A 72,089-nucleotide genomic window follows, 5' to 3' on the forward strand; every position below is an offset into this window, starting at 1 on the left:
GGGATGAATAGAAAATCGGGACTTGTGCGCCTCCTCCATCAGAATCTGATGCACGCCACCGTGATACGGCACCCACACCCTACGGTGTAATGTCAAAAGTCCTCTGCCATCATAATCAAAGGAGGAAACCTGACCCACCACACGCTCGCTCTTCCGATGCTCCTCCTTGATAGCCTCCTGTTGAGCTTCCCGAATCTGCTCCAACAGGGGAGTCACCACAGTCATCCTCAAACAGACGTCCCTGATCGGCACCGTCTTGCGGCTAGGCGCATCGGCCACCACATTGGCCTTCCCCGGGTGGTAAAGGATCTCGCAATCATAATCCTTCACCACGTCCAACCACCGCCGCTGCCTCATATTCAGATTCGGCTGGTCCATGAGGTACCTCAAACTCTTGTGGTCCGTGTAGATGGTACACCGAACCCCGTAGAGGTAATGCCGCCAAATCTTGAGGGCAAAGACCACCGCCCCCAACTCCAAATCGTGCGTCGGGTAATTTGCCTCGTGAGGCTTGAGCTGCCGCGAAGCGTAGGCAATGACATGCCCCCTCTGCATCAGAACTGTGCCCAACCCTGAAATGGACGCATCGCAGTAAACCACAAAATCCTCTACGCCCTCAGGCAGGGCTAGGATCGGTGCCTCACACAATTTCTGTCTCAGCATCTCAAACGCAGCCTGCTGCTCGGGTCCCCACCGAAAGACCACGGCTTTCTTCGTCAGTCGTGTCAGGGGTACGACTATCTTGGAGAAATCTTGGATAAATCTCCGATAGTAGCCCGCCAATCCCAGGAAGCTCCGAATCTCGGATGGAGACTTCGGGACCTCCCATCTCATCACGGCCTCGACCTTGGCCGGATCAACCAGAATCTCGTTCTGGTTGACGAGGTGTCCAAGAAATTGCACCTCGCGCAACCAAAACTCACACTTGGAGAACTTGGCATACAAGCTCTCCCTCCTCAGGGTCTCCAATACCTCCCTCAGATGCTCCTCGTGTTCCTCCCGAGTCTTGGAATAGACCAAGATATCATCGATAAAGACTATCACAGACCGATCCAGCATCGGTCTACACACGCGGTTCATGAGGTCCATGAACGCGGCAAGAGCATTGGTGAGCCCAAACGGCATCACCACGAACTCGTAATGACCATAGCACATCCGAAACGTAGTCTTCTGCATATCCTCCTCCCTGACCCTCATCTGATGATACCCCGAACGCAAGTCAATCTTGGAGAACCAAGATGCTCCCTGAAGCTGGTCAAATAGGTCGTCAATCCTCGGAAGCGGGTATCGGTTCTTCACCGTTACCTTGTTCAGCTCCCGATAATCTATACACATCCGATGCGACCCGTCCTTCTTTCTTACAAACAGAATCGGGGCTCCCCAGGGTGAACTGCTCGGCCGAATAAATCCCTTGTCCAGCAGCTCCTGCAGCTGCGTAGACAACTCCTGCATCTCGGGAGGAGCCAACCGATATGGTGCTTTGGCTATCGGAGCCGCACCGGGAATGAGGTCAATCCTGAACTCCACCTGTCGCTTCGGAGGTATCCCAGGTAGTTCCTCCGGGAAAACATCAGCAAAATCTCGAACCACCGGGACCTCGCTCACGGTCGCCTTACCCGCCTCCTGGGTATCCATCACATACGCGACATAACCCGCGCATCCCTGCTGAAGGTAGCGCCTAGCCCTCGCTGCTGAACATACAGTGGGTCCACACTGCGGCCGCTCTCCATGAATCACTAACTCTCCCCCGCTTGGGGTCCTGACTCGCACTAGCTGCTGCGCGCAATCTATCACTGCCCCATTAGGGCTCAACCAATCCATACCAATAATCACCTTGTTCCCACGCAATGGAATGGGAACCAAGTCTACCAGGTAACGCTCCTCAAACAGTCGCAGAACACAATCTCGAAACACCATCGATGCTCGCACCGATCGATCGTCAGCAATCTCTACCTCTAACGGGCAATCTAACTCGCCTGAAGTCTCATGAAATCTCTTGCTAAGTGCAAGAGAAACGAACGATCGGGATGCAACCGAGTCGAACAATACCTGAACCGGGATGCCGTTCACATGGAACGATCCTAATACACATGTATACATACGGAGCACATATCAATATCATAACAACGTAAAATAAAAGATAGAAGGAAGGAATCATACCCGTCACCACATCGGGCGCGGCGCGTGCCTCCTCGGCAGTCAACTGAAATGCCCGACTCCTCACAACTGGAGCCTCTGCCTTGCCCTGACGGCCATCCGTGATCCGCAGGGTCGCTGGAGCTGGCGCCTTCACTGGCGCTGAAACTGTCAACATGGGGCAATTGGCCTTCTTGTGGCCCCTCTGGTTGCAGTGGAAACACAGCAACTCCGATGTCTGAATAACTGTCGCAGGAGCAGTGCAATCCCTGCTGATATGCCCAAACTTTCCGCACTTGTAGCAGCCTGACGATCCCATCCTGCACGCCCCCTCGTGCGGCCTGCCGCACCTCCTGCAGCGGCTCGGTCCCGACTGGCCTTTCGGCCTCCCATCTGATCCCTTGGGCTTCTTCCCCGAAGCCCCTGCTGCCTGACCGTCCTCAAGTTTCCGTTTCCGGATGTGCTCCAAATCTATCTCTCTCTCCCTAGCCCTGGCAATCATGGAGTCCAGGGTAGGGCAAGCCGAAAAGCTAACATGCTCCCGAATGTCAGGTCGTAGCATATCATGGTAACGAGTCCTCCTCATATCCTCGTCACCTGCATACTGGGGCACCAATAAAGCCCTCTCCCGAAACTTGGCGGTGATCTCCGCCACGGTCTCTGTCGTCTGCCTCATGTCTAGAAACTCCCTGGCCAGCTGTTGAAGCTCGACCGCTGGTGCAAACTCTGCCCTGAACCTAGCCACAAAGTCCGACCAGGTCATTGCCTCGATAGCCGAGGCTCCCAACGAGTCACCCACTGACTCCCACCAATCCCGGGCTCGGTCCCGTAAACACCCTGCTGCGTACCTCACCTTCGACCCCTCGGGGCAGAAGCTGGTCAACTGGGCGGACTCAATATCCGCAATCCACCGCCTGGCGACAATGGGGTCCTTCACCCCATGGAAATCCGGCGCACCACTGCCCCTAAAGTCCTTGAAGGACAGTGTGCGAGATCCCGACTGGCTAGAGGCCAAGTCGCTCCTGAATGCCCGTAGGCGATCCTCCATCAACTCCACGATCCCTTCCTTGATCGACCCAAAGATGATGGGGGTCGACTCAAGGATGCCCCTAGTGATCTCCGACGTGATGAACTCACGTAACCTCTCATCAATCGGCTCGATGCCTAATCCCGAACCTGACCCCTCTCCTGACCCGCCATCTGTCGGTCTCGGTCGAAGTACCACCATTCTGCAAAACATCATAATAATCATTAGTGGTACTGCTACTTTCTGAGGAATCTCAACTACTTACAGGTTCCTTGGTCTCGTCTTGGCCTTCCTCGGCTCGGGTACGGATCCTCTGCTTTCAGTAGTACGGGCCCATACTACCTTCCACATCTACCCGTACCTTCTCCGAGGAATTCCTCGACTCCACCAGCTCCCCTTTACTACTGCTACTCTCTGTTATTCTCATCCTAGGCTTGCCCTAGGGAAAACTCAAGTTCAACACGACTGGTCCTCAGCTGCTGTAGGTCTCCTCATAATGCCAGTTAGCCACCACCTAAACACCATCACATGTGATGAGGATTAGATAATCCTTCGAGTAAAAGATCCGTCCCTACAACGGTTGGACTCAAACAAGAGCTGCGCAATAGGGCCAGTTTCAATACTTTGGGATTATTCAACCCTGATTACATGTGGTGTGACGTGTTTACCTAGTGGCTAATTCCCATTACTCAGAATCCCACCAAGCACGAAGCAAGCAGCATTCGGATAAGGGAAAAACATACTCAAGCCAAAACTATTCTTGTAACAAGAAACGACACTTAACATAGGATTCTAAGCTCATACTATCAGGCATAACCTAAACAGGCTATCCTACTGCTGTCTACTCAATTCTAGCATGCAATATTCATAAAGCTGTAACACATAAGCAGGCACATAAGGCATCACTCCTAGATCCTTAACCTATTCTAGCATGCAGTTCTACGTAAGCTGATAAACATAACATAAACTTGTATGGGTACTATGGGGAATACTTACTTGAGCTCGGCCGGTCGCGCACGTCACACACTTTTCTCTTTCTTATGACTCTTTTCCGGGTTTTAAAGAACCATTTCTTTTGGAAAATCTTTCAATCCCTCGATTTGAGTCCAAACACTCCCGAAGGCGTGTCCGAATCCCTCAAACCAGGGCTCTGATACCAACTTGTAACGACCCAATTTTTACGTCCGAAAATTTCATTTTAAAATATTACTTTAGAAAACATTAATAAATAAAAACATTGTTTGATCACACCATAACACATCGCAACCATGTTCCAAAAGGTCAAACCATACATCCCATCAAAATATCAGAGTACAATCCCAGTAAATCTCGTAAATGCGGAAACCGAAGAGTGTGTGTATGACGTGTCGCTACCGCGCCGGCTCCTTCCCCTTCGGTGCAGAGCTACCTGAAAACCAAACTGTAAACGTAAGCACAAAGCTTAGTGAGTTCCCCCAACGTACCACATACCACACAAACACATAACATACGTACTGCCAGGCTATTCTGGGGTGCCTGACTACCCGGTAAGGCCATTCTGGGGTGCCGACCTACCCATGCGGCCATTCTGGGGTGCCGTCTTACCCGTGTCAAGCCATTCTGGGGTGCTGACTACCCATCGGTCCTAACAACCGATCCTCGGGGACTGGTCCCCTCCCGCTACCTCTATCGCATAACACAACAGAACCAACATACAAGCATACCATCACATACAGTCAGATAATTCTGGGGTGTCTGACTACCCGGCGGTCCTAACAACCGAACTCTACTACTATTGCATATAACGTATCATGATAGCATATAACATAACAGGTAATAGCAAACCTACATGATTTCACAAAGACAATCATCTTTCATACGTCTCCTACTGGTGGGTCGGCATTGTGGCCTTAGACCCACCGCTACTGGAAGGTAACTCACCTCAAAGTAGCTGCTGAACTGATCGGGAACTAACTGACTGCTGCTGCTCCGGGAGTCCTCCGGCTGCAATTCCCACAACATACTCAATCAAACACTGCTAACTATCCTTTAGGTAAAATGACCATTTTACCCCCGGTCTAGCTTTAAGCCAATGCTAGAGTCAACTCTCAGTTGACCCGACTCGCCGAGTGGATCTCCACTCGCCGAGTCCCTAGCAAACTATTGTCCTGGGTCCCTGGTTCTACTCGTCGAGTTGGGCTATGACTCGACGAGTTCATCTTCTAACTGTCATTCAACTCCTTCATCCTACTCGCCGAGTTGTATGAACAACTCGTCGAGTTCATCTTCATCCGAAGAACACTTTATGCTAAGACTCGCCGAGTTGTATGAACAACTCGCCGAGTCTGTTCTTGATCTATGAAGATTGCCTTGGACTCGCCGAGTCAGGGCATTGACTCGCCGAGTCCTAACATGGGTGAGTTCAGCTCCCAACTCACCGAGTCACCCCCTGTGACTCACGGCTCAACTCGATACATCATGAAGGGACCAAATCGGTGACTCGCGACCAGACTCGCCGAGTCGCCAATACGACTCGCCGAGTCGCCGCCATGCATCCACCAAATACACCGATTTACTCGATTTCAGTCCATGCCATTCATAGATCTGGACTTCTAGGATACAAATCACACGTAAAGTTTCCAACTTTACGTGTGGATATTCACTAATGTGGATTTTAGGGTGCAAAATGCCTCAAAAGGGTAGATCTAGGATGAACAAGCCACATGGGGCCATAAAGCTAACAGATCTGAGCTCCTGGAGCTCAATCTTGCCTAGATCTAAAGGTTAATCCACTTATTACGAAACATTAAGCACAAACAAGCTTGAAGAATTGCTCAAGAGTGTCTCAAATGGGATCTTAAGCATAGAAACAGGGGAAAAACGAGATATACCTCAAGGAAAATGTTGAAATGACACAAAGATGGCTGATCTCCTTCTCCTCTTCTTGATCTACTCCTCTTTCTCCTCAAAACCTTCAAGAACACACCAAGAACACTTCAATCTCTCAAGGAAATAAGGGAAAACGATGTTGGGGAAGTCCTGGGGGTGAATGGGGACGAGTTGGGGCGGAATGAGGGTTTAAATAGGGTGCAAACCCTTGAAACTTAGGGTTTCATCCAGCAGCGGTGACTCGCCGAGTCCAGGATATGGACTCGCCGAGTCGCCCACTTAAACGTGTCCTGAGTCTCGTCCCTACTCGGCGAGTCGGACCTTATGACTCGCCGAGTCCAAGGCTAAAATAGGGCAATGCTCAAATAAAATTCACATACCGGAAACCAGGTGCTACAATAAGTCACAAAGATAAAATGCATAATAACACATATCCCGGTATAAGCAAAAAAGACCCTCCGATCAATAACACGAATAAGACCCTCCGGTCACACATAAATTACCACATAGGTAAGTATAGTGAGAAGACTCACCTCAATTGATACACGAGAAATCCTATATTGTTGCTGCCACTGCGTACTGGCTCCTGAACTAGGCCAAAACAGCCCAACACCATAATCAAAAACTATGCAAGGTTACACTCCAATACTATGCCCTAAAGATGTCCCCACCCAAACAGGCTCATAATGACCCAACCCAATGGGCCCACACAGGCCCAACCAAGAGATCCATAAAGGGCCCACTAATGGCCTATTTTCCAAATTGTGCCCAACCCCAATATGGGCCTTATCCTAAGCCCAAGGTTTTTCTTAGCCCACAATAATCTCAGATGGCCCAGAGGCCCAAACAAAAGGTCCAAACAAAACGGCCCAAGGATACGAAGCGCAAAATGCAATCAAGCCCACAGTAAGGTTACATGGGGCGTACCTCCACTGGTACGCTCAGCGTACACACGAATTCTGATAAGGGAACCTAGACCAGTACGCGGGGCGTACTGGGACTTACGTGGGGCGTACAACTCAGGTCCAAAAACTCTATTTTTGACTTAACCACTTCAGACAAAGCATCTAAACCTTAGGAAAGCTTCATTACAAGATCCTAACTGGTAAAGTTGGTGACTTTATTAGTTTGCATGCCTTAATTGGACCAAACTCCAAAAATAACCATTAAGACTCTCTTAAATCATCTTAACACATGCATAAAGAGGTCTAGACGACCAAGTTCTCGTTTTTATGAATCGAGGCAACCCAATACACTTAAAAGGATAGGAGATTTTCTCTAGAGTTCACCAAAATCATAAATTCCCAATCTTGGGACATAAAACCCTAAAATAGACCCAAAACAAGAACTAGCACAACAATGAGCATGTTTTGAACTTGATGCATTTGGAATATGCACCAATAAGAGTAGAACTCATATCCAAAAGCTAGGTGCACGAGCTATCCTCTTTCAAGACTCCTTCTTCACCAAGAGCTTCACCAAAAACCCTCAAATGACCCACCAGACTCACACAAGCTAAGGGAAACAAGATTAGGGTTTGAGAGAGCATGGAGACTGGAAATAGTGGCTGAAAATGAGGCCACCACGTTCCTTAAATAGGGTCACCTCAAAATATTAGGGTTTACACTTAGTACCCCCAGAGTACCCTCTGGTATACCCAACGTACTAGGTGGCCCTCGCGTTTATGCTATGCACATGAGTACGTTGTGCGTACACAAGTGTACGCCACACGTACTCAATTGCCACCCATTTCTCAATAAGGACTAATCTTGTCAAAGCTTCAAACTATCATAACTTCTTCGTTATAAGTCTGTTTCCAACGAACTTTATATCCATAGAAAGGTGGCGAGAAGCCCTATGCTTCGAGCAACTCGTCACAGCCTCAAACTCCATGAACATAACCCAAAATTCATAAAAGATCGAGCCAACGCCTTCACCGATATTCTTGGGCTCTAAAGCACAACCCGAACCCTTTCATCACACAACCTACCTTATCCATATCCAAAAAGAGCCTAAACCTTTCTCCTTCAAAGCCTCAAAACCTTATCATACTCAAATTACGACCCACGAGCCTTGAATCGCAAAACTATCTGAAACAGGATGTTACAATTCTCCCCCACTTAAATTTGATGTCGCCCACGCAATCTCTCCCTATCGATATTCAGATAAAATCAAACAACCCGAGGAGCGCATCCTAAGAATCATAACATAAACCGATCTTCCCAAGACGACCGAAATCAATTAGAACCCTCTAACCCAAAGAATAACGAACCCCTCACCGTTACAAAACCACTTCTACCTCTCCAAAACCTAGAATCTATATTGGTCTGCCACCCTGACAGGCCACCCATGTAGAATATCACCATGTCAATCGCTCATCGAATAACAGACCTAACAAAACACTTCCAACCCTGACTATCTTGATGTGACTAATGGAAACGACTTGTTGACCATATTCAACTGCTAAACACTCATGCCTAACACACTAGTCGATCCTGATCGAAACCCAAAGAAGCGGAGGGGTCACCTCGCAACGAAGACCAACGACCGACACTACTATCATAACCCATCTGAAGAATGAACCTCAATAATCTACCCTTATTTACTAAAAGAATGACCTGCTGATCCGCATGGAAACCGAACTCTACACTAGGTCTGACCTCCCGTCGGACCAAACCATTCTACTACCAAACCCCGAACGATTCGGCCCCGCCTCGAACTGAATGAACATACCCGACCAGAACTATCCACTGGATATCCGCAACATAAGCCCCAAGTTAACACCAATTCTGAAGATAAGGTCGACTCCCGACCCAAAAGTGGAACCGGCACAGGCCAATCTTAGCACATTTAGCAATACAACTCCACAGCCGTTCAACCTAACATGTCTATCTCACCCAATCACATTGTTCACGCAATCACCAACTTTGCTTCACCCCAAGCGAATATTACAACCAATTTGTAGTCACATATCACCTCTAACCTCTATCGTCTACCACCTACTAATTCTATGCGTGTTGTGGTCCCTCCCAAGCCAAACGAATAGACCCACTTAGGTCTAAAACATCAGGTGGAAACCATAACCACTCAAATGAATCCACCTCAATATCCAAAATCCCATCCAGCCTATCCTTTACATAGATAGAGCCAAACTCAACTCAAGAGTCTGGTCTAACAACAAAAATTGGAACCACTCATACCTAATCTGATACTCAACTCACGACCCAATACCCACGAATCTACGTGTGCATTACACCCCAATCCTTCCGATTTGCAACAACCCCTTCCCTAAATCGAGATGTGATGGTTTTTCGACCATCTCTGAGACCCCAGTCTCACACCTGATCTGGCCACCAGATTCCCAAAGACTCCAATGGCAAGGCTATTCAATCCTAAGAACCCCTCTGCATCACACACTGACTAGTGAATGCTACGATCCCCGCAGTCTTACAACACTCTCTCACTGAATAGTAAATGTTATGGATCCCCGCAGTCTTATAACACTCTCTTACTGACTAGTGAATGCTACGGCTCCCCGCGGTCTTACGACACACCCTCGATTGTCATGGACTCACTCCATGGTCCTTACCAAGAGTCCTAGGTGATTACTCCCACCTAGATCCATCCACTCTCTTGTAACGTCACATCTGCCCGTTACCAAGCAATCCCACACTCTCATTATCACATCATCACCATACTAAGCGCACTAGACTCATGCTCTGTGATCCAACATAAAAAGGTGCACCCATCCACCCAAATTAAGCTCTACTACTCCTAGAGAAGATTGTCGCAAACAAAGCACTTTCCCTCAATACAATTCACATCCCTGGATAATCCCGGTTTGACGACAATTAACTCATGGGTCTACAACTGGAATGGATAATAGTCGCTCGATGCTCCGTTTACCGTCTAAAAAACCCGAATCTTATAATAATCCAACACTTTAGGGTATAAATACCTAAATTTTGTTTTAGCTTTCATTTTTCAAGGTTTTTGTTAAGAGAACGCTCTTTGAAGACGAAAATCGATGGCTATAGATAATTTCATGTACAATGCAAACCAAATATTCATTCATTTTATTAGAGAAGTTTTAAACAAATTCTCCAAAGAAATAACAACTAAAGTGAAATTTTTTTGCAAGACTTTATATATAATATGGTTGTTTCGTAGTCAAACTCTATCATTTTTTAAGACAAAATAAAAAAAATGCACAAAATCGCAGATGAACTAAGTTCATATGCGATTGTAATCTGGTGTGAGGGGGTATTTATACCGGAAAAAATTAAACAAATTAAAAAAATTAAAAAAAAAACAAAAATAAAGCATATGCGAACGCACAACTACTAATGCACACCCATGCTTTAAACACTTGTATATTCGCAAATCAATGGTCAAATCGCAGATGGATCTAATCCATCTGTGATTTCGGTGACTATTTTGTAATTTGGTTTTTTTTTAGTTATTTTTACAAATTAATTAAGGAAAATAGTTAAATTTGTAATTTTATCTTTTTATTTCAGAATCTCTTATATATTGCAATCACTTAGAGCTATATATTGTGAATTATTATGTAATTATAATTTAGAAATATATTTAAGAGCTGATATTATTCATTTTAATTATAGTTGAAATTTGTAAAGTTCTAATATTAATCATCATTATCATCATATCATATCATACTATATTATAAAAGAAACATTTTTTCCTTCACCACATTAATTTGAAACTCCAAACTTTTCATATTTTCATATAATATACTTAATTTATTAACTTAAATATGTTTTTAGTTATAAACATTATCATCAATGGAAGAATGTGTGACTTATCCATATGATAAACTTACTTTGTTAACTTCAATATATAGTTAAATAAACAACCTACATTAATATATCAAATAAGCTTAAAATTTTAGTGTAAAATTTAAAACCTAAAGTAAAATATCAAATAATGTTTAAAAAAATTCAATATTTATTTTTTAACATAGTTAAAAGGAAAACATTAAATATAATAATAATAATAATAATAATAATAATAATAATAATAATAATAATAATAATAATAATAATAATAATAACAAAAGAACCTAAATTGATGAATTGAATTAACTAAAAGGTGTCAGAAAACTATATTCTAACAATATATTTTTAACTTGTGTCGCGCAACGCGCGAGAATTCATCTAGTATACTTATAAAGGAAGCATTTTTTCCTTTCACCATATTTATTTGAAACTTCCATGTATTTTTTCTTTCACCACATTCATTTGAAACTCTCATTACTTTTTAATTTCTTTCTAATAATAATAATTATAATTTGGTTAATTAGGTTAAATAAATATCAAACCTAAAGTGTAATCATATATAAACTAAATTTCAATATTAAAATAATATATTTACTTCTACTTATAAAGTTATTTTTTTAACTTTTAACATATTATACTTAATTTATTAGTTTTAGTATATTGTTAGATGTAAACTATTATCATTTAAACATATAATTTTGGAACAATTTGTATAAAATACTTAAATTATTAATTTAAATATAAAATTACAGGGTCAACTTAAATATAAATTTTAGTTTAATTCAAACAACCCAAATAATATTTTGTAAATAGTTAAAAATAATAAATTGTAGCGTTTTTCTAATAATGATTATAAGTTAGTTAATAAGATTAAACAAATATCAAACCTAAAGTGTAATCATAAATAAACTAAGTTTCAATTTTAAAATAATATATTTATTTCTACTTATAAAGTTATGTGTTTAACTTCTAACATATTATACTTAATTTATTAGATTTAATATGTCGTTATATGTAAACTATTGTCAGTTTAAAGCTATAACTTTTGAACAGTTTTGACAAAATACTTAAATTGTTAACTTAAATATAACATTACAATGTCAACTTAAATATAAATTTCAGTTCCCTTTAAAAACCAAAGAATATTTTGTAAATAGTTAAAATTGATAAATTGTAGTGATAAATGCAAAAAACTAAAATGTAATCTCGATTTAACTAAAATATTTTATTAATATATTTTTATAATCGTTAAAAGTTTTTAAATAAATAGCTTAAAATAACCTAGAATAACAATACTTAAAAATAACTCTATAATAAATTATTATATTGTTACCTTTATAACCAACCACATTAATTTGAAACTCCAAACTTTTCATATTTCCATACAATATACTTAATTTATTAACTTAAATACGTTTTTAGTTATAAACATTATCATAAATGGAAGAAGTTGTGACTTATCCATATGATAAACTTACTTTGTTAACTTCAATATATAGTTAAATAAACAACCTACATTAATATATCAAATAAGCTTAAAATTTTAGTGTAAAATTTAAAACCTAAAGTAAAATATCAAATAATGTTTAAAAAAATTCAATATTTATTTTTTAACATAGTTAAAAGGAAAACATTAAATATAATAATAATAATAATAATAATAATAATAATAATAATAATAATAATAATAATAATAATAACAAAAGAACATAAATTGATGAATTGAACTAACTAAAAGGTGTCTGAAAACTATATTCTAACAATATATTTTTAACCTGTGTCGCGCAACGCGCGTGAATTCGTCTAGTATACTTATAAATGAAGCATTTTTCCTTTCACCATATTTATTTGAAACTTCCATGTATTTTTCCTTTCACCACATTCATTTGAAACTCTCATTACTTTTTAATTTCTTTCTAATAATAATTATAATTTGGTTAATTATGTTAAATAAATATCAAACATAAAGTGTAATCATATATAAACTAAATTTCAATATTAAAATAATATTTTTACTTCTACTTATGAAGTTATTTTTTTTAACTTTTAACATATTATACTTAATTTATTAGTTTTTGTATATTGTTAAATGTAAACTATTATCATTTAAACATACAATTTTGGAACAATTTGTATAAAATACTTAAATTATTAATTTAAACATAAAATTACAAGGTCAACTTAAATATAAATTTTAGTTTAACTCAAACAACTCAAATAATATTTTGTAAATAGTTAAAAAATAATAAATTGTAGCGTCTTTCTAATAATGATTATAAGTTAGTTAATAAGGTTAAACAAATATCAAACCTAAAGTGTAATCATAAATAAACTAAGTTTTAATTTTAAAATAATATATTTATTTCTACTTATAAAGTTATGTATTTAACTTCTAATATATTATACTTAATTTATTAGATTTAATATGCCGTATATGTAAACTGTTTTCAGTTTAAAACTACAACTTTTGAACAGTTTTGACAAAATACTTAAATTGTTAACTTAAATATAACATTATAATGTCAACTTAAATATAAATTTCAGTTCCCTTTAAAATCCAAAGAATATTTTGTGAATAGTTAAAATTAATAAATTGTAGTGATAAATACAAAAAACTAAAATGTAATCTCAATTTAACTAAAATATTTTCTAAATATATTTTTATAATCGTTAAAAGTTTTTAACTAAATAGCTTAAAATAACGTAGAATAACAATAGTTAAAAATAACTCTATAATAAATTATTATATTGTTACCTTTATAATTAAAAATTAATGTTTGATGTTTAAATAATTATAATGTTAGAAATTAAAACATTAAGCAAATAAATTTTAAAAAACTAATTAATAATAACAACTATAAATAACATTAAATCATATATTATATTTAATTTTATTAATGTGTAACTCGCGGGTAAAAGTTATGAAGTTATAATAGATGTATATATTATCATATAATTCAAAATAATGAATATATTATATCAATTTAGTATAAAAATTATTATATCAAATTTTAAAGCTATTGTTATATTAAAAAAAAAACATATTTATGTAAGACTCCAACTATATAAATGTTTCTGCGCAATGTGCGGACATTCGCTTAGTTTTTATATAAGGGTGGACCGAGCAACATCAAAAATCTAATACATTGCACGGCGGTACTGCTAAGAGTCTTAATTTGATAAGGAGATGGTTTATGTTTTGGCCTTAAATGTTGGTTGAGGAACTCGTGATTCCTCCAACGACTTCAAATTTTGATTTTTTTTTTTTTTAAAAATAAAATAAAATTTTCTACTATAAATTCTCTATTTTCCCATTTTAAAATTACACAATTCTTTCTTTTAATTCCATTCCATTTTTCTATATTTCCTCTATTTTTTTCAATTTCATTTCATATTACTCTACTTTCTTTACATTTCAATTCAAAACTTGAAAATAGATATCATTTCCGCCAGAATGATCTTTAATCGAAGAAGTGACATTGACTCAATCATACACGGACACTTTCGAAAATAATCACATGAGTCAACATAGATCGTCAATTTCTAGCGATTAACTCTGGATCATTTTAAGCAACAGATTGAAGGTTCAGATCGTTCAACATATCAAATTGCTTCAAAATGGAAAGATATACATGGGAAAGTGAAAGAAGTTAATGTTATTTTCACCCAAAAGATAAATATCCACGAGCTCGGTATTTCCAACGAATAAATTTTAAATACAACAAAAAATGAGTACAACATACACTATAATGTGAAAGATTTTTGTTACGAGGTGGCGTGAAATATTTTAAAAATACTCTTCTTTTTTAGTATATTAGTATTTCTTTTAGTTTTCGTATGTTGTTTGTAGTCTGATTTTTTTAGTTATTTCGTTTGTTGTTTTAAGATTTAATTTGTGTTATTATAATGCGGTTTTAATTTATGTTATTGTAGTGTGGTTTTTTAATTAAATGTTACTTTTAATATTGTTCAGTATTTTTTTGGTTTAAAGTTCGTATAAGCTTACTTTAAAATTTAAATTTAAAAAAATGATATGTTTTATTTTACTTTGAATTTTCTAAATAAATTAAATTAAAAACAGTGATTTGGTAAGTGAATTAAGTGGGTTAGAACATATCAGTGTTCTAAAAGGCACGTCATGACGTGAGGCGTGACTTCGCTGTTACGAAAAATCTCATAACGTTGCTGTTAGGTGTGACGTGTGATAATGTGTGATATGGCGTGCCATGGTACGTTATGGCGTGTTATGGCGCGTGTTTTTTCGTTTGGAACACGTTTTTTTTGCTCTTTGTTATGTCTTTTCTAATTGGAGATACAAAAGTTGTGTTTTTTGTTACTTTTTTGCTATTAGTTATTGATCTAACACTTCTAAAAAGTAGTTATATTTAATATAATTTTATGTTTATTTGGTAATATAATTTTAAACTAATACAAAACGGTTGCCTTACATCACGCCTTGAAAAACGTCATGGTTCGTTAAGCTTGAGGATTGGACTTGCCGCCACGCCACACCTCACGCCATTTAGAACATTGGAAAATATATTATTTTTATTTGTTATGTGTTGGGAAAGATGTAAGAAATAGAAATGAGAAAAGATAATGTGCCAGATATTAAATGGGTTTGAATGATTCTTTTGCTAGCACCTTTAATAATTATCTTGGTGGTTTTTTTTTTTTTTTTAATTTTTAGTATAATATCTGATTTTTACCTGATTATATTTTGGTTGATAGTATTAGGGAAAATGTCATATTAGTTCATCAAATTTTTCATGTTTGTTTTACAAGGTCATTAAATTTTTTTTTTATTTTTTATTTATTTATTTATTTATTTATTTTTGCACATTAAGGGAATGAACTTACATTTTCATGTTTTAAAATACCCTTATGTGACCTGATATCGGGTTCAAAGGTCGGGAGAATTGTCAATGCTATATCATTTAATGAAATGGCCATGTATACTTACCTTTTGTTTGAATTGTTTTAAATAAGCCTATTTTGTCTGTCACTCCCGTCGTCTTAATTAAAAAAAACTCTTACCTCCCACCAAAGTTTGTGTCGAGTGTCGATGGCTATATTTGTCTCAATCAAAATTCATTTCTAAGGTGTGTTCATCAACAAACATTTTTGCTACTCTGATGGTATTCAACATGTGTTCGAGAATCTTGATATTGCTAATATGTCTTATACTGAATTTGTGGGTTTTCTTGAACGATTCACACAAGAGATGTGTGAGAAGCTTTATTATTGTCAACCCGATTTAGAGATCCTAAAAGGTTTAAACCTTGATTTCTAATGACCTTCAATATCAAGAGTTTATAGATATTGCTTATCAGTGTGGAGTACAATTGCTTGTTTACATGGACCATTTTGGTACCACTATGCACGTAACTAAAGAAAATGAAATCGAGGATAATTCTTATGTTATGTCAAACATGTTAATCAAAAGGGAAGAAGACAAGGAACTAACGAGTTCATGAGTCCACAACAGAGCAACATGGAAGGAGTAACATATGAAGGAGTAAGTCAGGCAAATAGAACTGAGGATGCCATAAAAGGTGAAAAATACCAAAGATGATGAAGATGACAATGTCCCCGATGTCAAAGGAAAACCAATGTTTAATGAAGACATACCTCAGAAGAAGTAATTGCCAATTCTAGGTATGAAGTTCACCAACCCTAAACAATTGAAATTCATGATTTGTAATTATGCAGTAGCCAATGGGTATCAACTGTATTCTGAAAAAAAATAATAATAATAAGAGTAAAAGGTTATTGGTTAAGTGTTGTGATGGTGAATGCACATTTAGACCATGGGTGCCATTGATGAGTGAGTAACACTCATTCCAAATCAAGTCCCTTATCAATGATCATAATTCCAGGAACTTTAAGTTAGGGTCAATTGTTAATTATAGATGGATTGGTAGTAATTTCACCAGGGTCAATTGTTAATTATAGTTTGCGTGCAACTGTTGTCTCATCTGCTCCCTTAATGTGCAAAAAAAATAAAATGAATGACCTTTTAAAACAAACACGAATAGTTTGATGGATTAATATGATATTTTTTCCATAATATTATTCTATTTTTTTTTAATTTGATATATTTAATAAATGCTAAAGTATCAATATTATCAAGGGTGAAGAAAACCGAAAAAAATGTATAAAACCAATATCAAAACAAAAACCAACGACGTGGTTTCTAGTATTGCAAAAACCTAAAGTTTTTAGTGTGTTGTGTTTTCTAGTTTTGTAAAAACCACAAAAAAATCAAACCGTATATAGATTTGTATAAATTTGATTATAAATATATTTAATTTACATGTATTCATTAACGAAACTTTTTTTAGTACTAGGGGGCATAGCCCCCTGTTTTTTTTAAAGAATTAGTCATTTATTATTAAAAAATTTACATATTATACCTAAAACTATAAAATTTAACTTTAATCTCTTTTGTATTACAGTTTTATACACATTATATGTTCACCCCCTCCCCAAAATCAAAACTTCAAGCTCCGTCGCAGCACGTATTATATGAATCTGCTTAATTTCAACACAAATCCTCCTCTATATAATCAAACAAAGTCATTTTCATTTAACTCTATTCTACGAGGAGTTCCACATCGTCTATTGCAAGAAATGCCCATTAATTATTTTCTATATTAATGATTAGTCAACTCTTTCTTTGATAGCATCCAAGGTTTTAGCTCCGAAGTGCACCAAAGTCATATGGTTAAAAAATAAAAACTAAACCGCAAAGGGCTTGAAAGTTGAAACCAAACCGCATCAAGATACTAATAAAAAGTCGTACCCGTTCAGTTTTATAATTGAGAAAATCGTATTTAGGGTTTGTGGTTTGGTTTTGAGCGAAAAGGACACTAAATATTATATAACAAATAACACATGAGGTTAACACAATATATTAAAACGATAATAAAAGTATTAAAAACATGTTGTGGGATTTTTTTTGGGAAAGTTTGATTGGGAAAGAAGAAAAAACGAGTTTGAATTGGTTTTTTTGAGTCTGAACATTCTAACCGGGAGAAAACAAAAACATCAACGTGCTGAAATCACGTCCAGATATTTCACCACCACGTCCATGTCATACAACTCCTTCTCCACCAATTCATCTTCTTTTCAGTTCTTCATTTCGTCCAGAGCAAACCAGATCAATACCCGATTCATGGATCCCAAAACCCTAATTCGGCACAACGAATACCTCAAAACAATCCCAATAAACCCTAAATTCAACACGTTACCGACATTTTTGTCACCTACGCAATGCCGCTACAGCTCGCGCATTCAGTTGGGTCTTAGATCGTCTCATTATCCATTATTTGGAAAAACTCGGTACGCGAACCGGTTTCTTACTCATGCTAACGCTAGCCGACGCGTTTCAGATGAAGGAGATGAGTCAGGGTATAGGAACGGCCGGAGTTTTGCCGCGGTTTCGTCTTTTGGTGATAGTGGAGAAGACGAAGAAGAAATTTCGAGTAAGACGTCGGTGATAGAGAAGGATTTGGCGGTGAATGAGAGTATTTGGGATCAATTGGTGGAGATTCTCAAGTTTTCGGGGCCAGCTGCAGGGCTGTGGTTGTGTGGACCGTTGATGAGTCTGATTGATACTGCTGTGATCGGTCAGTCGAGTTCCGTTGAACTCGCTGCTTTAGGTACACTAATTTCTTCGTTTTCTTACGCTCTATTCTCGAGTTTAAAAATATGGGGGTTGAACTCACTGCTTGTTGGCTATCATTTTCCAAGTGTGATGGGAACTGTTATACTTATACCAGCAGATCGCTGTAGATAATGTGTAATGACAGTGGTGAATCATTGTATTATTTCTAGTCTTGGTATGAAAACTAAAGATAGTTTAGGGACATTGTTTCATGATCTGCAAGCGAACATCTAGACTTTAGGGACATTTTGGTAGAAATTTGGAGGTGATTAGTCTTAATTTGATTTCCACAGGGCCAGGTACTGTGCTCTGTGATTATATGAGTTACGGATTCATGTTTCTTTCTGTAGCCACCTCAAATATGGTGGCCACTTCACTTGCTAAACAGGTTTCTTTCATATCTTTAAATTGAACATTCATTAGATATTCTCCAAACTCTATAATCCCCCCTTCATCCTTGATTTCATGTTTCTGCAACATCTACCTCTTATCTTCTTCTCTTGACTTATCTAACTAGTGAAGTTATGCAGGATAAATCGGAAGTGCAGCATCAGATATCAACTTTGCTTTTTGTTGGATTGACATGTGGTATAATGATGCTTTTCTTTACAAGGTTCCGTGGAGAATGGGCACTTAGTGGTAATAAAAACTTGTTCCCTGATTTTCTTCTATATAAGCCACAACAAGGTTCTTGATCTTTGAAGCACAATGAAACCATATCAACAATTGATTAATTCATAATGCAACATTTTCAGCTTTTTCTGGAGCCAAGAATGCACATATGTTATCAGCAGCAAACACATACGTACAGGTTCTTCAGATTCTACAAACCCTTTTACACAACTATTATTCATCAAATTCTACAAACCAATTCAATACTTGTATTTTCTCTAATCGCTTCATTCTATTTTATTTTATGGTAGTAGATTCGAGGCTTAGCATGGCCTGCAGTTCTTGTTGGGTGGGTTGCTCAGAGTGCAAGGTGATCATATAATCTTTATTTGCTCTACTAATTATTGATTCTTCTGGTAGAATCTAGTGCACACCATCTCATGTTAACTAACATGTTCTCCTTTTTTTTCTTAATCAGTCTTGGCATGAAAGATTCATGGGGACCTTTAAAAGCTCTAGCAGTTGCAAGTGTCATCAATGGTGTTGGTGATGTAATCCTCTGCTTATACTTAGGCTATGGTATTGCTGGAGCAGCATGGGCAACAATGGTCTCACAGGTATATAAATTATATATATATATATATATATATATATATATATATATATATATATATATATATACTCTATGAAAAATATTACAAAATGCATCCATTTTTATATGTTAATTTTAGTTGTGTCACACTTTACTTTACACATATTGTAGGTTGTTGCGGGATTTATGATGATTGAAGCTCTGAAAGACAAAGGGTATAATGGGTATGCCATTGCTGTCCCTTCACCTACTGAACTTCTTCAAATATTCAAACTTGCTGCTCCTGTTTTTATAATGATGATGTCAAAGGTCGCATTTTACTCTTTACTTGTGTACTTTGCTACATCAATGGGAACACAAACTGTTGCTGCACATCAGGTTGGTTTGACTTTGACTGTGACTTTGACTTTGACTCTCTGGTAAGGTCCAATTCTGACAAATTACTTTTAGGTCCTTGTCCAAGTTTACTGCATGTTTGCAGTAGGGGGTGAGCCTCTTTCACAAACTGCACAATCGTTTATGCCAGAGCTTATTTATGGTGCTAAAAGAAGTCTCTCAAAGGTTAGTGATATTAAACATTTTAACTTGATTTGTTACAAATGGTGATGTAATCTTACGATCTTACCCTTGCCCCAGGCACGAATGCTGTTGAAGTCACTGGTGATAATTGGTTCATCATGTGGATTAATATTAGGTGCTGCTGGAACAATTGTTCCCTGGTTATTCCCCCAGATTTTTTCACCTGATCCTCATGTCATAAAGGAGGTCAGTTTTTTCATTTTCTTATGTTTTATAAAAGGGTATTTTAGAATGGACAAAAGTTGCGTTTTTTTTAATGGTTTAATGGTTTGTAACTTGTTTGAAATTTGAATGCAGATGCACAAAGTTCTACTTCCATACTTCATTGCTTTGTCTGTGACAACAAGTACTCATAGCCTTGAAGGAACATTGTTGGTATGCTTAATTTTAAGTTGAAAATTGAACTCCTGAATTTTTTATTTTTGTTTATTGAAATATTAAAGAAAGAAGAAATATGTGTTAAATTTAGTGTTGTTTATATCTGTTATGCAGGCTGGACGCGATTTGAGATTTATTAGTTTTTCAATGAGCACGATATTTTGTGTGGGTGCTCTTCTTCTCATGGTAAGGAATGTTTTGAAGTTGAGTAAAAATGGTGATTATTTATTTAATTATTACGTTTTTTGTTGGTATCAGTTTTTAAGCAATTCAGGATATGGTTTGCCTGGATGCTGGTGGACATTAGCATTGTTCCAATGGGTAAACTTTAACTTACAGCTACATATAATTTCATAATTGTTTAAAAATAATAATAAAATAATGTGTGTTGTTTATGCGTTGTGATTTACAGTCTCGATTCAGTATTGCTCTCCTACGACTTGTCTCCCCAAATGGCATCCTTTACTCAGAGGACATGAGTCGTTATGAACTTGGGAATGTTAGCACCACCTAGGAATAGAGGATGATTTGGTATAGAAATAGTTTATGTACATGGTTTATGGTAGTATATCATCATCATCATCATCATCTGCTTAAATCAAAGTCAAACAATCAAGTAGTTGTCATTCTTTGAAACCCCAACCAAGTTAGGATATCATTGGACACATTTGAAGACTTTTGTCATGTTGAAGGAAATATCTTTTGATAGGGAATGATAACATAATTTCTTGACTATATGTGGGTAGGCATAGACCAGTAAGGTCTTTGTTATTTTGGACATATTACTGCTGCATTTGCATCTCACCGAGATCGATCAATGTCAATGTCAATGTGACAAAATTACAAGTTGTTTTCCAATAAAGAAGGTGGATATGAACTTGTTATTGGTACATGTTGTAAATTGCGGGTGCAAATACTTATGTAAAAGGTATCTTGATACTTGAAATAAGGCTGCTTTGCTAGATTTATATATATATATATATATATATATATATATATATATATATATATATATATATATATATATATACTAGCCGTCTACCCGCGCAAAGCGGCGGGGCACGTGAGTTCTTTCGGTGATATGTTTCCATTACAAAATTGTTATGTTAAAAAAAAGTACATGTTGAAGACAATATAATCAAACTATGGTGTTATTTGTTACATCATGCATCAAATAACCAATAAAAAGCAACCAGTCAAGACGACACAAAATATTAATCGTGCAATACTTCTTTATACACCACATTTGCTGTATAAACCCCATCACCTTTTGAATTTTCGTTAGGCTTTACTAATACTTTTGTATTGCAACGTGAAACCCCTCTGGACAATGCAACATAAAGTTGTCCATGCGAGAATACTGGTTCTGGAAGATAGATACCTACATATGGAATTGTTTGTCCCTGAGCTTTATTGATTGTCATTGCAAAGCACAATCGAATAGGAAACTGTTTCCTCATTAGAGGATCGATGGTTGCTACTAATTGCTTGTAACTGGTATTGGTTTCATATCGATGGATGTGGATTCGCATATGAAATCAATTGTGTTCGCATCTATGAAATCAGTTCGCATATGACATCAATTGAGTTCGCATTTGGTTTTGTGGGTCAAAACAGTTCGCATAAGAAGTTCACGATTTGTTTGAGGTTAATTGATTTTGATTTCGCAAGCTTGGAGTCGGAGATCTGGATTGTGTTCGCATCTATAGAATGCGAGGAGAATTTAATGGTGATATTCAGTTCGCATTTGGTGACACAAGTACGTGGTTGATGATTTTTGGTTGGTTCGCATTTGAAATTAGTGGGTTTCGCATTTGGCTTCGTATCTGGGTTTCTCAAACAACTGAAATGCGAATATGAGACAATTGATTAATTTCTCAGTTAATGCGATGAAATGCGAATGAACTCAAAGACGGATGGATGCAAGATGCGAAGAATTTGAATGAAAATGCGAAGTTTTTAATGTATAAATGCGAATTGGGGAAGAAAGCTTAGAGTTTCGCATTTGGCACCTGATCTTTTCAAGAAATAATATAAGTGGTCCAACTTCGCAAAATGGGGTCATTTAATCAGAAAATCGATCATTCTTCAAATATGACATTTAATCAGAAAATCGATCTAAAAATGAGACATTTGGTGTTTATCGATTTTTCAGGGTCGACGGGTTGTATGAAAAGCGAAGGCTGAGTAATTGAAAATTAGAGGATCGATGGTTGTTGCTACTAATTGCTTGTAACTGGTATTGGTTTCATATCGATGGATGTGGATTCGCATATGAAATCAATTGTGTTCGCATCTATGAAATCAGTTCGCATATGACATCAATTGAGTTCGCATTTGGTTTTGTGGGTCAAAACAGTTCGCATAAGAAGTTCACGATTTGTTTGAGGTTAATTGATTTTGATTTCGCAAGCTTGGAGTCGGAGATCTGGATTGTGTTCGCATCTATGGAATGCGAGGAGAATTTAATGGTGATATTCAGTTCGCATTTGGTGACACAAGTACGTGGTTGATGATTTTTGGTTGGTTCGCATTTGAAATCAGTGGGTTTCGCATTTGGGTTCGTATCTGGGTTTCTCAAACAACTGAAATGCGAATATGAGACAACTGATTAATTTCTCAGTTAATGCGATGAAATGCGAATGAACTCAAAGACGGATGGATGCAAGATGCGAAGAATTTGAATGAAAATGCGAAGTTTTTAATGTATAAATGCGAATTGGGGAAGAAAGCTTAGAGTTTCGCATTTGGCACCTGATCTTTTCAAGAAATAATATAAGTGGTCCAACTTCGCAAAATGGGGTCATAAAAAGACAAAAGTGCAGAATTTTCATTTCGCATCCCTGTAGTCTTCGCAAAATGGAAAATTTTACCCAGTTTCGCATTTGGGGTAAATTTTTTTGAGAAATTGGAATATTTTCAAACTTTTTTTCTTAAAAAAAACACATTGTCTTCGTCTAAGAGAGGGAGAAAAACGATTAGGGTTTATAAGGGAAATACTTCATGGCAGTGGGATTTATAGCAGGGTTTATAAGGTGGAGAGAACAAACACACGTCTGCTATGAGATATTTTAATCAGCTGCAAATGCAACATTTAAAGGATATTTGTTGAAGCGTATTAGGATGAAAAGGTTTTAAATTTTGAATGACCATGAAATTAGGATTTTGCTGAGAAATATAAGGAATCAAAACAAATTTAAAATTTAATATTATTTTATTAATGGTTGTTTGTAATATTAGCTTAATCGTTTGTACGTCTTAAAAAAATAATATTATTATATTCAATCTATTTATAGAAATAGTTAGATTTCTTTTATAAGTAGTAAAGATATATATATATATATATATATATATATATATATATATATATATATATATATATATACATTACAGCTCCACCTAAGCTTAGACACTAAACCTCTTGAAAATACATTGTTTTATTATATAAAGATTACGGTTAATGGATTCACGATTAATACTTCAAGATGTAAATTCAAGATCGACACAATACGGTTTAGGGTTTAGGGTTATGTTTAGGGCTTAGGGTTTAGTGTTTAGGGTTTAGGGTTTAGGGTTTAGCTTTAGTGTTTAGGGTTTGAATTTAGGGTTTAGGTTTAGGTTTAGGGTTTAGTAATGTTCACTTGGATGAAGTAATAAACGATAATTGAGGAAAGAAAACGGAGATGATAAAACGATAATGAAAGAAAAAAATGTTATGGAGAATGATGTGTTTACCAAGTGAAACCAAACCGGGTATATTTAGCATGTTAAAACGATATATTTTAGAGGTTTAGTACCTAAGTTTAGGTGGAGCTGTAATGTATATTTTCTATCCCCTATATATATATATATATATATATATATATATATATATATATATATATATATATATATATATATATATATATATATATATATATATATATACACACACATATTAATTGAGAAATGAATAGTATATTTTTAGGTTTAAGACTTTGGCCACAAAAGTTTCATATATGTTAAGAAAAATAACATAAAATTGTTTTTGTAATATACATAAAATGTCTGCAGAAGTTGTTTATAAAAATGAACCATGTGTTCAAGACTTTCATATATTAGCATGTTCAGTCATTGTGTGGAAAATAAATTACAAAAATTGTTTGTAACTTACAAACAAGGTTCTAAGCAGATTTTTTTTATAGAAGTGATTTGTATGTTTAAAAAATTACAAAAATGATCCATATCTAATAGAAAATTTTCTGATTCCCAACTAAGCGGGGGTAATATCTAGAAGGTTTCCTAAAAGCTGTTATTTCCAAACAGAGCTCTATTAGACACACTATGTAGTTTAGAAATGTGCTCATAATGTTAAATCAACAAAAATCTTCTTAAGTTATATAGGATATAGATAATATTTTTACGAATCTTTTAGAAACACTATGTAGCTTAGAAATGTGCTCATAATGATAAATCAATAAAAATCTTCTTATATTATATAGGATATAGATGATATCTTTACGAATATATAGTTATAATATAGAAAATCACACAAGATATATACATGTTCATTATCTTGAATTTTTAATAAATAAATATTAGTTTTTTTTTTTTTTTTTTAATAAAAGAGATATAGATTGTATCTTTATTTTGAGCTACTTAATAACAAAGATGAGTTTTTTACAAATTAATTTAGTATGTGTGTGTATATACACATAAGAGATATAGATGATATCTTTATTTTGAGCTTCTTAATAATAAAGATGAGTTTTTTTTTTTTTTTTTTTTTTTTTTAATTACAAATTAACACGTTAGAATGTGTTTTACGACAATAATATACTTTGAAAATGTTTGACCACCTTGTCGAGCGTAATGGTTGTGTCGTATCATGTGTTGAGTTAATTACTTATCAAACAATTAACCAAAATGTTTTTAAACAAGCAATTATATTTATTTATCTAGAGTTAATGTTGCGCATTTGTTTATTCATTAACCAAATATATTTAATATGCTCAAAATTAGGAGTGCAAACGAGCCAAGTTATTCGGGATCGACTCGTTGAAAGCTCGACTCGAAACTGATTTTAAACGAGCACAAGTCGAGCTCGAGTTTAAAGATAAGCTCGTTTATTAAACGAGCTCGAGCCTATGTCACTAAGCTCGATTAGGCTCGCAAGACTAAACAAGCATATATATATAATATAATTTATTATTATTATTATATATTAAAATAAGAAAAAATATTTGGGTAATTAGGGATTTAGAGTAGTAATAACGAGCTTTTTAATGAGTTCGAATTGAGATTAAGCTTATTTAGACACGTTAGTTAAAAAACAAATTGAGCTCAAACCCAAGCTGAACTTGTATAATTATTTACGAGCTCGAGTACAACTCGGTTTAAGAAAGTTCGAGTTTGAGCCTCATTTGACTTAAACAAGCTCGAACCGAGTTTGGTCAAGCTTGGGCTCAACTCGACTCATTTGCACCCCTATTCAAAATTAAATGAATAACAAAATTTTCCGTGAAATGATAAAACAGTGAAACTAAATTTGTGATGTATTTTAGTGAAGGGTTGGGCCCAACTATATATTAAAATAATAATATATATTTTGGTTATATCATATAACAAAAAAGTTTATATACTTATAAGAAAATTCATTTTACATGTGCTAGGAACCATAACTGAAAGGAAAACATTTCTATGAAGGCATATCCGTGCAAGAAATCCAAAACTTGTTAATATTTTCTATAGCGTATGGACCATTTTTGTAATTTACTCTATAATATACAACACGCGTGAAAACCATTCCACATCATCCTCTATACATCTTCACAACTCATTTACTATTGATGGAGGTGATGTTCACAAGAGAACAACTAGTGAACAAGAGTGAGACAAAAGAGAGAGATAGATAGAAAGAAGAGAGAGACAGAAAGAAATGGTTTTGATTGGGTGTGAGAACCCGTAATTGGCTTCAATCTACACCGCCATTACTCATATTGGAGGCGGTGTTCACTAGTGAACATCTCCTCCACCTAGGCTCCACATAGGATTCTTACGCGTGAAAAAAGAACCATACCCCATGGCCTAACATTTAAATAACAAATTAGAATGCATTTACACTGCATTTATATTTAATCTAATGAAAATGAATACATTTGCGTTCCAATATCGTTGAAGCCTAAAGGGATGGATTACCGCCTAACGCCATTGATTTTGCACATTTTAACATGGTGCGTGCTGCTTGCTATCATCATTTCCTACTGATTAAAGTGCTCCCAAGTCCCAAGTTTTTCTTTTTTGGTGTCCGAGTGACTTTGCTAAGAATCTTAAACCTCGATTTGAATATTGTTTGTTAAACCTCACTTAACTGTCCCAAAGCAACTCCTAAAAGTCATTTTTTTTCCCAAACGGTTAAGATCTTATTCGATCCAATAAAAATACCTCCAGGTAAAGCCCAACCCGGTTACCAGTCTGGAGAGAAAAAGTTCGGATAAAGCTCAACAAATGCTCACTCCGAACATTTAAGAAAAAGTCCACAAAAAAATGGATAAGACCGGTCCAGACTTAGAAAATAGAGCTCAGACAAAGTTAGACTCAGGCCTCGAAAACTCAATAACACCAAGTCTCTTGTGCAGCTCTAGGTTATAGTTATATATCTAAAATAACTAAGTGTGTCAAGTTAAAAATGATCCACCATAAAAAGAGGATCCATTATGAAATCCAGATTTTCTCTGCCCGAAAAGATAAACCTTAAATAAATATAAACTAGTATTTGACTTATCTTGCACATTGTGACGGTTAACTTCTTTGCAATTAATAAAAACGAAAACTATAGAAAGAAATTATGCAATGGACCAAAAGTGTTATTTTAAAATATAGTAAGAAATCAAAATCACAATTTATAAAATACCAATAATTTAACTTTTATGAATGATGAAAACTGTTAGAATATATTTTTAATATATATATATATATATATATATATATATATATATATATATATATATATGATTACAAGCAAAATCTTTATTTCTAGGAAAATGCTTTATTTTGTATCTTATATTACAGGATTGGAAAAGTTATAATATGATATGATATTAGTCATGAAAATGATAAAAATTAATAAAAAATCACTAACACTCACAAAACCATATTTACAAATTATTAATATATATTAAATATAAATATATAGCAATAAAAAAAATAAGTTTTATACATTTAAAACTTGTTGCAAGATATTTGTATTTTTTTATTCTTTTTTAGAAGATAACTTCTGATAAAAAAAGTTAAAAACACCGTCACCAGTCCACTGACGGAGTTATGGACACGAAATTGGGCTCAAGGTTATCCACTTCATTTCAGTTTGGGCTTTCACGCTATTTGAATTTGATTGTGGATTTGTGAATACAGCAATAAACCCTACCAATTCTTCTTCAGCGCCGAGTCTTCCTTCAACATCTTCAGGTTGATTCCTTTGAGGTTAGTGCTGCAATTTCCATTTCCCTCATTCAAAAGTTTCCTTAATTTATTATATACACCGCTGATTATTTAGCACTGTGTGTTATTTTCTGTACTTTTTTCGATGAATCTGTGCTGTTGTGATGGTCAAACTGCTTTTTATCTGCTTCCTTTTTGATCTACTGTATGATAGACAAGCTTCGTTATTTCTTAGGTTTTCTTTTGATTTTTGTATGTTGATAAATTATGGAGGTTCAACCTGTTTTTTATCAGACATCTTGATAATTTCTCTTGCTGTTGAAAACGTTAATGATATGTTTCTTTTATGAATGCCTTCTAGATGATGATATTTTCCAATCATCCGAACATGTTTGCAATCCCTGAACAGCACACACATGGATGCTAATTATATAATATAACGTGTATTTGAAGCTCGATTGACATTGGAAATTTGATAACATAACAGATATCAAGTTACTGTCTAGCTCTTCCCTTGATTAACAATATGTTAGAAATGAATCTAAATTTTGTAACGCCGCTATTGATAACAACTTTCCATTATTGCTAACGCATTGATGATACCAAATTTCACTGTCAGGGCTTTTCATTCCTTATTAGCTACTAAGAAAGATGGCAACTCAATTGAGCAAGAAACGAAAGGTTAGTCTCATCATCATTCATCAATCACTATCACAAGCTAATGTAAACCTTTTCTTCTCCTTCTTCTTATAGCTTGTAATCTAATTTCTTTTTGGGCATCAGTTTGTAGCAGATGGTGTGTTCTTTGCTGAGTTGAATGAGGTCCTCACAAGGGAACTTGCAGAGGATGGTTACTCAGGTGTAGAAGTTAGGGTTACACCAATGCGCACGGAGATCATCATCAGGGCCACCCGTACCCAAAATGTTCTTGGTAAAACCCTAAAAGCATGTTTATCATTAATGTAATCATACATGACAATTTTAGAAAAATAAATTGTTACTTCACATAATAATAATAAAGTGTGATTATATGGTTATTGGATCAGGTGAGAAGGGAAGGAGAATAAGGGAGCTGACATCTCTTGTTCAGAAAAGATTCAAATTTCCTGAAAACAGTGTGGAGCTTTATGCAGAAAGAGTCAACAACAGAGGACTCTGTGCCATTGCTCAGGCTGAATCTTTGCGTTACAAGCTTCTTGGAGGCCTTGCTGTTCGCAGGTTTCTTTTATTCTTTAACATATTTTTGGTCATTCTAATTCAACCAATCTTTGTGTAATTGATGATAAAACTGTTTATTATAGGGCTTGCTATGGTGTTCTAAGATTTGTTATGGAGAATGGAGCAAAAGGGTGTGAAGTGATTGTAAGTGGAAAGCTAAGGGCTCAACGTGCCAAATCCATGAAGTTCAAGGACGGGTACATGGTTTCATCCGGTCAACCGGTCAAGGAGTATATCGACTCTGCTGTCAGACACGTGCTTCTTAGACAGGTAAGCAAATGTTGTTTATACTTGTTTTCAAAGTTATTAAAATGAGATGCAGATGAAAACTTTCTATAAATAGTAACTAGTGGTATGTGTACAGGGTGTTCTTGGGATTAAGGTAAAGATCATGCTTGATTGGGATCCTACTGGGAAGCTTGGGCCTAAAACTCCATTACCTGATAATGTTATAATTCATATGCCTAAAGATGATGTAATTGTTCATCCCCCAAAAGATGTTGAGGAATACAGGCCACCACTTGTTGCTGATGAGCCTTTGCCCATGCCCATTCCTGTACCTGTCTAAAATATGATTAGAATTTTTAGACTTCTAAAGTTATGGATGATAAAGTTTTGATTTGGTGCCTTTTTGATGAGTTTTTCCTTGTTTCATTGGTGTAAGTTTTACTTGTTTTTACAGCTAGTGCTATCAATTTTTGTTATTTTGGAATATGATAATATAATGTTAAAAACCTTAAAATATAATAGGCGTTTTATTTCTTATAGTTTAATCATCGTCTAATTCTTTAATATTCAACTTATTTGAAACTAAGGAAATCTTCATAAAAAATCGCTTACCCAGGATCATCAATAATGAAACGATGGTAATCTACATCAAAAGTCTTAAGTAATAAGAAAAACAGGATAGAAGATCATAAAGAGGAAATGAGAACAAAATTGAAAGTTCAATCGTAATTTAAGTCATAAGTCATTTTTTATATTTTGTTAAAACTTTTAAAATTGTTATAGTGATACTGAGGCGATCATATCTAAGAAAGACTTTAAATAATAGAGGTTTTTTTTTACAACACGTACATACTAAAACCAACTCCAACCTCTATCTTATATCATTACTGTGTAAAACATACATTAAAACTTTTTTCAACTTCAATCACATACTAAAACATTTCCACAAAATCATATTTTAATATTGTAATAATAAAATCATGCTAATTATTTTTATATTATTAAAATATAAATAAAGATTATAAATAATAAACTATTACAATAATGATTTACCAATATAAAAATACGCTCTTATAACCTTTATTTTTATGTTTTGAAGGTCGACGGTCTGTCATCCACCGATCACCACCAAATCCAATATAATATTAATAAATAAAGATTTACTATTCTCTATTTGAATATAAAATTCGTTCCTTAACCTTTATTTTTATGCTTTGAAGGTCGATTGTCTTATCATCCACCGAGTATCATCAAATCCAATATAATATTAATTAATAAAGATTTACCATTCTTTATTGAATACAAAATACGTTCTTTAACCTTTATTTTTATGCTTTAGAGGTCGATGGTCTATCTCTATCATCCACCGACTACCACCAAATCTAATCTAATCTTAACATTAATATTAATTATGAATTATGAATTATTAATAATAAATAAAGTATAGAGAATGCGATCTGCCACCTATCATGGATCGTGACTCATGAAAGAAAAAAAAAAAAGGCATCTTGCTGAACGTGGCACTGGCTTTTGTCAGCACCACAATTAAATTTCCTAACTTTTTCGCTTTAAATACGTCACAGAATGGAAGAACGATGGACAGAAAAAAAAAAAAAAAAAAAACAAAGATGGAAAGCTCAGTTGGGGAAAAATACTCAAATCCATCACATATTTGTGCCCTAAATTTTACTACCTTCAATTCGAAGCTTAGTGGTAGGGACAACTATGGCCTGTGGAAAATACAGATGCTAGTATGTCTCCTAGATAGTCACCATATCAATGGAAAACCAGTAACCCCTCAAACCAGTTTTACATGCAAAAGATCAGATGCTCTTGTCAAAGTTTGGATATTTGGTTCTTTATATGAACATGCAGGTAAATTTTCTTCTTTTTTATTTCATAAACTGCCAAAATTACCTACTTTTATTCACACAAAGAACATTCAAAACAACAAAGTATATTGTAAATGCAACTCATAAAGATTATGTATTTATGTCTTACCAACTTTTAATTTCATGTTTGTAATTGTACCGATGTACGAATTTATGTGATTATTATGCTTTACTCGATGAACCAAAAATAGCAGAGAAAAGGAGGTTTATTTCTTTTGTTTGAGATGTTTATTTGGATCTATGTTGCAGTGTGGCTATTAAAGGATCCGATTATTGAAGCCACTAGTCAAAATGCAAATCATGGGTCTTTCTTTCCAAATGCAATTTGGAGTGCCAACAAAGATGGTCACAACATTATTCAATATAATGTTTACAACCTACTATATCAAATTGTTGGTCAAAAGAGTACTTGTAGAACAATCAAAGACTCTTTTGAAAATAACCTATTGCATTTTTCTCAACAACTGTCAATTAACAACGAATTAAATCTTATATCAGGGTAGCTTTACAAATACAACGTGAACTACAATGGTTTAAGGTATGAATCTTTATGAATCCAAGTTTGAGTTTTATTCAACCTACATAATGTTTTTATACGGCTAATATATCCTAATCTTGTAGGAAGTTGAAAATTTTGCATGTTCTCTGGAGATTACATACGAAATACCTCAAATGGTATTTACAAGAGAACACAAGGATTTGATGATTGAAGGAGAAAAATGGATGAAGACCTCAAATGATATTTACAAGAGAACACAATGACTTGGTGATTGAAGGAGAAAAATGGATGAAAACCACCACACATGCATACATAATTACTACTACACTAGTCAACAACATTGTATTTGCAATATCTAGTACCAATTACTACTACACTAGTCAACAACATTGTATTTATAGGATCATTTCCAATTACTACACTAGTCAACAACATTGTATTTATAGGATCATTCCAATTACTACTATACTAGTCAACAATATTGTATTTGCATATCTACTACCAATTACTATTACACTAGTCAACAATATTGTATTTGCAATATCTATTATGATAATGAGAAGATATAATTAATACACATAGATGTCATTTTTTACAATATTGTATTTGCATATCTAGTACCAATTACTATTACACTAGTCAACAACATTGTATTTGCAATATCTATTATTATAATGAGAGGATATACTTAATACACATGGATGTCAGACTGTCAGTTTTTACTAGCAACATTGCTATTTAAGCTTTTTGCCTTTTGCAATATTAGATATCATATCATTAGGTCCAGGGTTTGAATTCAGACCCTAACACATGATTGACCTATCACATATGTTAACTTCAATGTTGATGTATTTGTCACTTCTCATGGCACGTTTTGCTGAAAAAGAATTTCCCTTTTAAGTTTCACACAAAGTTGGTAATTGGTTTGATCTCCTCATCAAGAATGCAACAATTAGAAGACAAATAGACGATACTAGTTTTTACCCTCACTTTTACTCACTTCCTGCAAACATTTAGAATCATAAACAAATTAACATACTTCTTAAGATGTAAGGTCTTGTCAAATTCAAAGAGAATTTGTAATAGTTTTTAAGTTCATAAATAAATGAGTCTGCTTCCAAAGTAACACTCTTATACAGTTATACTGGGAAGGAGGAAAATGGTTAAGTTTATGTAGGGGTAACTACTTGTGTATTAAGCACACGATCAATCTCCCTTTGTTATAGTTTTATATCCTAAAAAGAACATACTAATGGTTAAAATATGTCATTATAACCTTTTTCAGCACGCCATGTATCCTTAATGTCCAAATTTCAGATTGAAAAATACATTTTTTACCAATTTATTTTTGGTACTCGGTGAGAAAAGGTTCCAGGTCATCTAACGTGTTTAATGTAAACAATACTGACCAGCTATGTACAACAAAACTTTATACCTATTTTACTCCAATGTTAAAATAGTTATATAGATATAGTTAGTACAAAGTAGTAAGATGAACTAAACATATGCATTAAACATGGCACAAAAGTCAGTACAAAATCAAACAAAAATGGGCCTACATTAGAATACAGCAATCCATAATAAGAAAATTCAACAATAAGTATTAGTAGAAATAAACTTACATCAATGCAAAAAGGGTCATTCATGAAAGCAAAACTCAAAAAGACAAAAACAAAATGATCTTTCTATAACTTAAAAGTCTTGGAATCAAATAGAATCCTAATCATGTTAAAGACTTGGTTTTAGACAGGTAGAGGGATGGGCATGGGCAAAGGCTCATCAGCAACAAGTGGTGGTCTGTATTCCTCAACATCTTTTGGGGGATGAACAATTACATCATCTTTAGGCATATGAATTATAACATTATCAGGTAATGGAGTTTTAGGCCCAAGCTTCCCAGTAGGATCCCAATCAAGCATGATCTTTACCTTAATCCCAAGAACACCCTGTACACATACCACTAGTTACTATTTATAGAAAGTTTTCATCTGCATCTCATTTTAATAACTTTGAAAACAAGTATAAACAACATTTGCTTACCTGTCTAAGAAGCACGTGTCTGACAGCAGAGTCGATATACTCCTTGACCGGTTGACCGGATGAAACCATGTACCCGTCCTTGAACTTCATGGATTTGGCACGTTGAGCCCTTAGCTTTCCACTTACAATCACTTCACACCCTTTTGCTCCATTCTCCATAACAAATCTTAGAACACCATAGCAAGCCCTATAATAAACAGTTTTATCATCAATTACACAAAGATTGGTTGAATTAGAATGACCAAAAATATGTTAAAGAATAAAAGAAACCTGCGAACAGCAAGGCCTCCAAGAAGCTTGTAACGCAAAGATTCAGCCTGAGCAATGGCACAGAGTCCTCTGTTGTTGACTCTTTCTGCATAAAGCTCCACACTGTTTTCAGGAAATTTGAATCTTTTCTGAACAAGAGATGTCAGCTCCCTTATTCTCCTTCCCTTCTCACCTGATCCAATAACCATATAATCACACTTTATTATTATTATGTGAAGTAACAATTTATTTTTCTAAAATTGTCATGTATGATTACATTAATGATAAACATGCTTTTAGGGTTTTACCAAGAACATTTTGGGTACGGGTGGCCCTGATGATGATCTCCGTGCGCATTGGTGTAACCCTAACTTCTACACCTGAGTAACCATCCTCTGCAAGTTCCCTTGTGAGGACCTCATTCAACTCAGCAAAGAACACACCATCTGCTACAAACTGATGCCCAAAAAGAAATTAGATTACAAGCTATAAGAAGAAGGAGAAGAAAAGGTTCACATTAGCTTGTGATAGTGATTGATGAATGATGATGAGGCTAACCTTTCGTTTCTTGCTCAATTGAGTTGCCATGTTTGCAAGCTGTGTATTGGGTGATGAAGAACACTAACTCTGAAATTTGAGACAACGGGGACTTTAGAATCAAACTTCACGTTCGTTTTATAGTCAAACAAGAAAATAGGTATTCAGTAACTTGTAATTGGTGCTATCACACCTTTGTATATCTATCTCATTAAAGTCTGTGACAAGTTATAAGCAAAGCTACCCCAGACTACGATCACATTTCCAAGTAGTAATTTTCCAATTGAGTAAAAGTAATATTTGTCTATCAAGTTTAAAATTCAATCGAACATCCACTATATATTCCAGATCGAAATGAATATGAAATAACTTTTATATGAATGTATTGCATGCGTGTTCAATGACCAAACAATAGATCCAGCATGTTGCCAATTGGGAAATTTTATCAAACGGTTGGTGCTCATTAAAATAACAAGATATTGTCGAAACATCACTGCATCACTAGCAACAGATTACAGCTATGCATCATAGGCAGATAGTTTATCATCATGAAAGAGAGGTCAGAGAAAAGGTAAAAAAGCAGACCGGTATTTACCCTAGCATCGTATAGATATAACATATAAAACACAAAAACCGAGTCGTTTCACCATCACTAGTACCAGAAAATCATCAGAAATAAAACTATAAAAAGATAACATATAATCCTAAATATTTACCAACTTGGATGAATTTACAGAAAAAGTTGCAGGAAAATAATGTAAATCGCACCTCAAAACTCAGGGTATGAAAGCCGAAGATGTTGAAGGCAGATTCGGCGGGGGAGAGAAAAAGGGAGGTAAGAGAACAGGTAGGGTTTAGATGTATTCACCCGGATACGCTTGAAGCCCGAAGTGATGTGAAATGGACCAAACCGAGTTAAGGCCTTAACTTTTGGATCGACATTCGAATCGGGTTTCCGGCCTAAACATTGTTTACCCGAATTCCATAGAGCAAATCGTTTTCACCAAAGAAAATTGAAAAAAATGACATAATAATCCTTAAGTTTTTATAAAAATATCGGTTTTATCCCTGCACGTGTTTTAGGTCCAATAAAGCCCGAAGGTTTGTTTAATTTGTTTATTTTTACATTTGTAGCCGGTTTTCAGGTAACATAACGGTAACCTAATACCAGTAAAACCCTTGAACTTTCAAAAATATTCGGATTTACCCTTAAGTTTTTCAAAAATATTTGGATTTACTCTTACCTTGATTATTATTATTATTATTATTATTATTATTATTATTATTATTATTATTATTATTATTATTATTACATTTAAATGTATGAAAATATTTTATACATACATTTTTAAATGTATACAAATATTTTTATTAATATAAATATATTTTTAAATATATATATATATATATATATATATATATATATGTGTGTGTGTGTATATATATATATATATATATATATATATACACTTGTATTTAGTATTCATATACATTTGAATTCCCATGTATTCCATTAAAACCGTATTTATATATTAAAAAAGTATTTATTTGTATATAGCAGGTATAAATATATATTTATTTCATATAAAAATATATTATATACATATAAATACAAAATACATATTTATATGGATTATATTGTATAAAAGATATATTAATATGTATTTGTACATATTACTAACTATAAATATGTATTTATTTCATAACTATTTGCATAAGCTAATTTTTATACAGATGAAACACATATTTATATCTATTAAATACAAATGAAAATGTATTTATATATTTCCAAACATATTTATATGTATTAAATACAAATAAAAAGCGTATTTATACATTTAAAGACATATTTATACATTTAAAAATATTTTTATTTGTATTTAATAGATATAAATATGTATTTCCACTATATAAAAATTATAGTATGCATATAATTATGATATAAATACATATTTATACTTGGTAATATGTACAAATACATCTAATTATATCTTTTATATAATATAAACCATATAAATATGCATTTTTATATTTATATGCAGGGCCGGGCCAACACGATTGGAGGCCCGGGGCAAAATAAAAAATGGGGCCTTTTATTTATTCGTATATTACACTATTTTATACATACATAAAAATATATTTAAATTCGTACACAATAGAATGGGGGAAACTAAAAATACAATGCTATTAGAAGTATTAAAATACTAAAGTCTCATCCCCTTTGTTTCTTCATTAACTTGTTCAGTTTTGTTCCTGTACATAAGTTGTTGACCTCCAACTGAAGTAGATTTATCATCGACAAAAAGTTGTTAGGTGAATAGCTTAAATCCAGAATACTTGTTGTTGGTAATAACCTATAAGTAGTTGAAAAAACTATATACAACAACAGAAAATTCTATACATATCAAAAACATAGAAATAAAAAAAAAAAGTACCATTCATAAATAAAAAATAAGAATATTAACATTATAAATCGAAATTACGCAATAAAGTTCAAGAATTGTCTCTAACTCAAAAATATTAACATTTGATTATGTCTCTAACTTGAACAACCTCATACAAATCGAATTTCAAAAAAGAATAAGAAATTTCAAGAGCGATAGAACATACAGAGATTCACAGTCATATTATCATAAATCAATTTCACCTCTAACAGTCGATTCTGAAAACTGAACCTTCAAATTTCTAGAAATTGAGAAAGAAATCCAATTGAGGCAATGATTGGAACTCTCATTGGTGCTATATTAGAAAAAGGAAATCGACAACAAGAATGGAAACAATAGAGTTTCCCGTTTTTTGAAATCATGAGAAGAACGAGACACAATCAGTCTCTCAATTCTAAAATAACATTTGATTCACTAATGGTTGTTGTGGACGAATTCGGAAAATCAAAAAAAAAATGAAAGAAATCGATTAACTTGAAATCTTGAATAAGAAATAGAAGAATGATCGTTAACTCTTACTTTTGGAGAAGACATCGTTTGGATTTTCCATGGTAATGTTTGGATTTTCTATAGAAATCTGATTGTTGAAGAGTTACGACGCTTTGGAATTAGGACGCATGCCAGGTAAGTCTCATTCTCTCCCACGCTCCATCTTTTGGATTAGTTCCTGATCAGAGTATTAGGGTTTGAAGTAGTCCAATTGGCTAAAATGTAATGGGTTGTTAATATATAACCAAAATAACAAGTTAAAAATTGGGGCCCTGTAGCATTTGGGGGCCCGGGGCAGTCGCCCAGCTTGCCCATGCCCACGGACCGGCCCTGTTTATATGTATATAATATATTTTGATATGAAATAAATATATATTTATACCTACTAAATACTAATAAATACATTTTTAACATATAAATATGTTACTACAGGAATACATGGGGCTTCATATGTATATAAATACTAAATACAAGTATATAAATTTTTTAAAATATATTTATATTAGTAAAAATACTTTTATATATAAATATGCATTTTTATATTTATATTAGTAAAAATACTTTTATATATAAATATGCATTTTTATATTTATATGTATATAATATATTTTTATATGAAATAAATATATATTTATACCTACTAAATACAAATAAATACATTTTTTACATATAAATACGTTATTACGGGAATACATGAGATTTCAAATGTATATAAATACTAAATACAAGTATATATATTTTTAAAAATATATTTATATTAGTAAAAATATTTTTATACATTTAAAAATGTATTAAATAATAATAATAATAATAATAATAATAATAATAATAATAATAATAATAATAATAATCAAAATAATCAAAATAAAAATCAATATAAAGGTAAATTCGAACATTTTTGAAAAACTTAATGGTAAATTCGAATATTTTTAAAAATTCAAGGGTTTTATTGGCTTTAGGTAACCTAGGTAACTGGTAGGTTACCTGGAAACCGGCTATAAGGGTAAAAATTAGCAAATTAAACAAAACTTCGGGTTTTACTGGACCTAAAACACATCCAAAGGTAAAACCGAGATTTTTGTGAAAACGTAAGGGCTTTTATATCATTTTCCCAATAAAATTATAAGTATAACCATTTTTTCTAGTTATTTTTTAAAAAATAGCTAAAAAACTCAAAATTACAAAAATAGCCACTAAAATCACAAATAGATTAGGGTCTTGCGATTTGCCTTCTCATCTGCGGATGTATAGGCGCTTAAAGCATGAACGTGTATTGACAGTTGTACCTTTGCAGACCTGTCCATCTGCAATTTTCGCTTTACTCAGAATATGAATTTCTATTTTTTTTTAGAACCCTCAACATTTTTTTTCTTTAGGAAAACTCTCTCTAAGTTTTTCAGAGGAAGCTATGGACAAGTATTTAATATCTCCCAATAAACATGGTATGACGTTTACTCTTTTTGTGTTATAATCATCATTTATCATGTTTATGTTATGTTTGCTTACGACTTATCCGGAAAAAGTACGAAAAAACCGTAAATCGAAGTGTTGCCCTTCCAATTTTCATAGATGTATAAGTTATATTCGATACTTAGAGGATTTCATAAATAACATTGTGGTTTTGATGCGTGAGTAGTCTTGATATTGTTTGTTTGTTGTAGATATGTGATTGTACAAGTATGTGATGCGTAAATTATGCATTATGAGGTTGTAAATTTGGTTGTCATACATTATATTTGTAGTAAACAAATTTATGATACATCTTCTAGTTCTACATTTGTCATTTTTGAGGTTGTACAGTCGGTTTTCATACTTTATATTTGTAGCCAAATCATTTTTTATACAAGTGCAAATATTAGGTCAATATGCTAGACAATTCTAATATAAATATGATTTATGTTATAAAAGTGATTTCTATGCATAGGTTGTACATTTGCATTTCATGGTATGTTATTGCAAGTGAATTGTCATATATATATATATATATATATATATATATATATATATATATATATATATATATATATATATATATATATATATATGTTTTTTTTGATAGTTTTGTAAATTTTTAGTATATATAGAATTTCATTAATGCGTTACTGAAAATAAAAATTATATCATTTTAACATTTTTTTATATTTCAACATAAGTGTGACGATGTGAAAGTTATGGTGAACCTAAAAGGATCGCGATGTAATATATAAGACGTCTTTGAACATTTGACGGCTATCCGATATGAATCATTTAGCATAACCGTTTTTGGTTTTTTGTTGGACGTCCCTTCATTACAATAGGACGGCTTGATATTCGACAAAATGTTCATTTATTAGATACAGCTAGATGTAGTATTATCTCCATATGGCATAAATCGGTTGTATTTTAAAATGGGAGATACAAAACTGGTTGATGGCCCTGAAGAGTTTTGTTTGATCACTGGATTTATTTTTGGCGTGTATCGAAAAAAAATAGGAAAAACAATATCCGAAAAAAAAAAAAACATACTTTTAGTAAAAAAAAAAAAAAAAAGGTGGTTATTGCGGGAACACCTCTTTCCGAACAAAACAAATAGTTTGATGTCAATATCTTATTTGAAAAGTATCATATTAAACAATGATGATGTTGTGAGAGCATGGTTGATATACATTTTGTGTCAATGGTTTTTGGGAAAAGAAATTAATGATCGTGTACACAAATACTTTTTTTTTTTTTTTTTTTTTTGAGAACTTGGAAGACTGGAACAGTTATAAATTGAGGAATTATTATTGTTAATCTTTTTGTATAGTAAATTTTGCTTTAATTAAAAGTTTTATACTATAGGTTTCCATGCGACAGTTACTTGTGGGAGTTCACATTCGATGATCGTCAGGAGACTTGGAATAAAATAAATAACTATTTATCACTACCCGAGCCTCGACAACCTTTCAAATACTAATTTACAACACCATTCAGGGTATGTATATTTATATATCTATATGATTTAACAGGTTATCTTAATTGGTTATGAAATATTGTAGATATGGATTTACGAGATGTTTCCATATGTGAGAGGTGTTTATATGTCGTGTAGGAATAAAGATACACCTCATATTAAGCGTTGGAGTGTGATAAAAAAAAAAAATTTGAAATGGGTCGACATGAACAGGATTTTTGATGTTACAAATGTTTGTATATTTATTTATTTAGTAAAATATATTGTTGGAGTTTATAAAGACGTTATACATATATAATTTTTTTTAAGGGCGACGTAGACCTAAACATAAGATGATACCGAGTGAAGAGGAGACAAGAAAATCATATTATTTGTCTTGTCTAGAGTATGTGTTTGGTGAACCGGCTTTAGTTCCATCCCCAATGCGGAAGCATTTTAGGAGGCAAGAAGAATCACCATCTAATATATCTTCTAGTGGACGATCTGAAGCAAGAGCAAGACAAAGTTGCAAACAAAGTATAAAATTTTCGCTAATTGGGTAATTACACTTGAGGAAATGGTGTTTTTGAACTGACAACGCACCGAGGTGAAGCAGCAATACACCGAGGTGAATGTGAAAGAAGTGAATAATGATGATTTATGGGAGCACATAAATTTTGATGAACATGTAACATTTCAAAAAATCATTTTTTTACGAAGATTAAATAAGCAAGTGTCCGTTGATAATGATGAAGAAAATGTTAATGATATGCTAGAATTGTTCTATTAAGATATAAATTGTTAATAATATATTCTAAATTTTATTAATACATTTAATGTATTATTGTGGGTGTTAGATGAAAGGGAATATTTTTTAAAATGAGGAGCCGACTACAAATCACTTTAATGATGCGACTTTGGATGATAATGAAGCTACACCTTCCGCTAGCCCTAAGCTTCGTAACTGAAACATCTCAAAAATACGGTCCAAAATTTTCATTTTAAATCATTAATAAAAACCATACGTATCATTAATCATATAAAAATCATAAATTGCGTATCTCAAAAATATCATAACATCTGTCAATATATCAAAATCATATGTTAAAACATCAGAGTAAATCCTCCCAGGCTAAAACATTGTGGTGTGTGCTATGCAGTCATCCTGAGATCTTCACCTTACTAGCAGAAGTACATGAAACCAAAACTGAAAACTATAAGCACGAAGCTTAGTGAGTCTCCCCAAACTACCACATATCATACACATAATCACATAATAACATACATTGGGCCTTGCCGCTACATCGGGCCCCGCCAGGCATCGGACGAATTCGACATCGGGCCCTACTCGGCATCGGACTGAAGTCAGACATACATATAACATATCAACAAGTATATAACATAAACACATAGCATAAACATATAAACATTCCTCAGGGTTGCCTCGGCATCGGACCGAAGTCCGAAACATATAACATGTAACATATAAGCTAAACATTCATCGAGCTTGCCCCCACATTGGACCGAAGCCCAGAACATATAAGCATACACATGCAAGAATCACGAAAACATCAAGCATACAAACATTCCTCGGGCTTGCCTCGGCATCGGACCGAAGTCCAGAAACATATAACCTACATCAGGTTAACCCCGACATCGAACCTAATTCTAGCATACGCTAACATACATAAATGGGTAGGCATTAGTGCCTTCGACTCATTCCTACTGGAGGAAAACTCACCTCACAAAGCTGGCTGTTAAATCTCTCGGTAAGGAAATCTCTATCGGATGCTTCCGCGACTCCCCGGCTAACATCATAACAATAACACTTATCAAAATCCAATAATCCTTCTTAGGGTAAAATGACCACTTTACCTTGGTCAAAGTCAAAATTCTGGTCAAAGTCAATGTTTTGGGTTGACTCAACTTGCCGATTTGACCCATCAACTCGTCGAGTTCTATAAATCAGGAACCCTAAATTCGCGATCCAACTCGTCGAGTCATCGCCCTGACTTGTCGAGTTCCCTTGCTACTCGTAGTCGTGATAAAGCGAGTCAACTCATCGAGCCCCTCCTCGGGCTCGTCGAGTTCTGCTTGGTACAAAATTAGGACAAATCAACTTAACTCGTCGAGTTCCTTTATGGACTCGACGAGTTCATCAGTCTGTTTAGGGCATCTTAATGGATTAAGCCCATACTCTTCATATCTAAACTTCATATTTTTCATATACACTGAAAATGTCCTTTTAAGGGTAAAGTTTCAAACTTTATGTAGCACCTGGTTTCTGGTATGTAAATCTTATTCGAACATTTCCCATTTTAGCCTTGGACTCGGCGAGTCATGGGTCCGACTCGCCGAGTAGAGACGCGATCTAGGTCACGTTTTAAGTTGGCGACTCGGCGAGTCCATATCCTAGACTCGGCGAGTCGCCGCTGTTGGATGAAACCCTAAGTTTCAGGGGTTTGCACCCTATTTAAACGACTTAACTGCCCCAAGCCAGCCCCCATTCACCCTTAGAGCCCTGTATACCTCGTCCTAAGCCATTCCTTGAGAGTTTGAGACTTTTGTGGGTGTTTTTGAAGGTTTTGAAGGAGGAAAGAAGTAGATCCAGAAGAAGGAAAGCTAACCAAGCAACTATTGTGTTCTTCCAGCATTTCTTTTGAGGTATAACCCGTTTTCCCCATGATTCTATGCTTAAAACTTCATGTGGGTCTTTCTTGGTCAAGTCCCCAAGCTCGTATGTGCCTTATATGTCGTATTAAGACGTTTGGCCTCTGGATCTAGGCAAGATTGAGCTCCAGGAGCTCAGATTTGTTAGCTTTATGGCCCCATGTTGCTTGTTAGCCCTAGATCTACCCTTTTAAGGCATTTTGAGCCCTAAAATCCATATTGGTGAATATCCACACGTAAAGTTGGAAACTTTACGTGTGATTTGTGTCCTAGAAGTCCAGATCTATGAATGGCATGGACTGAAATCGAGCAAATCGGTGTATTTGGTGGATGCATGGCGGCAACTCAGCGAGTCGTATAGGTGACTCGGCGAGTCTGGCCGCGAGTCACCGATTTGGTCCCTTCATGATGTGTCGAGTTGAGCCGTGAGTCACAGGGGGTGACTCGGTGAGTTGGGAGCTGAACTCACCCATGTTAGGACTCGGCGAGTCAATGCCCTGACTCGGCGAGTCCAAGGCAATCTTCATAGATCAAGAACAGACTCGGCGAGTTGTTCATACAACTCGGTGAGTCTTAGCATATGTGTTCTTCGGATGAAGATGAACTCGACGAGTTGTTCATACAACTCGGCGAGTAGGATGAAGGAGTTGAATGTCAGTTTAGAAGATGAACTCGTCGAGTCATAGCCCAACTCGACGAGTAGAATCAGGGACCCAGGACAATTGTCTGGACAGGGACTCGGCGAGTGGAGATCCACTTGGCGAGTCGGGTCAACTAAAAGTTGACTTCGAATTGACTTAGGGCTAGACCAAGGAAAAATGGTCTTTTTACCCAAAGCACAGTTAGCAGTGTATGATTAAGTATATTGTGGAAATTACAACTGGGGAGTTTCCGGAGCAGCAGCAGCAGTAGTAGGTGATCAATTCCCACACAGAACAGCAGCTATTTCGAGGTGAGTTTCCTTCCAGTAGTAACGGGTCTAAGGCACCAAGGCCGGCCCGTATAGACGAGACGTTAGTATTAGAGTGTGGGTCGAGCCCGTATCTCTTAGTTGAGTTGATTATGATATATGTCAGTATGATAGAATTGTTTACACTTGTTGTCTGTGCGATACTTGTACGATATGAGTTGGCGGTTGAGTGTGGGCGAGGCCCGTATCTCTCCGAGAATGGAGTGTGGGCTAGGCCCGTATCTCCCAGATAGCGAAGTGTGGGCGGGGCCCGTATCTTCACGAGTGTGGGTGGGGCCCATATCTTCACGAGTGTGGGCGTGGCCCGTATCTCCTAATTGCATGTTGTTTGTTAAATGCTTGCATGGTATGGGGTATTATGGGGGAGCTCACTAAGCTTTGTGCTTACGGTTTCAATTTTGGTTTCAGGTACCTCCTCAGCTAGGGGAAAGGAGCCTGCGCGGTAGCAGCATGTCACACACACAGTCTTCGGTTTCCGCATTTACAAGCTTTTCTGGGATTGATACTCTGATATTCTGATTAGTTGTATGTTTTGGTTTTCAGACATGGTTCAGTTTATAATATGGATGATCGAATGATGTTTTAGTTACTAATATTTTCTAAAGTAACCTTTTTAAACAAAAAATTTTGATCTGAAAAATTGGGTCGTTACAAGTTGGTATCAGAGCCCTGGTTTGAGGGATTCGGACACGCCTTCGGGAGTGTCTGAACTCAAATCGAGGGATGGAAAGATTTTCTAAAAGAAAATGTTCTCTGAAACTTAGAAAAGGGGTCATGAGAAAGAGCGAAGTGTGTGACGTGCGCGACCGGCCGAGCTCAAGTAAGTATTCCCCATAGTACCCATACAAGTTTATGTTATGTTTATCAGCTTTCGTAGAACCGCATGCTAGAATAGGACTAAGGATCTAGGAGTGATGCCTTATGTGCCTACTATTTGTGTTTCAGTTGTATGAGAAATTGCATGCTAGTTACGGAGTAGACAGTAAGTAGGATAGCCTGAATAGGTTATGCCTGGTAGTATGAGCTTAGCACTATATGCTAGCTCAGTTCCTGAAAGTGGATAGAGTTAATTGAGACTGTTACCCTTGTCTGAATGTTGCTTGCTTCGTGCTCCGTGGGACTCTGAATACTGGGAGTTAGCCATTAGTCGAATGCATCACATTACATGTAATCAGGATTGGATAATCTTAGAGTGCCAAATTTGATCCTACTGCGTAGCTCTTGTTTGAGTCCAACCGTTGTAGGGACGAGTCCGGTACTCGAAGGATTATCTGAGCCTCGTCACGTGTGATGGCATTCGAGTAATGGCCAATTGGCATTATAATGAGGCCTGCAGCAGCTGAGGATTGGTTAGAGTAGAATTAGAGATCTCCCTAGGGCAAGCCTAGGATGAGTATAGCTTTGATCAGCAGTAGTGAAGGGGATTTGGTGGAGTCGAGGAATTCCTTGGAGAAGGTACGGATAGATGTGGAAGGTAGTATGGGCCCGTACTACTGAAAGCAGAGGATCCGTACCCGAACCAAGGGAGGCCAAGATGAGACCAGGGAACCTGTAAGTAGTTGAGATCCCTCAGAAAGTAGCAGTATCACTAATGATTATTATGATGTTTTGCAGAATGGTGGTACTTCGACCGAGACCGACAGATGGCGGTTCAGGAGAGGGGTCAGGTTCGGGATCAGGCTCCGAGCCGATTGACGAGAGGCTACGTGAGTTCATCACGTTGGAGATCACCAGGGGCATCCTTGAGTCGACCCCCATTCTCTTTGGGTCGATCAAGGAAGGGATCATGGAGTTGATGGAGGATCGCCTACGGGCATTCAGGAGCGATTTAGCCTCTAGCCAGTCAGGATCTCGCACACTGTCCTTCAAGGGCTTCAGGGACAGTGGTGCGTCGGATTTCCATGGGGTGAAGGACCCCATTGTCGCCAGGCGATGGATTGCAGATATCGAGTCTGCCCAATTGACTAGCTTCTGCCCCGAGGGGTCGAAGGTGAGGTACGCAGCAGGGTGTTTACGAGACCGAGCCCGGGATTGGTGGGAGTCAGTGGGTGACTCGTTGGGAGCCTCAGCTATCGAGGCAATGACCTGGTCGGATTTTGTGACCAGGTTCAGGGCAGAGTTTGCACCGGCGGTCGAGCTTCAGCAACTGGCCAGGGAGTTTCTAGACATGAGGCAGACGACGGAGACTGTGGCAGAGATCACCGCCAAGTTCCGGGAGAGGGATTTATTGGTGCCCTAGTATGCCGGTGATGAGGACATGAGGAGGACTCGTTACCATGATATGCTACGAGCTGACATCCGGGAGCATGTTAGCTTTTCGGCTTGCCCTACCCTGGACTCTATGATTGCCAGGGCTAGGGAGAGGGAGATAGATTTGGAGCACATCCGGAAACGGAAACTAGAGGACGGTCAGGCAGGAGGGGCTTCGGGGAAGAAGCCCAAGGGATCAGACGGTAGGCCGAAGGGTCAGTCAGGATCGAGCCGCTGCGGGAAATGCGGCAGGACGCACGTGGGGGTATGTAGGATGGGATCAGGAGGCTGCTACAAGTGTGGCAAGACAGGGCACTTTAGCAGGGATTGTACTGCTCCAGTTTTAGCTATTCAGACATCCGAGTTGCTGTGTTTTCACTGCAACCAGAGGGGCCACAAGAAGGCCAATTGCCCCCAGTTGACAGTTGCAGCGCCAGTGAAGGCGCCAGCTCCAGCGACCCTGCGGATCACGGATGGTCAGCAGGGCAAGGCAGAGGCTCCAGTGGTGAGGAGTCGGGCATTTCAGTTGACTGCCGAGGAGGCACGCGCCGCACCCGATGTGGTGACGGGTATGGTTCTTCCCCTTTATATTTTTTATGATGATGTTATGTTATTGATATGTGCTCTATATGTATATGTATGCCTTAGGATCGTTCCATGTGAACGGCTTCCCAGTTCAAGTGTTATTTGATTCAGGAGCATCCCGATCATTCGTTTCCCTTGCACTTAGCAAGAAGTTTCATGAGCCATCGGGCAAGTTAGATTGCCCTTTGGAAGTGGAGATCGCTAACGATCGATCGGTGCGAGCATTGATGATATTCTGAGATTGTGTGTTGCGTTTGTTCGAGGAGCGTTATTTGATAGATTTGGTTCCCATTCCGTTGCGTGGGAACAAGGTGATTATAGGCATGGATTGGCTGAGCCCCAATGGGGCGGTGATAGATTGCGCGCAACAGCTAGTACGGGTCAGGACCCCAAGCGGGGGAGAGCTAGTGATTCATGGAGAGAGGCCTCAGCGTGGACCCACTGTATGTTCAACTGCGAGGGCTAGGCGCTACCTCCAGCAGGGATGCGCAGGATATGTCGCATATGTGATGGATACCCGGGAGGCGGGTAAGGCGACAGTGAGCGAGGTTCCGGTGGTTCGAGACTTTGCAGATGTTTTCCCAGAGGAGCTTCCTGGGATACCTCTGGAGCGATAGGTGGAGTTCAGGATTGACCTTATCCCTGGCGCGGCTCCGATAGCCAAGGCGCCGTATCGGTTGGCCCCTCCCGAGATGCAGGAGTTGTCTACGCAGCTACAGGAGCTGCTAGACAAGGGATTTATTCGTCCGAGCAGTTCACCCTGGGGAGCCCCGATTCTGTTTGTAAGGAAGAAGGACGGGTCGCATTGGATGTGTATAGATTATCGGGAGCTGAACAAGGTAACGGTGAAGAACCGTTACCCGCTTCCGAGGATTGATGACCTATTTGACCAGCTTCAGGGGGCATCTTGGTTCTCCAAGATTGATTTGCGTTCGGGTTATCATCAGATGAGGGTCAGGGAGGAGGATATGCAGAAGACCGCGTTTCGGACGCGCTATGGTCATTACGAGTTTGTGGTGATGCCGTTTGGGCTCACCAATGCTCCTGCCGCGTTCATGGACCTCATGAACCGCGTATGCAGACCGATGCTGGATCGGTCTGTGATAGTCTTTATCGATGATATCTTGGTCTATTCCAAGACTCGGGAGGAACACGAGGAGCATCTGAGGGAGGTATTGGAGACCCTGAGGAGGGAGAGCTTGTATGCCAAGTTCTCCAAGTGTGAGTTTTGGTTGCGCGAGGTGCAATTTCTTGGACACCTCGTCAACCAGAACGGGATTCTGGTTGATCCGGCCAAGGTCGAGACCGTGATGAGATGGGAGGTCCCGAAGTCTCCATCTGAGATTCGGAGCTTCCTGGGATTGGCGGGCTACTATCGGAGATTTATCCAGGATTTTTCCAAGATAGCCGTACCCCTGACACGGCTGACGAAGAAAGTCGTGGTCTTTCGGTGGGGACCCGAGCAGCAGGCTGCATTTGAGACGCTGAGACGGAGACTGTGTGAGGCGCCGATCTTAGCCCTGCCAGAAGGTGTAGAGGATTTTATGGTCTATTGTGATGCGTCCGTTTCAGGGTTGGGCGCAGTACTGATGCAGAGGGGGCATGTCATTGCCTACGCTTCAAGGCAGCTCAAGCCTCACGAGGCGAACTACCCGACGCATGATTTGGAGTTGGGGGTGGTGGTCTTTGCCCTCAAGATTTGGCGACATTACCTCTACGGGGTTCGGTGTACCATCTACACGGACCACAAGAGTTTGAGGTACCTCATGGACCAGCCGAATCTGAACATGAGGCAGCGTCGGTGGTTGGACGTGGTGAAGGATTATGATTGCGAGATCCTTTACCACCCGGGGAAGGCCAATGTAGTGGCCGATGCGCTTAGCCGCAAGACGATGCCGATCAGGGACGTTTGCTTGAGGATGACCGCGGTGACTCCCCTATTGGAGCAGATTCGGGAGGCTCAACAGGAGGCTATCAAGGAGGAGCATCAGAAGAGCGAGCGTGTGGTGGGTCAGGTTTCCTCCTTTGATTATGATGGCCGAGGACTTTTGACACTACACCGTAGGGTGTGGGTGCCGTATCACGGAGGCGTGCGTTAGATTTTGATGGAGGAGGCGCACAAGTCCCGGTTCTCTATTCATCCCGGGGCGACGAAGATGTATAGGGATCTTCATCCGGATTACTGGTGGCCCTGCATGAAGCGGGATGTGGCATGGTACGTCAAGCGGTGTTTGACCTGCAGGAAGGTCAAGGCCGAACATCAGAGACCGCATGGCAAGATGCAGCCGTTGGACATTCCACTGTGGAAATGGGAAGATATCACGATGGATTTTATCACGAAGCTTCCCAGGACCGCACGTGGAGTGGATTCGATTTGGGTCATCGTGGATAGATTGACCAAGAGTGCTCACTTTATTCCAATTCAGGAGAGCATATCGGCCGAAAAATTGGCCGACATCTATATCAGGGAGATTGTGGCACGACATGGGGTGCCAGTATCGGTGATCTCGGACAGGGATGTGCGTTTTACTTCCAGATTTTGGAAGAAATTCCATGACGAGTTGGGCACTTGTCTGCATTTTAGCACCGCTTTTCGCCTGCAGACGGATGGCCAGAGCGAGCGGACCATCCAGACTCTGGAGGATATGCTGCGGGCGTGCGTGCTAGACTTTGGTGGTAGGTGAGATACCTATCTTCCCCTAGCCGAGTTCTCTAACAACAACAGCTACCACGCGAGTATCGACTGCCCTCCCTTCGAGATGCTGTACGGACGGAGGTGTAGGACCCCGATATGCTGGGGTGAAGTTGGCCAGAGGGTCATGGGGAGCACCGAAGTGGTTCTCGAGGCAACCGAAAGGATCCAACAGGTCCGGAGCAGGCTTCAGACTGCTCAGAGTCGGCAGAAAAGTTATGCCGACAAGCGTCGATCAGATTTGGAGTTCCAAGTCGGGGATATGGTTCTCTTGAAGGTGTCGCCTTGGAAAGGCGTCATTCGATTCAGGAAGCGGGGCAAGTTGGGCCCGCGATTCATCGGACCGTTCAGGGTAGTAGCCCGGGTGGGCAGGGTGGCGTACAGATTGGATCTGCCAGCCGAGCTCAGCCAGATCCACAACACTTTCCATGTTTCTCAGTTGCGGAAGTGCTTAGTGGACGATTCAGCAGTAGTGCCTTTGGAGGATATTCAGGTTGATGACAGCTTGAATTACATTGAGCGCCCAGTCGCAATCCTCGACAGGAAGTCGAGGGACTTGAGGAACAAGAGAGTGGAATTAGTGAAGGTGCAGTGGCAGCACCGCAAGGGTTCGGAATAGACTTGGGAGCCTATGGACGGGATGATGGAGCATTACCCCGAGCTGTTTCAGGAACGAGCAGTAGACTTCGAGGGAGAAGTCTAAAATAAGTAGGGGAGATTTGTAGCACCTGGTTTCTGGTATGTAAATCTTATTCGAACATTTCCCATTTTAACCTTGGACTCGGCGAGTCATGGGTCCGACTCGCCGAGTAGAGACGCGATCCAGGTCACGTTTTAAGTTGGCGACTCGGCGAGTCCATATCCTAGACTCGGCGAGTCGCCGCTGTTGGATGAAACCCTAAGTTTCAGTGGTTTGCACCCTATTTAAACGACTTAACTGCCCCAAGCCAGCCCCCATTCACCCTTAGAGCCCTGTATACCTCGTCCTAAGCCATTCCTTGAGAGTTTGAGACTTTTGTGGATGTTTTTGAAGGTTTTGAAGGAGGAAAGAAGTAGATCCAGAAGAAGGAAAGCCAACCAAGCAACTATTGTGTTCTTCCAGCAGTTCCTTTGAGGTATAACCCGTTTTCCCCATGATTCTATGCTTAAAACTTCATTTGGGTCTTTCTTGGTCAAGTCCCCAAGCTCGTATGTGCCTTATATGTCGTATTAAGACGTTTGGCCTCTGGATCTAGGCAAGATTGAGCTCCAGGAGCTCAGATCTGTTAGCTTTATGGCCCCATGTTGCTTGTTAGCCCTAGATCTACCCTTTTAAGGCATTTTGAGCCCTAAAATCCATATTGGTGAATATCCACACGTAAAGTTGGAAACTTTACGTGTGATTTGTGTCCTAGAAGTCCAGATCTATGAATGGCATGGACTGAAATCGAGCAAATCAGTGTATTTGGTGGATGCATGGCGGCGACTCGGCGAGTCTGGTTGCGAGTCACCGATTTGGTCCCTTCATGATGTGTCGAGTTGAGCCGTGAGTCACAGGGGGGGTGACTCGGTGAGTTGGGAGCTGAACTCACCCATGTTAGGACTCGGCGAGTCAATGCCCTGACTCGGCGAGTCCAAGGCAATCTTCATAGATCAAGAACAGACTCGGCGAGTTGTTCATACAACTCGGCGAGTCTTAGCATATGTGTTCTTCGGATGAAGATGAACTCGACGAGTTGTTCATACAACTCGGCGAGTAGGATGAAGGAGTTGAATGTCAGTTTAGAAGATGAACTCGTCGAGTCATAGCCAACTCGACGAGTAGAATCAGGGACCCAGGACAATTGTCTGGACAGGGACTCGGCGAGTGGAGATTCACTTGGCGAGTCGGGTCAACTAAAAGTTGACTTCGAATTGACTTAGGGCTAGACCAGGGAAAAATGGTCTTTTTACCCAAAGCACAGTTAGCAGTGTATGATTAAGTATATTGTGGGAATTACAGCCGGGGAGTTTCCGGAGCAGCAGCAGCAGCAGTAGTAGGTGATCAATTCCCACACAGACCAGTAGCTATTTCGAGGTGAGTTTCCTTCCAGTAGTAATGGGTCTAAGGCACCAAGGCCGGCCCGTATAGACGAGACGTTAGTATTAGAGTGTGGGCCGAGCCCGTATCTCTTAGTTGAGTTGATTATGATATATGCAAGTATGATAGAATTGTTTACACTTGTTGTTTGTGCGATACTTGTATGCTATGAGTTGGCGGTTGAGTGTGGGCGAGGCCCGTATCTCTCCGAGAATGGAGTGTGGGCTAGGCCCGTATCTCCCAGATAGCGAAGTGTGGGCGGGGCCCGTATCTTCACGAGTGTGGGCAGGGCCCGTATCTCTCAGAAAGCGAAGTGTGGGCGGGGCCCGTATCTTCACGAGTGTGGGCGTGGCCCGTATCTCCTAATTGCATGTTGTTTGTTAAATGCTTGCATGGTATGGGGTATTATGGGGGAGCTCACTAAACTTTGTGCTTACAGTTTCAGTTTTGGTTTCAGGTACCTCCTCAGCTAGGGGAAAGGAGCCGGCGCGGTAGCAGCATGTCACACACACTCTTCGGTTTTCGCATTTACGAGCTTTTCTGGGATTGATACTCTGATATTCTGATTAGTTGTATGTTTTGGTTTTCAGACATGGTTCAGTTTATAATATGGATGATCGAATGATGTTTTAGTTATTAATATTTTCTAAAGTAACGTTTTTAAACAAAAAAATTTGATGTGAAAAATTGGGTCGTTACACTTTACCCGTCAATACCTTTACTTAATGGGTTTATCCCAAACCCTAACTCTTTAGGACCTAGAACTTGGTCGATAAGCCATCCATACTCCAAACTAAAGCATACAAATAGAGATCTAGACTTTAAACACTACATGAAAACATAAAGCTTCCACCTTTCACTCCATGGATGGCCTTTTGGAGCTTAAAAGGCCAAAATGACATCTTATGGCTTACATGGGGCTTCAATGTTCATAAAGTTTGCACTTTTATGCCATGAAAGCCCTCCATGATTCCAGATATAATGGTTCACTCACTTGGGACGTCCATATCCCAAAGGTCAAGTTTCTTGGACCAAAAATCCATTAAGACGGTGATAAAGAGATCTAAGAAGCTACTAAGCAAGTTTGAGATTGTTTACCAGAAAATGACGAGGAAGAAATGAAGTCTTTGGATCTACTATCTTCTTCTTGAATCCCCAAGATTCTCCTTCTTTCATAAGCTTCAAAACACACAGAGTTTCACTCACAAATGACTCACAAGCTCACAATTGCATTAGGGTTTATGAATCTAGGGTTTGAGACTTGAAGGATGGAAATGAGGCCAACAAGTGGGGATTAGGATGTTTAAATAGGGTGTAAAACCCCGAAATTGGGGTTTCATTTTGGCAGCCCTACTCGTCGAATTGAGGCTCTCAACTCGTCGAGTAGGTTGCTTAAAACCCGCCTCCCTTCTAATATTTACTCGACGAGTTTAGGGCTACCAACTCATCGAGTTTCTTCATAAAAATGCATAAATTATTATTTAAATGTGTACCAAGAACCAGACGTTACAGTAATCCATCACCGTATTATCGTAGACCTTACACACAAGTATACGATAGTAGTTAATATACAAAAAAGTTTTTTTTATGTCAAACATTATTAAAATAAAATTAAAAATGTTTTAGGTACAGACGACACCAAAGCATGTGCGAAGAGGAAAAAAGTAGATTGTTACCAGTTCCATACCCCCCCTCCTCCTCTAGTATTCTCTGTTTATTTGGACTTTATAGTTCTGTGCAGGAGAATGTGAATTTTAGAAAATAACATAAAATATAACTTTTAGTTTTGCAAGAGAATGTGAATTTTGTGAAGAAAAATGCCCAATTGTTTGATGGATTGGCCTGATCAAAAATCCGACGAACGTTATTGATGGATTAAACGTACTGCAAATAGAAGCAATAAACATTGTCGACCCCTCCCACTTGCACTTGACAAATTTATGATCTAACATGAGGTGTAGATAAAAGTAATCAAGAAATACAGGGAGAGAACAAGAGGTGCAGGTTTCAAGGAGAATAGAGGAACAATATGCTACTTCTTTTTGCATTTCCTTTCCTCCTCTCTTGTCTCTATCGATAGATCTATTTACCCTTATTGGCACCTTTGTCATCAGTGTAATTGTGGTGAAAAGAGGTATTTAAATGGGATTCTCGAATAGAGAAGAAAGAAGAGAGGAAGAAAGGGAAAAAATCTCACCTGGTCGTTGGTGGGTTGGGGTCTCATCGGAGATGTGGCAGAAGCAGTAATCGGAGAATAAGGTTTAGAGGAAACTTTGGCGATGTAAAAACGTAGGGGGCAATAAAAAGGGTACGTGGTGGGGTTGGTACTGATTTAAATTAATCTTATATTTTTTTTCCTTTTTTAATTAATAATGATAAAAATAACAAAAAAAACTAAAAAGAAAATTATCAAGGGTATAATAGTCTTTTTAGATGACTCAGTGACAAAACGCGCAAGAAAAACAAACAATATCGATATTCCGAGTTGAAAAAATAAGTTACTTTAAACCATAGTATAACAATTGAAAATTTTCCGTCACCAATTGTCACTAAAGATTAGCACAAATCGATGATAATGATAAAAATTTTGATATTAAAGGAAAATATGATCAACAAATAATAATAATAATAATAATAATAATAATAATAATAATAATAATAATAGGGTCAAAATGAGTGACCAAAAAATTATATCATTTTTCATGATGGTTAGTGTTAGGGCTGAGCTTGGTGCGGTTTTAGCGTCAAACCAAACCGCATGCAGGGCCGGCCCATGGGCCTGGGCAAGCTGGGCGACCGCCCCGGGCCCCCAAATGCCATAGGGCCCCCATTTTATATGTCTTATATTAATTGTATAGTATTAGCCCATTAGGTTTAAGCTTAATGGACTCTGATTGTTGAAGCCCAATGTTTCTTAATTCTTATCAACGCCAACGAAAGTCCAAAAAGAAAGCGGATCAGCGGGAGGAATCAGCGGAAAGCAGAATGGGGAACGACTGCATGCTGAGAGCGAGACTGCTAGAGATGCCGACTTCCAAGGCGCAATTAAGATCGGCTATGGAATCGAAACGTTTCTCCGGATTCTAAGTTAAGCAATCGCTGCAACGGTCTCAATAATAATCAGGTTCTTATATTTCTTCTTCGATTTCAATTGAATGATTTGAATCGATCTGTTATTTATTCCCCAATTCTCACTTTTCTAATTTCCAATTTGGCGATTCAGTGCTTCTTCTCCTTCGCTTCTTTCTCGGTAATCACGATTTCTACCGATCATTTTTCGATTTTGAAGTTCAATTGTGAGACTGTGACAGATTCACAGACCTGTGACCACTGAGTCGTGAGTCCTCACAGACGAAGAGACAGAAGATTAGAAGTCTGAGTCGACGAGCCGTGAGTTGTCACAATTCAAAGTTTTCAACAGCAATCTCCAAACATTCATGCGGTCATGCCAAAAATCAAGCCCTAATGTTATCACAGTTCTAATTTCTAGCATTCAAGTTTCTTATTTATCACAGAATTTTATCTGTAAGTTCTATTGTTCTAATTTCTAGCATTCAAATTTCTTATTTATCTGTGATTTTCTAATTTTTTTATGAATCTAATATTCATAATTTTATGCTATGTAGAATCTAAGGATTGAGAATCAGCAGCTTACCACTTCCAGTTGCTGCTTAGAGGTTATTTAAAAGCTTACAGCATCAATAGTTTAACAGCATCAGCAGTCAACAGTAGGTACAAACAACACGAACTCTAATCTTCTATTATTTGTTATCTGTGTCACTGTGTGCTTGTTGTTTGTTTGCATCATTGCCTCTTATGACTCTATTGAATATGCATCCTAGAAAGTATATGTCTGGAAGTGAAAAAAGAAAGAAAAAACAAAAAATTGAACAAGATAATAAAACTCAAAAAGGGTCTATGCACAGGTTTTAAAAAAAAAATAGTTTTGCTGATGTACAAGTAAATGAACAAGATAATCTCACACATGAAACTATTTTTAATGAGCAAGATAATGTCATGAATGAAAATTTCTCTCAAGAAAAAGTTTCAAATGAAAATGTTGATTTTGATGATGAAAAGATTAATAATGAAGATGTTAATGTCAATAATGAAAATGTTAACATTTCAAATGAGAATGAGAATGAAAATGTCATGAATGATAACAATGAACAATTTATTCCACCTTTAGATATATATGATCCTAGTAATTGTGATAATCTTGATAATAACTTAAGAGATATTTTGATTGAAAAAGGGCCAATAAGAGAATCAAATTTTGTGTATCCTAAAGATAATCTATCTAGACATTTTTCTTATGCTTCTTATACTAGAAAGTTAAGTAATGGTGACACAATAGATCGAAAATGGGTAATTTACTCAAAAAAAGTTGATAAAGTGTTTTGTTTTTGTTGTAAATTGTTTAAACCTAATAATTATGTTAATAAAATTTCTTTAGCAAATGATGGATTTAATGATTGGAAACATCTTTTTGATAGACTTAAAGAACATGAAAATAGTTCCCAACATCTTTTTTGTATGGATTCTTGGGATGAACTCTTTTTTGTATGGATTCTTGGGATGAACTAATAGCAAGATTTGATAAGAATAAAACAATTGATAAAGATTTGCAAAATAAAGTTTTAACTGAAAAAGAACGTTGGAGACAAGTTTTAAAAAGAATAATTGTTGTCATTAAATATTTGGCAAAATATAATTTGGCTTTTCGAGGTTGTAACGAAAAACTTTTTCAAGAATCTAATGGTAATTTTTTGGGAGCAATTCAAATGATGGCAGAATTTAATGTTATAATGCAAGAACATGTTAGACACATAGAAAATCATCAAACTCATCTTCATTATTTAGGACACAAAATTCAAAATGAAATCATTTCTATTTTAGCTAATAATGTTAGAAATTCTATAATTACTATTATAAAAGAATCAAAATATTTTTCTGTTATTCTTGATTGCACCCCCGATGTTAGCCATCAAGAACAAATGACTCTTGTTATTCGATGTGTGAACATGTCTAATAATAAAATAAAAGTTGAAGAATTTTTTTTAGAATTTTTAAAGGTAGAAAATACATCGGGTTTAGGACTTTTTAATGAGTTATTAAATGCAATTAAATCTTATGGTCTTAATATTGATGATGTAAGAGGACAAGGTTATGATAATGGTTCTAACATGAAAGGAAAACACCAAGGTGTTCAAAAACGATTACTTGAAATTAATCCAAAAGCATTGTTTATGCCATGTGCTTGTCATAGTCTTAACCTCACGGTTAGTGATATGGCTCATTCTTGTGCCAAAGCGATTTCTTTTTTTTGGAGTTTTGCAACGCATTTTTGTATTATTTTCTAGTTCAACCAAAAGATGGTCAATATTACTTGATAAAGTCCCTAACTTAACGGTAAAATCTTTATCTAATACACGTTGGGAGAGTAGAATAAAAAGTGTCAAAGCCATTAGGTTTCAAGCTCCTCATATAAGGGATGCCTTGATAGAATTAAGTTCATCATGTGATGATGCAAAGTCTAAAAGTGAAGCTGAAAGTTTAGTTAATGCTATTGAAAGTTATGACTTTTTACTTGGTATGGTAATTTGGTATGATATTTTATTTGCTATAAATAAAGTTAGTAAGAAAATGCAAACCAAAACTATATGTATTGATGCCACAATTGATCTATTAAAAAATATGATAACATTTTTTAAAAATTATAGAAATGAAGGTTATGCCATTAGTATTGATAATGTTAAGGCCATTGCATCGGATATGGAAGTTGAACCTATATTCCCAAAAAAACGCCAAGTTACTAGAAAAAAAACAATTTGATGAAATTAATTGTGAAGATGAATTACTATCACCCGAAGAATCATTTAGAATCGAGTATTTTATATATATTGTTGATGTGACAATTTCATCATTAGAGAGTAGATTTGAGCAATTAACAAACTTTGAAAACATTTTTGGATTTTTATATGATTCAAAAAGGTTAAAGTCATTGGATGATATTGAACTTAAAAAAAGTTGTGCTGTTTTTGTAAATAAGTTTACTCATAATAACTTATGTGATGTGGATTTAAATGAATTTTTAACGGAACTTAAAGTATTACAAAAAACTTTGCCAAATGTTGTTATGTCATCGGTTGAAATTTTAGAGTTTGTCAAAGGTAAAGATTGTTATCCAAATGTTTGTATTGCATATAGAATCTTATTAACCGTACCAGTTACTGTAGCATCAGCAGAAAGAAATTTTTCAAAACTAAAATTATTAAAAAGTTATTTGAGATCATCAATGTCACAAGAAAGATTAAATGGTTTGGCTATGTTATGCATTGAAAAAGATTTGATGGATAATATTGAACTTGATTCTATAATTGATGATTTTGCATCTAAAAAAGCTCGTAAATGTAAATTTCTTTAGTTTTTCTTTGATATGTTTATGTATTTTGGTTTAGAGCATGTTTTGGCTTTTTTATTTATTGTTTTGTATTAATAGTTGCTAGGTTGTTTGGCTTACGGGACCTGTCCCGAAGTCTTTTTTTCCATAGGTAGGGAGTCCCCAGCCTTCAATTGTATTATTTTTTTTAATTAATAAAATTTTTGGAGGTGCCGCCCTCTTTTTTTTTATTAAAAAAAACATTATGAGGGCCCCAATTTAGCTTTGGCCCCGGGCTCCAAATTGTCTAGGACCGGCCCTGACCACATGGTGCGGTTTTTTCAATTTAAAAACCGTTGGATGCGGTTTTTTAATGGCTCGATTTTAGGGTTTTTAAATGCGGTTTCTGTTTATATCGGTTTGGTGTTGTTCCTATTGAATATTTTGACACCTGTTTGATTTTGATATTTTATAAGTTGATTACTTTTCACCACAAAACTCATTTTTTCTATTCCAATTGTACATACTCCCAGATATGGTTACTGAAACACAAAGCCACAAAATTAGATAATGTTATGACTTATGAGAAATTAAAGATAGAATCTCACATACATTATACATACTCACACGTATATCTATTAATGTTTAATCGCTAAACCTAACTACCGTCAAATTCAGAATCTCACATACATTATACATACTCACACGTATATCTATTAATGTTTAATCGCTAAACCTAACTACCGTCAAATTCAACCTATAGTAGATATTAGTCTTTTAAATATTATGAATATAATATAAATTAGTGATTTATTGTTTATATGCCTTCTGTGCGGTTCGGTTTTGATGGACCGGTTTCTACATAAAACCCGCACCGCAGCAATAAATTTGGTTTTTTTGAAAATAAAATATGCGTCCTCGGTTTTTGCATATGTTTGGTATTTCGATTGCGGTTTGTTGGTTTTTATTTTGTCGGTTCGGTTTTTGCTCACCCCTAGTTAGTGTATTTGGAAAATACACAACGGAGTGATCCCAATGATATAAGTGTGGCAAAAATCCAACTCTGATTAGAGGAGTTATGATTTTATAAAAGATAAGAATCAACTGTGTTAATAACGATATTAGCATCAAAATAACATAAAGAGATCGATTGAGTTTCGTGTAACGTCCCAAAAATACTGACATAAAATTTTCGTTTTTAAAACAAATAAATCGTTAATACATATCATTTACATAAAACCATGGTAATCAAGATTCAACAAAACATCATCGAATCAGACTAAATCAGAGAATGTGAAAACATGTGGTGTGTGCCCTGCAACCATCCGAGCTCTTCCATTTGAAAACTGAAGTATCTGAAACATAAACTGAAAACCGTAAGCATAAATCTTAGTGAGTTCCCCAAGATACCACATACCATACATATCAAATAACATAACAGGCCCTGCCCACTAAGATACGGGCCCCGCCGACACTCGTATAACGGGCCCCGCCCACACTTGTATAACAGGCCCCGACCAATAAACATATAACCATATAATCATATAACATTCAAACACATGCGAAAATCACAAAGATAGTAGCATACTGCACAATCACCGCGCCCCGCCCATATACATATCATATATGCATAACCTGGTACTAGCATACAAAGTAACCATCGGGTCCACCCAATAAGCATACAAACACATACACATGCAAGAGTCACACATACATCTAGCACTCTACATAGCAATCATGGGCCGACATTGGTGCCTTTGACCCGCTAAACATAGTGAGGAAACTCACCTCGCACTGTTGAATCCCGCGGATAAATCTATGGCTGCTGGATGACAGCTCCCCGAACTATAAAAAATCAAAACGATACCCAATCAACATTTGGGTCCCAAACCATAATCATAAATCCATTACTAGGGTAAATGGCCAATTTACCCCTCACCTAGTATGGACCAAGACTTAGGCCCAAATCACATAATCCACAAGGCCCAAATATCAAAAACCACTAAAGGCCCAATTCATGACCCAATATTCTAAATTGGGCCCAAACCCATTGAAGGCCTTTCCAACATAATTGTAACAGCCCGGAATTTCAGGTATTTCTTTAAATTATTTTTGGGGCACATTTAGGAGGGGACTCGGCGAGTTGGTGCATGACTCGCCGAGTAGGGCCATGGTCTTGGTCGCAGATACGCGACTGGACTCGACGAGTCCAATAGGGACTCGGCGAGTCGACGCTGTTCAGCTGAACCCTAACCGTTTCGATTCTGAATCGTATATAATGATCTTATGGCCGTCATGTCGCGTCTTTTGGCCGATTGAAGATACCTTGGGAGTTTGTGGGCATCTGGAGCAAGGGTGAGGGCTAGAGGAAGCTTGAAGAGATTGTTAGACAAGGAGAGGCAAGGTGGTGATCAAAGGAAGTCCAAGGAGTCGAGCACTGGAGGTTGGGGACACAGGGATCACGTTCCAGGTAATCTTCGGATCATAATCTGTAGCTTTTACGTTGTATGCGAATTTAGGGTTTAGGAAACCCATTTAAGGAATTGTTAGATTATAGAGTTGTTACAAGTGTTTAAAAACCCCTGTAATAGCATATGTGAAAGTCCAGGAAGCCCCATATCTATATACTTCGAAATCATGCGAAATACAGGAGGCAGCGGATTGACTGCATGGCGAGGACTCGCCGAGTCCAATGATCAGACTCGGCGAGTAGCTTGAAGATTCACTAGGACTCGCCGAGTTGTTCTTCAGACTCGGCGAGTAGCTTGAAGACCTACTGGAACTCGTCGAGTCGTTCTTTAGACTCGGCGAGTGGAGTTGGGGTGTCTAGACTCGCCGAGTTGCCCTTTGCACTCGACGAGTCCGGTCAAGTTGACCGTTGACCTGTATGTAACTTAGTAGGGTCAGTTGTCTTGTTTGATAAGATCATTAATAAAGGTATGTGGTATTATAGGGAACCTGCAGATTAGCGGATCGAGTGCGAGTAGCTCGAAGGGTTTATAGCTTGCATACTACGAGGTGAGTCTTCTCACTATACTTCACCTGTAAGGGTTTGACGGTGTGACCGGAAGGTTGTATGTGTTATATTTATGCTATGTCTAGGGAGGTAGACGCTTTATATGTGATGTATGCTTATACGGGCCGGAAGGTGTGACTTATGTGATAGAAAGAATGGTATGATGTATGACTTATGTGTTATGTGTGATATGCTATATGTGTTATGTTTATACTGTTATGGGCCGGAAGGCAAAATACTATGGGCCGGAAGGCAATGTAATACGGGCCGGAAGGCGATATGTTATGGGCCAGAAGGCGATTATGTTACGGGCCGGAAGGCAATGTTATGTGGACCGAAAGGTCCGGGCCGGAAGGCGTATGTGGGTAAGTCGTATACTGGGGAACTCACTAAGCATTTATGCTTACTAGTTGTGTTTATGTTTTTCAGGTACTAGTGATGACCGTGGGAAGGCGCCGGCGTGACACGTACACACTGCCATTGTTGAAGATCTTGGAGATTTATTATTTATACTTTTGCAATAAACTTGGAATAAACTCTTTTGTCGAATAATGATGTTTTGTTTTAAATGGAAAATTTATTTGAAAATTTGAGCTGTTACAATTGGTATCAAAGCCTTGGTTTGAGGGATTCGGGTGTACTTTCGGGTGCAACTGAACTCAGACCGGGGATTTGAGGAAAAACCTTTTTAAATAATAAGGACACAACATTTCATAAATGGTAAGGCGGTAAAACAAGGATGGAACAGTGTGTACGAGCAGCCAGCGTCCGAACGGTAAAGATCCCCAGAATACCTTACGATGTTATGTTATGCACTGAATTATGAATTGTTATGCATGCTAGAAGACTAGGTATACATGATAGGACTAGAATTGCCTGTTTTGTGATGCCTTAGTCTAGGGAGATTGCTTATATGGGATGTTTGGCAGCATACAAGTAGATAGTGCATACTAGAGGTAGAGTACTCATTATTCGGGATTTGGGGAGGAAGACTTGGGACGAATACTGATACGGTATGGTCGGTAGTATTGGGCCCGTACTACCGAAGACACCGGATCAGTGGAAGACCCAAGTAAGAATCCCTGGAAATCGGAGACTGAGTAGGGCGCGTATCGAGTACCATTGTACTTGGTGGGGTCTCTGATGATTTTATGTTGTATTTCAGAGACATCATGGTCATCACACGCAATGGGGCGAGTTCGAGCGGTGCGAGTGACGAGGAGATTCGTCAGATTATTCAAGAAGAGGTAGCTGCGGCGGTCCGGGCTGAGATCCCGGAGATGTTTGGGTCTATTAAGACCACGTTGATGGAGGAGTTTGAGGAGCGGTACGCCGCACTTACTGAAGCTGCAGTTGCTGCCGCTACCGCAACTGTGGCTGCTGCTAGGCCGCAAGGGGGTGATTCATTACTATTCAGGGAATTCAGCAACACGAAACCCCCTGAATTTGATGGGACGCAGGATCCGATTGCAGCTATGAGGTGGATCGCCGACATCGAGGGGTGCTTCTATACTTGCTCATGCCCGGAGCACTTGAGGGTACGGTTCGCCTTGAACCAGCTCCGTCTGGGAGCGAAGGATTGGTGGAAGTTCGTGACGGCGAACTTCACTCAGGCAGAGATTACGGCGGTGACATGGGAGAGGTTTACGGAGATGTTCAGGGACGAGTACGTTCCCCCGGTGGAGAGGGAGCGATTGATTCAGGAGTTCTTGACCCTTAAGCAGGGTACTGATTCCGTGGCAGTGATCACACGGAAGTTTCATGAGAGGGCAATGTTCTGCCCTGAGCTGGTATCTACGGAACAGTCGCGGATGAGCCGGTATTTGGGTGTTTTGAAGAGGGAGATCCGGGAGTTTGTGTCAAACTCCACCTATCGTACTTTCACTGAGCTTCAGGCGAACGCCAGGAAGCGCGAGATCGAGTTGGAGACTCAAGCGAGGGAGGAGGCTGAGTCTCGGCAGGTGGATCGACGGCCGGCCCAGTCTCAGCCGGCAGCCAAGCGGACTAAGTTCGCTGATTCGAGGATGGGAGGTCCGAAGGGTCGCACTTGCGCGAAGTGCGGCAAGAGTCACGAGGGGGTGTGTCGAGCTGGTGGTTGCTACAAGTGTGGCAAGGAGGGACATATTGCCAGGGATTGCCCTAAGGGGTTTATGGTTTGCTTTCACTGCAACCAGACAGGCCATCGGAAGGCCGAGTGTCCGCAACTTCGTCAGGGAGCTACACCTACTACCCGGACTACTGAGACCCGACCGGCGAAGGTCGAGGCCCCGAGGGCTCGCGGGAGAGCCTTTCAGCTGACTGCGGAGGAGGTCCGCGCTGCGCCAGATGTTGTGGCAGGTATGTTATCATTCACGTATTTACTTAAAGGTCGAAATGCTATGCTTATGTTAATGTATGTGTAGGTACTTTTCTTGTGAACTCTATGCCTGCTCTAGTGTTATTTGATTCGGGTGCGAGTAGATCGTTTGTATCGTTAGCTTTTAATCAGCACATCGGCATTAGTCGTGAGCCGTTAAGTCGGCCTTTGAGCGTTTCTATTGCGGCTGAGAGGGTGATTTGTGCTACGGAGGTTCTTCGGGGATGTGTACTAGAGATCTTCGGGGTCGCGTTTCCGATTGACCTAATTCCTATTGCGATGGGGGATGTCTGTGTCATCGTAGGCATGGACTGGTTGAGCCGATTCAGCGCTGTCATCGACTGCGAGTGTCAGCTGGTGACTATACGAGAACCTAGTGGGGGAGTTCTTACGGTATACGGCGAGGGTACCCGTTCGAGATCAGCTTTTTGTTCGGCCGCTAGGGCGAGGCAATGCCTACAGCGGGGATGTAACGGTTTTGTGGCGTATGTGATGGATACGCGGGAGAGTTCCGAGAGACCGAAGACATTGAAGGAGGTTCCAGTGGTGCGCGAGTTTCCAGATGTTTTTCCCGAGGATTTGCCAGGAATACCTCCTGCGAGGCAAGTGGAGTTTGGTATCGATCTAGTTCCAGGGGCTGCGCCTATTGCGAAGGCGCCTTATCGTCTTGCACCTCCAGAGATGCAAGAATTGTCCTCGCAACTTCAAGAGTTGTTGGGGAAGGGATTTATTCGGCCGAGTAGCTCGCCGTGGGGAGCACCGATTCTGTTCGTCAAGAAGAAGGATGGTTCACACCGGATGTGTATCGATTACCGGGAGCTGAACAAGGTGACAGTCAAGAACCGCTATCCGTTACCGAGGATCGATGATCTATTCGATCAGTTGCAAGGGGCATCTTGGTTTTCCAAGATTGATTTGAGATCAGGGTACCATCAGGTAAGAGTGCGGGATGAGGACGTCCAGAAGACAGCCTTTAGGACGCGGTATGGGCATTACGAGTTCGTGGTGATGCCTTTTGGGCTCACCAATGCCCCAGCAGTGTTCATGGATCTCATGAACAGGGTATGCAGGCCGATGCTGGATCGGTCTGTGATTGTATTCATCGACGACATTCTGGTGTATTCGCGGTCTAGGGAGCAGCATGAGGGACATTTGAGGGAGGTCCTTGAGGTACTGAGGTCGGAGAAGCTATATGCAAAATTCTCCAAATGTGACTTCTGGTTACGGGAGGTTCAATTTCTGGGGCACGTTGTAAATCAGGCAGGGATATTGGTCGATCCGGCCAAGGTGGAAGCGGTGATGAGTTGGGAGGCACCGAAGTCACCTTCGGAGATCAGGAGTTTCCTTGGGTTGGCGGGGTACTATCGAAGGTTCATTAGGGACTTCTCCAAGATCGCGGTGCCGCTTACCAAATTGACCCGAAAGGGTGTTACATTTTCATGGGGATCCGAGCAGCAGACTTCCTTCGAGACACTTCGTCGGAGACTGTGCGAAGCACCAGTATTAGCTCTCCCGGAGGGGATGGAGGACTTTGTCGTATATTGCGACGCATCGATTTCAGGACTGGGTGCAGTGTTGATGCAGAGGGGCCATGTGATAGCCTATGCATCGAGGCAGCTAAAGCCTCACGAAGCGAGATATCCCACGCATGACTTAGAGTTGGGGGCAGTAGTGTTCGCCCTCAAAATTTGGCGTCACTACCTGTACGGGGTTCGTTATACCATATACACGGACCATAAGAGTTTGAAGTATTTGATGGATCAACCCAACCTAAACATGCGTCAGAGGAGATGGTTAGACGTGGTTAAGGATTATGACTGTGAGATCCTATACCACCCAGGCAAGGCTAATGTGGTAGCTGATGCATTGAGTCGTAGGGCGGAGAGTACTCCATTGCGGGACGTATGTTTGAGATTGACGGTGATGACTCCGGTATTAGATGCTATTCGTGGGGCACAGGCCGAGGTCGTGAAGTCTGGGATGCAGAAACAGGAGCGGGTCGTCGGATTGATTTCAGAGTTCGTTAAGGATGGACGGAGACTTCTGACATTTCAGGGTCGGATCTGGGTACCATTCGTGGGCGGTACGCGTGTTACTTTGATGGAGGAGGCACACAGATCGAAATTCTCAATCCATCCCGGTGCTACGAAAATGTATTTGGATTTGAAAAAGGAGTACTGGTGGCCTTGCATGAAGAGAGACGTTGCCTGGTTCGTTGAGAGGTGTTTGACCAGCCGTAGGGTTAAGGCCGAGCATCAGAGACCGCACGGTAAGTTGCAACCCTTGGAGATTCCCGAGTGGAAGTGGGAACAGATCACGATGGATTTCATCACCAAATTGCCGAAAACTGCCAGGGGAGTCGATGCGATTTGGGTGATAGTGGATAGGCTAACAAAGAGTGCACACTTCCTTGCCATTAGCGAAAGTTCATCAGCAGAGAAATTGGCAGAGTTATACGTGAGAGAGATAGTATCTCGGCATGGAGTGCCGACCTCGATTGTTTCGGACCGCGATGTACGTTTCACTTCCAGGTTCTGGAAGAAATTCCATGAGGAGTTGGGTACTAAACTGCATTTTAGTACCGCATACCATCCCCAGACCGACGGTCAGAGCGAGCGGACGATTCAGACATTGGAAGACATGCTTAGAGCGTGTGTGTTAGACTTCGGGGGTAGCTGGGATGCGCATCTGCCGTTGGCTGAGTTTTCCTACAACAACATCCATCATTCGAGCATTGGTATGCCACCTTTTGAGTTGTTGTATGGTAGGAGGTGTCGGACTCCCATTTGCTGGGGAGAAGTGGGACAGAGAGTGATGGGCAGTACAGAGATCGTACTTCAAACGACCGAACAGATTCAACGAGTGAGGCAGAGGTTATTGACCGCCCAGAGCCGACAGAAGAGTTATGCGGACAGACGCCGGTCCGAGCTCGAATTCCAGGTCGGCGACTTCGTTCTCCTAAAGGTTTCTCCTTGGAAAGGGGTAATTCGGTTCAGGAAGAGGGGAAAATTGGGGCCCCGGTTCATAGGTCCATTCCGGGTAATTGCAAGGGTAGGTCGGGTAGCTTATCGGTTGGAGTTGCCAGCGGAGCTGAGTCAGATTCACAATACCTTTCACGTATCACAGTTGAGGAAGTGTATAGCCGATGAAGCAGCAGTGGTTCCGTTAGAAGATATTCAGGTGGATGCGAGCCTGAATTACGCCGAGAGACCAGTAGCTATCAGGGATCGGAAGATCAAGGTTCTACGGAACAAGGAGATACCTATGGTGTTGGTTCAGTGGCAACATCGGAAGGGATCGGAGATGACCTGGGAGCCGGAAAGAGAAATGCGGGAGCAACATCCGGAGTTATTCGCAGAATGAGACTTCGAGGGCGAAGTCTAGTTCTAGTGGGGGAGAGTTGTAACAGCCCGGAATTTCAGGTATTTCTTTAAATTATTTTTGGGGCACATTTAGGCGGGGACTCGGCGAGTTGGTGCATGACTCGCCGAGTAGGGCCATGGTCTTGGTCGCAGATACGCGACTGGACTCGACGAGTCCAATAGGGACTCGGCGAGTCGACGCTGTTCAGCTGAACCCTAGCCGTTTCGATTCTGAATCGTATATAATGATCTTATGGCCGTCATGTCGCGTCTTTTGTCCGATTGAAGATACCTTGGGAGTTTGTGGGCATCTAGAGCAAGGGTGAGGGCTAGAGGAAGCTTGAAGAGATTGTTAGACAAGGAGAGGCAAGGTGGTGATCAAAGGAAGTCCAAGGAGTCGAGCACTGGAGGTTGGGGACACAGGGATCACGTTCCAGGTAATCTTCGGATCATAATCTGTAGCTTTTACGTTGTATGCGAATTTAGGGTTTAGGAAACCCATTTAAGGAATTGTTAGATTATAGAGTTGTTACAAGTGTTTAAAAACCCCTGTAATAGCATATGTGAAAGTCCAGGAAGCCCCATATCTATATACTTCGAAATCATGCGAAATACAGGAGGCAGCGGATTGACTGCATGGCGAGGACTCGCCGAGTCCAATGATCAGACTCGGCGAGTAGCTTGAAGATTCACTAGGACTCGCCGAGTTGTTCTTCAGACTCGGCGAGTAGCTTGAAGACCTACTGGAACTCGTCGAGTCGTTCTTTAGACTCGACGAGTGGAGTTGGGGTGTCTAGACTCGCCGAGTTGCCCTTTGCACTCGACGAGTCCGGTCAAGTTGACCGTTGACCTGTATGTAACTTAGTAGGGTCAGTTGTCTTGTTTGATAAGATCATTAATAAAGGTATGTGGTATTATAGGGAACCTGCAGATTAGCGGATCGAGTGCGAGTAGCTCGAAGGGTTTATAGCTTGCATACTACGAGGTGAGTCTTCTCACTATACTTCACCTGTAAGGGTTTGACGGTGTGACCGGAAGGTTGTATGTGTTATATTTATGCTATGTCTAGGGAGGTAGACGCTTTATATGTGATGTATGCTTATACGGGCCGGAAGGTGTGACTTATGTGATAGAAAGAATGGTATGATGTATGACTTATGTGTTATGTGTGATATGCTATATGTGTTATGTTTATACTGTTATGGGCCGGAAGGCAAAATACTATGGGCCGGAAGGCAATGTAATACGGGCCGGAAGGCGATATGTTATGGGCCGGAAGACGATTATGTTACGGGCCGGAAGGCAATGTTATGTGGACCGAAAGGTCCGGGCCGGAAGGCGTATGTGGGTAAGTCGTATACTGGGGAACTCACTAAGCATTTATGCTTACTAGTTGTGTTTATGTTTTTCAGGTACTAGTGATGACTGTGGGAAGGCGCCGGCGTGACACGTACACACTGCCATTGTTGAAGATCTTGGAGATTTATTATTTATACTTTTGCAATAAACTTGGAATAAACTCTTTTGTCGAATAATGATGTTTTGTTTTAAATGGAAAATTTATTTGAAAATTTGAGCTGTTACAATAATTATCAGCCTAAAACCTGATGTCCCAAGACAATTAAGCCCAAAAGACGGCCCACATCGAAGCCCAACATACCAAACCTCTCCTGACTGAGTAAGTGGGGCGTACTTAGTTGTACGCTAAGCGTACATGCAATTTGGCTTGTATGTTATGCATACAGACTTGTACACCCAACATACTCCTCTATTAAGACCATTTTCAACATTAAGAACTTAATGCTCTAGATCAGGGGTCCAAACCATAGATCTACTTCTTAAGGAACATCTAGACCCATAAAGTCATTGACTTGATGACTTTGCATGCCTCAAAAGAACCCAACATCAACTTAAAGCATTAAACTTTCACCAAAAGGACACAAACTCATATGGGGGATTCTAAAACCTCTAAGAGGCAACTTTATTGTGACATTCCCATTTTCACAACCAGAAAAGACCGATTTGTTTATGCTTTATTTTGGAAATCAGAGTATCCTTTTAAAGAAAAATGTTGTGGAAATTGTTCCCAGAAAACCATGATAAAGACTTTATCAAAGAATTCCCGAATAAATGTCTTTTATTCATTTTAAAACATTGGGATGTCAGTATCAATACAGAAACATAAGCATAAACAGATCTTACATTCATTTACACTAGTGATCTACATCTCTCCTTAATCTCTCAGTGTAATGTAGTTTCATATTGACACTTGTGATACAAATAAACTGAGTGGGTCAGGTTGGGAAACCTAGTGAGTACATAGGGTTTTCAACCCACAATAATATGGTTATTATGTTTAAACATCAAACAATTAACCCAATTATCCACCCCATCATCTTCTTTATTCTTAAGTATCCTCCCTATGAATAATCTATTCATCATTATTTATTCCTAAGGATTGTCCTAAAGAATAGGCAAGGAGTCCATCGTTTCCAGGGTTTATTCAATAGACACTAAGTCCATAGTTTCCAGGGTTCATCCAACGAGCGCTAAGTCCATAGCTGCCAAGGTTATCTCATTTATTGACAATATTATTTTCGGGAGTCCACCCGCAATACGTGTCAAGGGGTTTTTAGAGTACACCGGGTGAACGTCTCATTCAAAACACCTACAGGTTGCGAGCCTGCTAGTGTTCCACCAGACTGTCTAGAATAGTATTTGGTTGTCATCTACATTTTGTTAGATGATGGGACCAACGCTTGGGTAAAGGCTCTACTCATTTTTCACCTCTCACCCTCATCTCATGATCTTTATCACCTTTCATCTCATCATCCAACTCATCTTTCATTTACCCATCTTTACCTATCATAATTATATGTATAAAATACATATAATAAAAAACAATTAAAACATGTATATTTTTGTTCATCCAGCATAAATATTAAGTACACATATAATATGCACACATAACACGCAACTTATATTAAATACTTCATATCTATGTGTAAGATGAAAGTAATTACCCACTCACTTGTCAAAGTGATGATTTCAAACTCGGGAAGCGGTTCGCTTCTAACGATTCTATTTTCCTTCGACGAAACCTAACATTATTATCGCTAAGTTTTAGTCTAATCTTTATTGCGACAAGTTATTAGTCTAGATTCATCATTAACTCAAAGTCTACTTTCATGATCTATTAAGTAAGGAACAACCATGTAGGATCATATCGGAGGTAGGGTCCGTTGTTTGGAAATCCCACTTTAAACACCTCACTAAATCACAACCTAGACATCATCTCCATAAGTAGATCAATCAGTATAATGACTTGGAACCACTGATAAATCTTGTTTATAAGTTCATTATAACGATAATGAACTTAAACATAAGTTATACTAAAAGTAGGGTAAACATAACTCACTTACCGGGGGGTTTGGCTAGGAACTGGGGTCTGCGGGGGCAGAACTTCCGAGCCGAAAAGCTCTTTTTCCCGGAGTCGTCTGGTGCTCTGGAGCTTTCTTCTAGCACTAGGGGAGTTTCCTAGGGCTTTAGGGGGGGGGGGGGGGAGGTTTAGAGAGAGTTTAGAGTGAGAAAGAAAGAGCGGAAGGTGTGAGAAATGAAGGCACATTCGCATGCTATTTATAGGCTGAAATATTGCTTAACTCGTCGAGTTGGGGCCTCGAACTCATCGAGTGGGTGCCAGATGTCACCCTCTCGTGGCAAGGCTTGGGGAGAAAGCAATGACCCAGATCCAGCCACGTCACCCTCTTCGCAACAGCATCCTACCGACTTCTAAACCCCGTAACTCTCGCATACAAGCTCCGTTTTTGGCGTTCTTTATATCCACGCGTAGGTGGATACATATTCTACAAATTTCGTTTAGACTCCATCGGCAAATTCTCAACCGATTTTAAATTTAACAGTATGAGAATATTACACTGTTTACGACAATGTAAAATTCATAACTTCTACATATAGACTCCTTTTTCGACTGTCTTTTTATCGTTGAGTTCCTATTAATGAGATATTCAATTCTCATTTAGGTTGTGTCAGCTAAAAATCACTCGATTTGAAATTTCAGGTTGTGCACTACTATGCTAAATCTTAGAAAAATCATAACTTCCTCATACAAAGTAAAACTTGGATGTTCTTTTTATGCACGTTCTCGGTTTAACGTATACTACTACTTTCATTTAGATTGCTAAGGCTAAAAAGTAATTTATCCAAAATTCACTTTTTACATTACGCGGTGCCGTGCCGGTTTAGCCATAGAACTTCAATGGGTTATAACTTCTTCGTTATAACTCGGATTTCAGCGTTCTTTATATGTACGGAACCCTTCTGACATATACTATAACTTGGTTAAGATTATTTATTCTAAATAATCTTCTATCAAAAAGTCATTTTTGACGCTTATTGTCTCCGTATTGACTAGCCCAAATTTGGAGGCGTTAAATTTATGCATCTAGAACATCAGAAACACAGAGAATGGCAACTCATAGCTCCTGAAGTGGTACCAAACCACTAGACCTCATTCTTGGGACCAAAATAAACCAAAAACTCATACATGCTAGATCTAGGACATCAATGATCAAGTTCATAGATTTTTACCTTAAACAAGCCGAAAATGAAGCCTATAATTTAGATCCATAAGCTCTTCCTTGATCCCCATCCTTACATCAAACTCCATCTTCTTGGAAATGGACCAAATACACCAAAAATGGACACCATGAGCTCAAAATACCATCATGAAGGATAAAGGGAGATTTCTAGGGTATTGGGGGCTTAGAGGCTGGTAAAAAGGCCACCCCTAAGGACTTAAGGTGCTTATATAGGGTACAATCACTTAAAATTAGGGTATTCCTCTAACCCTCGTACGCCTAACATACAAGGCTTCATATTCCCAAATAACACTTGCACTACGCTCAACATAACCCACACTAGGCCTTGCGTACACTTCTTCACAACAGTACGTCCCACGTACTCCCTAGGTACGCCCTACGTACTAAGGTTTCCCCACAAGCCCTACACATTCTGAAGGCCATAACTTCTTCGATACACATCCAATAATGACGATCCATATATCCATGAAAAGGTAATGAAAAGCTCTATGCTTTAACCAACTCATACTCACCTTACCATATCCCGAACAAACATCCATTTT

General features: G+C 38.3%; 3 protein-coding genes, 1 long non-coding RNA gene and 1 pseudogene across 4 annotated transcripts; 4 read left to right on the forward strand and 1 right to left on the reverse strand.

The window, feature by feature from the left end:
* Positions 1-17,806: 17,806 nt before the first annotated feature.
* Positions 17,807-21,550, forward strand: LOC145035788 (MATE efflux family protein). Its single transcript, XM_078984298.1, has 13 exons — positions 17,807-18,494; positions 18,793-18,887; positions 19,030-19,138; positions 19,255-19,310; positions 19,426-19,481; positions 19,590-19,728; positions 19,875-20,081; positions 20,154-20,264; positions 20,340-20,468; positions 20,580-20,657; positions 20,775-20,846; positions 20,919-20,981; positions 21,073-21,550. The coding sequence occupies exons 1-13, from the start codon at positions 17,924-17,926 to the stop codon at positions 21,172-21,174; spliced, it is 1,788 nt and encodes a 595-aa protein (XP_078840424.1). The 5' UTR covers positions 17,807-17,923; the 3' UTR covers positions 21,175-21,550.
* A 6,438-nt stretch (positions 21,551-27,988) lies between these two features.
* Positions 27,989-30,009, forward strand: LOC145035789 (small ribosomal subunit protein uS3z-like). The gene is made up of 6 exons (XM_078984299.1): positions 27,989-28,121; positions 28,699-28,760; positions 28,863-29,010; positions 29,126-29,297; positions 29,381-29,567; positions 29,662-30,009. Exons 2-6 carry the CDS (start codon positions 28,731-28,733, stop codon positions 29,863-29,865), a joined length of 741 nt encoding a protein of 246 aa, XP_078840425.1. The 5' UTR covers positions 27,989-28,121; positions 28,699-28,730; the 3' UTR covers positions 29,866-30,009.
* Positions 30,010-31,117: 1,108 nt separating this feature from the next.
* LOC145035790 (uncharacterized) lies at positions 31,118-32,514 on the forward strand. Its single transcript, XR_013678378.1, has 3 exons — positions 31,118-31,400; positions 31,667-31,955; positions 32,039-32,514. It is a non-coding gene; the product is annotated as an uncharacterized LOC145035790 (long non-coding RNA).
* A 938-nt stretch (positions 32,515-33,452) lies between these two features.
* LOC145035792 (small ribosomal subunit protein uS3z-like) lies at positions 33,453-35,628 on the reverse strand. The gene is made up of 6 exons (XM_078984302.1): positions 35,511-35,628; positions 34,764-34,832; positions 34,514-34,661; positions 34,227-34,398; positions 33,957-34,143; positions 33,453-33,862 (listed from the first exon to the last, which is right to left on the reverse strand). Exons 2-6 carry the CDS (start codon positions 34,791-34,793, stop codon positions 33,659-33,661), a joined length of 741 nt encoding a protein of 246 aa, XP_078840428.1. The 5' UTR covers positions 34,794-34,832; positions 35,511-35,628; the 3' UTR covers positions 33,453-33,658.
* A 20,201-nt stretch (positions 35,629-55,829) lies between these two features.
* LOC145035400 (uncharacterized) lies at positions 55,830-58,239 on the forward strand (annotated as a pseudogene).
* The last annotated feature ends 13,850 nt before the right edge of the window (positions 58,240-72,089 follow it).

Source organism: Lactuca saligna, chromosome 3 (genome assembly GCF_052625555.1).
Source record: "Lactuca saligna cultivar CGN05327 chromosome 3, ASM5262555v1, whole genome shotgun sequence".
NCBI classification, from domain to species: domain Eukaryota; kingdom Viridiplantae; phylum Streptophyta; class Magnoliopsida; order Asterales; family Asteraceae; genus Lactuca; species Lactuca saligna.

Bases quoted from the DNA above. Each gene is read 5' to 3' on its own strand.
- LOC145035789 (XM_078984299.1), top strand. From the start codon at position 28,731: ATGGCAACTCAATTGAGCAAGAAACGAAAG. The intron at 28,761-28,862 runs GTTAGTCTCATC...TTTGGGCATCAG, and splicing joins AATTGAGCAAGAAACGAAAG to TTTGTAGCAGATGGTGTGTT. The intron at 29,011-29,125 runs GTAAAACCCTAA...TTATTGGATCAG, and splicing joins CCGTACCCAAAATGTTCTTG to GTGAGAAGGGAAGGAGAATA.
- LOC145035792 (XM_078984302.1), bottom strand. From the start codon at position 34,793: ATGGCAACTCAATTGAGCAAGAAACGAAAG. The intron at 34,144-34,226 runs GTTTCTTTTATT...TGTTTATTATAG, and splicing joins GGAGGCCTTGCTGTTCGCAG to GGCTTGCTATGGTGTTCTAA. The intron at 33,863-33,956 runs GTAAGCAAATGT...GTATGTGTACAG, and splicing joins GACACGTGCTTCTTAGACAG to GGTGTTCTTGGGATTAAGGT.
- LOC145035788 (XM_078984298.1), top strand. From the start codon at position 17,924: ATGTCATACAACTCCTTCTCCACCAATTCATCTTCTTTTCAGTTCTTC. The intron at 19,729-19,874 runs GTATATAAATTA...CACATATTGTAG, and splicing joins GGGCAACAATGGTCTCACAG to GTTGTTGCGGGATTTATGAT. The intron at 20,082-20,153 runs GTTGGTTTGACT...AATTACTTTTAG, and splicing joins AAACTGTTGCTGCACATCAG to GTCCTTGTCCAAGTTTACTG.